This window comes from Lipophrys pholis (genome assembly GCF_963383615.2).
Source record: "Lipophrys pholis genome assembly, chromosome: 8".
In the NCBI taxonomy this organism is placed as follows: Eukaryota; Metazoa; Chordata; class Actinopteri; order Blenniiformes; family Blenniidae; genus Lipophrys; species Lipophrys pholis.
Window position 1 is genome coordinate 17,154,243 of NC_137630.1, and position 72,089 is coordinate 17,226,331.

A 72,089-nucleotide genomic window follows, 5' to 3' on the forward strand; every position below is an offset into this window, starting at 1 on the left:
GCTGCCAGTCAATCTTGTGTTTGTTCTCTTAATTTCCTGCGAGTCGGTGATGAAAAAGAAAGAGTATTTAATTAGCGCTCCCTCTGTTCATGCTGAAACAGTTAATGTGTATTCTTTCTTTTCTTTTATAGGAGCAGGAAAAGAGCTTGAGCCTGTTTCTAATGGAGATGGAGGCAATCAGATAACCAACACTGCCACCCATGCTCTCTTTTCCTCTTCTTGAAGAGGACAACTTCAGCTTTTAATAAACATGTAATAAGAAGGAAAACAGCTGGTCGCTGCATCACAGATGGTGCCGTTCTTGGCATCTCCAAGGAAGGGACCACACATACAGATGGCTCATTATTCCAGCATTTGGTTATGCATATTGCACAAAATTTTATTCCAATGCTTAACAACCAGTATAAGCAATACAGGTGTTACTATTTTTCCACAAGGCTCCCTCCCTCCCTCCCTTTTTGTTTTTTTTCTTCTTTTTTTTTGCGAAGGAAGCAGTCAGAATCTTGTTTTGGTCACATCTTTTCGATGCGGATCACTCGCGCAGGCCTCAGAAAACGACTTCTCCCTATCAATATTTCAGAGCCGTCTGCGTTCGCGAGGAGCACCGCGTTAATCTGCACTCAGGTGTGATTCATGGCTAAACCAGCTGTCAGTCTTGCCTTGGCGGCAGCCCTGTTTTCAAAGCGCACCTTTGTGTCATTAAGGTAACAGCCGCAAATACCTCAGCGGGGCCGTTGATTAAGACACAGGGAGCGATATTGATCACACAGCAATCGACAAAAACAAGGCGGCGGGGAGCGAGGCCGAGCCCCTCGGTGAGCAACCTTGACCTCTGCCAAATCCCCCAGACCCTTCACTTTCATCTCAGCTCGCCCGCTCCCACCGCACGCCACCCATCTGCATGTTTCTGAACTTCTGGGTCCTCTGTGTATTATTTATATTCACTCAAACAGAAAATGTCACGGGTACGAACTGAAAATAAATAATAATAATAATTTGAATGAAAACAAGGCAAAGGATTCAAGTCCCATGAGAGAGATGTGTTCTTCGTTGAGTCTTTTTTTAGGTTGACTGTTTTAAATTACAGATGCTCTCTAATTGGCTACGGTCAAATAAAACCCGCCTAATGAGGCATTGCATTCATTTGCTTATTTCCTTTCAAGTTGTTTCCCTTTGTATCTCAGAGCAAAAGTCTGCTCTGGTGCAGTTTCGAGCCGGGTATTCTTAGTCAAAAGACTATCATGTCTCAAAATGAATATGTAAATATGTATTTTTCTGCTGCAGAACAGTCAAACCTGTGAATTTACTCATTAGCTGTAAACAGTGGCAATAATGAACCTCCAGCTCAAAAGGCGAAATCACCTTTATGTGTTATTTTGATGACCAGCAGCTTTAAAGCCCGAGCCTGCGCTTCCCTCCCTGCGTCTCTATTATATGATGAACTTAGCTTGGACTTCTCCTTTAATGTGATGATTAAGTGTGCTAATCACAAGTGAGAGCGAGATGTAGACACTTTTATCCAGCTGTGTGTGTGTGTGTAAGTGTGTGTGTGTGTGTGTGTCCCGAAACATCCCAGGGATTTTCTTTCAGACCTCCTCACACTTGACACTCCATGTATGCTCAAGCTGTCCTGTCCAATTTATAACAGGAGTCAATGTGACCTTTATCCTGGCAATGACTATAATGTACTTGAGCACATGTCAGTCTCAGGTCAGGATCATCCCCTGTGTCATATGTTTTGTCTTGCATGTTTTACAGTCAGCGGAGACGCACTGCTGGGCTTCTGTGCTGCAGCCCATTCAACTTTAAAGCAGCCCCAGACAGGTGATAGCTTCAAAATACGCATTATTACACATGGAGAAGCCTTATTTTTAATACAGCCTGCTATTATAGAACAGATTTTTCCACATTATTATACGTTTGGGGATATTTATAGCTTCCATAATCCAATTAGACATTGTAATTACACAGAAATGACTATTTTGAACCTTGGTTTAATAATAAATAGCTGCAACAAACACAGGAAACAAAGAAAGCCAAAGCGTTTAAAAAGCACAGGTAGGGCTGCACAAATAACTGCTGTGTGCTTTCTGTTTTTTTTATTTTTTATTTGGCTCTAATTTCCCCCCTCATACTCATCTTATTGCTCATCAGCTAAGTTGTCAGGTCTGCTACATCCCTTTGATGGCATCACTGACAATTAGCAAGACGATGCCACACAAAACCATCTGGACAGGCACATCTCTCGTTGCTGAGGGAGACAGTTTCTGGTGTGACAAAAATAAATCTCAAGGTCAGTCGCTGTCACTTTTTAAAAGTATCAGGTTCCTTCAGAGGTAGATTTATGGGATTGGATTTATTTTGAGAAGGTTTACCGGCTAATAACGAGGTGTCGGAGACTGTTAAGTGGAGAGGAGGAATTAAATCAGTGAAGTATACAACCCCCGTCCCCCCTCCCCGCTTGATGTTTCCTCTTGTTTTATACATCACCTCTCGTTGTCATTGTCTCAGTGCTCGCAGTGAAAGATATCTTCAAATATATGTTGAGCGGTTCAATTTGCAGACGGCTAGATTGACGAGTGTACGGACAGACAAATGGGTGTCGGCTGCTTGACTCTCATTTAAAATATAATAGACCGGGCACGTCATTTTCCCTGTACACTCAGAAAAAACAATCAATTATCAGGAGGGGTGGGAAATTGATTTTCACCTTCCCCATACGCAGCAAATGTTCCACATAAATATATGATGCTTTGACAAACCTCATTGTATTAAACTTGAAGGGTCCTGCAATGAAAGTCAGACTAAATATAACTCTGTTAAGGTCCAGTTGTAGCAGCATTGACTAAAGCAGCAATAATTACTGTTAATTTTTGTCAAAATATCTTCTTTTTTTTTTTTTTTTACTGTCTGTGAGGTATAGAGTGTAAACCACAGTGCTTCACTTAATTATAGACTCCAGACAGCAAAATGAAGGTAGTTACTTTGTTGTCTGTGTGGCTAAATACTCTCTAACTTAACAGCTTAAGCAAACCAGGCCTGTGCAAACAAATAAAGTCTGGTTCATAGTCAGGAAGAGAAAAATGACACACAATCTTCAGAAAACACAACGTAGACTTATTACAGCTTTCTCAGCTCATCGTCTATATATTACACCGATAGTTTTAACGCTATGTAGCTAAACAATTCACAGCCTGAATCACAAAGGCCCTGTATAAGGAAATAATGTCCATGGTCCCACTTTCAGTTTGCATGTGATCAATTAAGATTAACACAATCAGGCATAAACTGGACTATTCAAATGAGGGTTTTGAGTGCATTAGACCCTGATTACACCAGAATGAGCTGCTGGAAGCTGTATCATGTGCATGTTGGCTTGCTTGAGTTCAGTATAGAGCGATCAAATGGAGCGCCGAGCCCCCGCATATTTAGTAAGGCCCGGGCAATGTGCCTTCCCCCTCACTGTGCGTATGACTGTACCATAGACCTGCTTCCTGGTTCCTCTCTGACTGTATTCCCTGACCCAACTCCAGAATAAACCCATGAAGGATAACATCAATTGCTCCCTCACGGCTGGCATCATCGGACCCTCATCGACTCCTGCAAGGACGGGCCTCTTCTTTATTGAAAAGAAGGACATCGACTACCGAGGGCTGAACAACATCACCATCAACAACAGGTACCACTACCCCTTATCTCCTCAACCTTCAAACTGTTGCAAGGGACCAAGATCTTTACAAAGCTGGACTTGCGCAACGCCTACCATCTGGTGCGGATTAATGAGGTAGATGAGTGGAAGACGGCCTTCAACACCCCCACCAGACACAGGACACCTGGTGATGCCATTCGGTCTTACCAGTGCCCATGCTGTTTTCCAACCTCATGGATGATATCCTGATCTCCTCCCCTGACCTCGCCTCTCACATCCAGGACGTTCAACGGGTCCTCAACTGACTGTTTGAGCATATATTGTTTGTGAAGGTCAAAAAATCTGAGTTCCACATAACCCAAGTCTCTTTTCTTGGTTACGTGGTGGGGGTGGGCCAGGTGGAGATAGATTGAGACCAGGTCAGTGCAGTTCAAAATTGGCCTACCTGTCTAACAGTTCTGTTCTGTCACCACTCCTTTGCATGTTCTCACCTCTTCCCAGGTCCGATTCTCTTTGTCGCATCAGGCTGATACAGCCTCCAACTGCTTCAAGGGCCTCTTCACGGCCACTCCAGTCCTGGTGGTGTTTGATCCCAACCAACTGTTCATCACAGAAGTAGAAACCTTGAATGTGGGAGATGGGGTGGTGCTGTCCCAGTGTAGCACCAAGGACTACAAAGTAAATCCCTGGGCGTTCCTCTCCAGGAAACTGCAGCGAAACAAAACTATGATGTCAGGAACAGGGAGATGTTGACCGTGAAGTTGGTGATTAAGGAGTGGCGGATTTGGCTTGAGGCATTCAAGCTTCCGTTCATCGTTCAGACTGACCATAACAACCTCGAATACCTGCGTTCAGAGGTTGAACTCCTGACAACCCAGGTGGGCACTTTTCTTTAATCAATTCAATTTCTCTCTGTCCTATCCCCCGGGTCCAAGAATGTTAAACCTGGATGCCCTCTTGTGGCTGTCTGACCCCACTCCCGGCTTCGACACCTCTGACACGAACTTTCCCACCACCGCTTTCGTGGGGGCAGTCTCTTGGGACGCTGAGAAGAGGGTCAAGCATGCTCTAGATTGGGTCAGACAGTTCCGGAAAAGTTCCACCCAACCGCCTCTTTGTGCCCAAGATCCTCACACCATCTGTCATTCACTGGGCCCACTCCTTACCAATCTCCTGCTATTTGGAGGCCAAAAGAATGCTCTTCGTGGCTAGACAGTGGTTCTGGTGCCTGGGTAAAGAGAAGGACATTCAGGAATACATGGCCACCTGCCCTGTCTGCAAACAGCACAAGACCTCCTATCGCCCAGTTCCTGGTCTCCTGTGACCTCTGGCTGTACCTCAGCCATCCTGGTCTGATATAGCCAAGGATTTTGTCACTGGGCTACATTTTATTGTTATGCCTAAACTACCCACCACTGAAGAGTCAGCAGAGGCCCTCTTGAATCAAGTTATATACTAAGCAGTAACTTTTCACAAGAAACATACTGCACACTTTCAGCAAACCATCCTCTAGATAACTATCACTAAAATCTTATTTATTCACTTGGCCATGGCTTAAATACTAAATTACCACGAGAACATACTATACAGTGAGTTTGCAATTCAAACCTTGTTTCTTTTATTTTTGTTTTTTTAAACTCAATTAATGGAAACTATGGTAAAAAAAAATTTGCACTATATTTTGCACATCAAATATGTTAGCTGACCAGCTATAGCAGCACAACAACAAGACTCGCAAGTAGTTTCATCTAAAATCTAGCCTGACCTATTTTCTGAAGACGGCCAGATGGAATTCATTAACTCAGTTCCTGTATAACCAGGCCATTGGCCATTGTGTAGTAGAAGAGATTGTACTTCTGTTGTTATACTTTGTTTTATTCTTGAGATTTAAAGGCTTGTCGAAAGGTTGTAAGTTCTAACGTTAGCTATCATCATTCTTTCTTCTCTGTTAACTGCTTCATGTTGGGTTATGATCAAGGTTGCCGGGGCAAACGGATCGCTGAACAGAAACTGGAACATACTGTCATTGTTCTGAAGAGCGGATTGGATGCAAGGCCTGCTCTTGCAACAGTAACTCATCCGCAGCTCCTCCATTGTGTGGTCCCATGATGCTTCTCTGCTTGTGTGTCCATACATCATGTTTGTGCATGCTGTACTAAAGCAGATCCCCTACAGAATAGGCTCCAGAGTGTCATCCATGCAGAGTTATCCCTCACCACTGGCTGACCGTGGCATTATTCCGATGGGGACTGTTTGACTAATAAGCATTTTTGTCGCTGGCTCTAGTCAATGCTGCTGCTGCTGCTGCTGTGGATATACTTACTGTACAGAGGACACCTTGAGTTGGAGGAAGAAAAGGTGGCTATTAAAAGGCACCCGCTGGTCCGGAAAGCACACAGTGATTTCATTAGAAAAATCATATAATGGTCGTAAACACAATAGGAAAGTTTGCACTTTCATTTGAAGATTTTGCAGAGTACGAAGAACTGATCCATTTACGCTTGAGCACACAAGACGTGTCCTTTTGTTTGATTTCAGAGTTACAGGACGGTTGTTGAGTTAAACTAATACTTCACAAAGCAAAAAGATGAAGCGGCCTAATAAATAAAATAAGTAAACAACGTGTAGCACTTTGATTTTAAATGCATTATGTCGTGGAGAGAAATACAAGCTGAATACTGTGTCCACACATCAGTGGGTTGGCTCTCTTTAAGTGGGTTGTTTTACAGTGGGGGGGGGGGGGGGGGAGTGCAGGCATGTACATTTATAAGCTAGAAGTTTGCAGTGAACTGCAGATGTTATATAAATGTAGGTGAGCAAAAAGAGCAAGTTTGCTTTGGGATATCCTCAAGATGAGTGTTTTTCAAAGCATGAGAGGACACGCACACCTGGAGTTGTACTTGGTTAACCCTTAAACTCCTATCCCGTCGTCACTAAATGGACTTGGCAAAGCGTTCGTCTCAATAAAAATAAAGTTCTCACCAGATGTCGGGAAAAGTGTTGTTGTCTTTTTTTTTTAAATGTTTGCGTTGTACCAACCCGTAACATAATGTAATTTTACCGGAGGAAAAAATATCCTCAATATGACTGACGGGATGAATTTGACAAAAGTATAAAAACTTAAATAAGTTACCAGATATGTTTTTTTTTAACCATAAAGGGTTGATAATGCTCACATTGCTGTGTTATTGCACTATTGCCGAGGGACACACTTTCAGCACTCATGCAGAACTCAGAATAACACCTGTTCTTGAAAAATTAATGAATGAATGACGACAACAATCAACAATAAACCAGCTGAGATAAACCACCAACAGCCACACAGCAGTCGACAGCTCTTAGAAAATGAGGCTAATGATCATTTAAAACAGATACTGGCAACAGGTGGCCACAAGTAGCCTCCTTCCACATAATGTGAGCAAAATCCATAAAACTAAATCCATAAGTCATTAGTTTAACCACTTTGAGACACTTTGGAACAAGATATCAATTGGAAATAATTCAAATTACTGTAGTATATTTCAAGTAAAAAAAAATTAAAAATCAAATGCATGCATGCATGTTGATTAGTTAGCTGCCATACTTTAGTTCCATATGCTCGGTTTCAATTTAAACCCTACATGAGCAAGGATGATGTCTTTCTACCAAAGTTGCCCCCCGAGTTAAGGTTTGGAATATGTCAGAGGTACTGTTGAGGAATACTGCTCTGGGTAATGCTGAACATAACAGCATGCAGAGAGACAACAGCTCCACGACTGTGTAATGTCGTAACAACGGAATCTTTCCTCTGAAGCTGAGAATAGTTGTCAATCTGACCAAAGCGAGTCAGAATATCAATGTGTAGTAACCCAGGACATTGAAACAACTTTCTTGATAAATTGTACTTACTTGAAGAAAAGCACAACTTTTACTCCCTTACTTTGGGATTAATCCTTCTCGTTTCCTTTACTTTAGATGGAACTTTACAAAAATATTCCTTTATTTTGCTCTGTTGGAGAGACTTCAGCCTGAGGCTCCGCCTCTTGTTGGTACAATTTTACAATTTACAATTTGACAATTCGGCCACCACTCACATTCTGTTTATTATGTTGTCCACTGATTAAAGATCATTATATTATTGTATAGCCATTTTCTTGTAAGTTAATGTGTAGGTGCATATTAAGCAGTCAGTGCTGTTTACAAGGTTTTAAAGATTATCTGCGATAATGTATTGGGAAAAAGATGGTAATTTATTAACATAAAGAATACTCAACAATTACTTGGATACGTTTTAGTCCAGGGACCTGCCTGCTCTCTACTTTTACCTGAGTGATTTCATGCCACACTAACAACACCGTTACTTGAGTAACATTTCTGAGTATCCACCTCTGCAGAATGCACGGTGCAGCACATGTGGGTGTAAAAATGGGACGTACACACCATGGGGTCATAATATTGTGGCTGATCATCCTGCTGCTGGTTGACCCCCGTCACTGTTCATGCTGCAACTGAGAGAGAAAACTAAAAAAAAAAGACCCCGCTCACCTTGTACATGCTGATAGACACTTCAAATCTCCACAACCACCCGCTTAAAACTATTTTAGCTTGGTGGTGCTACCTGAGTGTTTTCCTCCCACTCACAGTTAAAAAAAAACAAAACAAAAAAAAAAAAACGCACATCACAAAATGACCTCTTTCTTTCTGCTCAGTTAGTTGGAACAGAGCACTCGCAGAGTTACTTGCAAATTTGTTTTCTGTCTATATTAATATGTATGTCTGTGCCGTAAATAATATTTGTCGCAGGCACCAAAACAAATTCACAGCACTCTGCAAATTCGATTCTAATGAGCTCTAACTCTAACTCGGGAGTTGTTCTCTTTCCTTTCCTTTCCTTTTTCTTTTTTGTACCGACGCGTATTTGCTCCGGTGAGCCACGGTCCACGGTTTGGCTGCAAAGGTAAAAGTGCTGCGATCACCTCAGCGGACCACCCCAGCAACCTCCCCTCCTCTTGTCTGTCAGACTCCCCTGCAGAAAAGCCTCTCAGCTCTGGGAGTCGGTCCATGGAGGTTTCCATCAGATGGTGTATAGCATCCCGCAGTCTCTCACGGTAGGGCTTTGGTAGAAGTTCAGCACACATGAGACACCATCATTTGAAAAACATCTGTCACTCTGACAAATAATAAGTGCACAGAGCCTCCAGGGAAAAAAGGGAAGTGCAAGCTCCATATTTTATTTCTTTTCTGCATTGCACGGCGACTGACTGGCTGTTTTTTTGTGTGTGGTGAACTGTACTTTATATCTAATGCAATGCATGCTCACACTGACAATTGACATTTTAAGGGCATTACCCTTGACAAGGCGACCTGGACAAATGAAAGAAAAAAGTCAGCGTGATTTATCACGGTGGGAACGCTGGTAAAAGGGAAAAAAAGGGAGAAGACGGGGGGGGGGGGGGGGGGGGGGGGGGCTGACGAAATATTTTGATTTACATTTTCTTTCCTGCGCCGCTTGAAGTGAATAGTGAAGATGTACACCACACCCCTGCAGCAGAAGAGCCCGATGACCTGAGATCAGGTAGGGGCTATATCTCCCCGGGGTGCTCGCAGAGCCAAGACAACGCTGCACTGCTCTGCTTCTCTAATTCTGCCAGTTCCTCCTGGCTTAATTGAGAATTTGAACAAACAAATTAATCATCGCAGCCCATAAAAATGACAGGATTCATGCAGTAGCATTCTTCATTCTCTCTAATTTGTTGTGTGTTGTCGTCCGCGCTCCCTCCTCCCCTCCTCCCTCCCTCACCTCTTCTTCCCGTTGCCTTTTCTCAAACCCCCACAGCATTTTTTGTGCTGAATCTGCTGGTTTACCCCCTTATGAAAATTACAAATACTTGTCAAGGTTAACGAGTTAATATTCTCATTCAATATTTATTTTATGGGCGAAAGAAAGCGTCTCCCTTCAGCGCGTCCTCTTCCCGAGCGAGGATGGGTTTGTTAATCAAAATGACAAGGACAGTGTCCTTTTGATAATCCCCTGAATCATCGGGAATAAAAAATGAACTTTATTAATCAGCGGCCTCTGATTAATTGTTATGAAGTGTTGCTCATCCATTTCCCCTGCATTTCCGTAATTTTCACAGAAGCCTAACAATCTCCCCAATGATTTGAAGCCTTTTGAGCTGGCGTTGCATTCAGCAGCAGAGCAATAAATAGCTGGGCAGCACACTCTTCTTCCTGGATGAGCTTCTTTTACAAAAACACAATGCTCACCCCCCCACCCCCCATTCTCTGCTTACTGCATTACTTTTTAATATAACTTTTTATTTTTTTTATCAGCCTCCGAGTTTGCATTTTTAAGGCAGCATTGTCCTTAAACATCAATACTGACACTAACATGAGTATAGTGGGAGCCATCACTCTGCCTTTATGTTTGCGTCCTGCATCAATACGGCAGCTTCTGCCCACTTAATCCTTGAACGCGAGGTACAAATGTATTATCCATCCCCTCTCCAGGTGGATGCAACAACAGCAGAGTTTAGCAAAGTCAAACTAGACTGCACACGGAATCAAATATGAATGAGGAGTTAGTGAAATCATGTTACGCTTTACCCACAAATTAACAGGCCAGACAGCGAGGACCTCCCCACAGTCAAACATGACACTCAAAAAAAAAAAAAAAACCTTTACAAAAAAGTAGGACAATTAATACTGCATACATTGATGGTGTTTATAATTAATGTATAACGCCGAATGTGGTTTTCTCAGTGACTGGCACAAGGTTGAGATTCTGATGTAATTTACATGAGTGTGTGAGACGTGTGGGGCTCATTTCCTCTGAAGTGATGTCCATGAAAGGGAATACACAAACGATAAGGGAAGTTTCATATCTGAAGGGTGTCTCTCTCTTTTTTTCCCCGACATGAAGGTGCATTAAAATCGTCTGATGAGGAGAAGGTATTAATCGACAGCGATCTTTTACCACATTTACCTTTCAAAGTTATTATTTTTCTACATGTTTTTCATGTGTTCTCCAAAAACAGAACATAAGTTGGTGCGAGCCCTTAACACACATTTTGTTGTTCTTATTACTGCACTAATTACATCCAAAATACAAGCACATTCAGTCCACATCCACAGATACACGGCATAAACACACAAACTAAAAACTTGAAATATAGATCATGTTTATATATGATTGGGCACATGATGCACATTCAAACGTCTAATTAAATCTATTAACCTTCTTTTGGGGAAAAGCTGAAACAATGAAAGTGTTATCTATAAGGATATTTTCCTACAAAGTATTTGTAAAACACATGTATGTCTCATTTACACAAGGTAAAATATGTTGAAAAGCATTACACCGCTCCAAATCACACATATTTCAACATCTCTATTGAGAAACAACGTTTCTTAATCGGATAAATTTCTCGCTGGATTTCTGAGAAACATGAACTTCGTGCTATTGAGTGGAAATCAATTACTATATCATGTATTATTTGAGAGAAAAAAGACACTAAATATGTCTTTTTAAAAGATTTTAGCCACATGTCTGAAAACTTGCACTAGTTTTATGTGCACAATGATTTGCTTCATTCATAGTTCAGGTATTATGCTACGTATTCTTAAGTTAAATGCAGTAATCACGTGATTTGAATGGAAGAAATGAGGTACTTTGTCTGTGTGATCACCGGCTTCTTATCGCAGATACACAGATAACTTGAGATATTGATTTTAGATCTATGGGAAACATTAACCTGGGCCAGTGAAATTGCAAAAAAACAAACAAACATAAAACTACAATAAGCCGTCTAAATATGATATTATCAAAGCTATTGAAGATAACGAGGGATGTATGGAGGATGTTATATGTGAGGAACTACAACAGAGAGTTGCCTCACTTTCACTGGATTCTATCCAGCTGCTATCAGTCTTACTACATCACTGCCCACCTGCTCAAGCCATCAAGGCGAGCTATCAATACAGACGAAGTGGCTTCTGTGTTTTGTTTACTGGCTGTTGTTGGACGGAGCGGCTTGGAGCAGATCACTCAACCTAACCAAACCACACCGTGACACCGGCGTCATCGGACACCTCCCACATACTGTATTTGGGGACTGTTGGGCCTGATTTATTAAGATTGTGTAGAGAGCATGCTCGTGCAAATGGCTTGCATTTTCAGTCTGTGTGCGTTTTGCAGGTGATCAACAATGAATAAGACCATAAACGCCCTAATGTGCAAACAGGAGGATTCACATGAGGGTTTTGCATGCATTAGGCCCTGTTTACATGACAACGATCTGCTGGGAATGGCATCATTTCCTTGTTTGTCCGCGTGCATTCACAGAGAAATGATCAGATGGAGCACTGAGCCCCCACAGGCTGAAAATTTAAATGTGACGCCGTTAAATTTCAAAAAGCTGAATTTGGCTGAAAAAACACAACGTGGGAGACGATTGGTCACTAAGTCAAAACTGTAGGTAAAAGAAGAGCAACAGCAGAGATTGAGAAAAGACTGCAAAACCTTAGAAGTGAGCAAATAAAGTGAGTGGTGAGCCAGTTGAAGAAAAACCTATTCGTGTTTATCAGACATAGAACATCCGGTTAGTCGATCAGCTTCCACATGTGTGCTTATACGTGCAAATGTTTATTAGAGCAGGTCCACTTTGTTGAAGTGGCACTGGATCATTTACATGAGTTCATATTTCCATTTTAAACACAACACATATTTTTTTATCTATAAGAGTATCACGATTACACTCATACTGGTATATCACAACCTCCCTAAAATGTAATCCATGTACAATTATTTGATTTAAATTAATAAGAAGAAATGCAGAAGTTACCAAATATGGGCACTTGCCTGATGAAGGTTGGCCGTAGACCGATAAAAGTTATGGCCATTCACAACAAAATACGTCTGGAGGAGGGACCGATGGTCTACAAATTCATCAAGCGCTCCTTTCAAAACATGGCATAATCTTTCAAACTGAAAGAATTGATGGTAAATTATAAAAGCAATAATGTCGGTGAGTGCACATCAATCCTGACATGTAAGAAAAGAGAGACGTGCCACAAACAACAATAAAAGATAAACATTTCTGTTTTTGATCAGGCACTTAGCACAGCACTGGATCCATAGGTATTTTGAGAACAAGGAATCATTATTTTTACATTTAGCTGTACATTTTAGAGTCCATTGTAAGGAAATTGTACATTTAACGAGCGCTATGAATTTCGTCATCTTCTGCAGATTTAAGGGGGTTGGGTGGCTCACATGCAATTAATTGTGGAGGTGTTTTATCCATCAGAATGAATAATTTAAAGGGAGTGTTAATAGGTATCCCAGACGTGGCCAAAGGAACGGAGACAAAGTGTTGTTGAAAGACGTTTCATTACTTTCCCTCTGATGCTGCTCTTCATTTGTTCTCCTGTGTCTTTCTTTTTGGGTCAGTCTACTCGCAATTAAAGATGGCAACAAAGCAATAATACAATAAAATATAAGAGTTTGCAATACGATCACAATGAGAGAGTGATGAGCTGCATCAAGAGGATTTTCTTTTCAGGTGCGTGCGACTGTGAGACGACTCGATTATGCTGAACATCCACATTATAATCACCCAGTGCAAAGCAAAAAGTTCAAATTCCTCCATAAATAAGAGCTGGTTCACAGCACATGGGAACTGAAGTAAATTCCGAGTAAGAACTTTCCCCTGCTGAGTTACCTTTGAGAAATCAGCTTTATATAACATAAATTGTTATGAGGGGAGGGACATTAAAGCCACAATCCATCTTGTTCATGTCCGCGTAAATGTTAAGTGTATTCTCATAAATAAATGAATAGCTTGATTTATAGATCACCTCATCATAATTACAATAATGCGCTTGTTTTCTTGCCGTTTTCACACAGCAAAACCAATGTCTACAAACCTGTGGCAGCGTTATAAAAGCTTCCAAAAGCTAAACAATTACAATGGGAACTGAATTGGCCCTTTAAATGACAAAAAAAAAAAAAAAAGTACAGCTTCCACATGATTAATCTGAAGTTTTGCACACGTTAACAAATTGATGTTATTCACAGAGTGAAGATCTTGGTTTGACAGTGCGAATACTCTTTAAACACGTGAAAACACCGCTTCACAAAGATTTAAGTTGATGATGTTGGAGACTTGACTGAATCTGTGTGTGTGTGTGTGTGTGTGTGTGTGTGTGTGTGTGTGTGTGTGTGTGTGTGTGTGTGTGTGTGTGTGTGTGTGTGTGTGTGTGTGTGTGTGCGTGTGTGTGTGTCCTCTGGTGGGAAACGATGTGAACATTGACTCCCACATGCACACGGGGATGACATCAGAAAGAAGTCGTCTCTGTCAGATGCAATAAAGGAAGGTCCACATGTGCGCGGCTCCCCATCCTTCACACTTTGTGTACACCCAACCCACAACATAAATTAGCTATGGTGACTACTCTCAATTCAACAACCGTTCAGGGCAAGGACATTTGGAGAAAAGAGAGAGAGAGAGAGAGAAAGGGAACAATCAAGAAGAAACAGGAAGGAAAGGGTGCACAGTGGGTTAGTCCCCCCCCCCCAAAAAATGTTTAAACAGTACGTTCAGATGAGGTGTTGTAATATTCATTCTCCGACACTACCCTTCTCCCCCTTCGGTGAAATGCGGCGCTTAATTTTTCACAAAAGGACTCACAAATACACGGGTCCTTTTGTACCATCTCCTCAGATGGAGATCTATGGCATTGTGAACAAAAAGACACTGCTTCAATGACAAGTGCCAAGAACATCAGCCAGGCCTTCTTTTTCAAGTAATTCCAACCCCGGCTATTCAGGGTTTGCCCTGTGGCGAGACCGAGCTCTTCGTTCTCCAGAAATAGCCATAGCTCATCTTTCACAAGGACTCAGGTCGTCTTATCGCGGGTGGGAGAGCGAGAGAGCGAGAGAGAGAGAGAGAGAGAGAGAGAGAGAGAGAGAGAGAGAGAGAGAGAGAGAGAGAGAGAGAGAGAGAGCGAGAGAGAGAGAGAGGTTCATTTAAATTTTCTGTCTCTTCAATATGCCGGGCAATCATGATGCCCGCTTAATATTGAAGTTTGGGGAGTGCTTGGTTGTGCCCCCCCCCCCCAGGCTCAGTGGCAGGCACAAAGAACTTGTAACTTGCCATCAAATGTCTTATCACAGGACTTTTATCTGCCAGACGCTCCCACCTCAGCAGACCACCTCCTCCACCTTGTACAAATCACCCTCCTCCGAGTGTGTTTACTCCCTTTCCGTCCTGATAGCACTCGCGAGCGGCTCGCCTTTTTCCAACTAATACAATTTTGAATGATCATTGTCAAGTCTCCTTCACACTGCATGTAAAATGACTTCATCGCACTCTGGTAAAAAAAAGACAAAGACGCGGCTCTGTATTTATTTGTTGTCCACCGCGGCTCGTCTGAAATCTGAATTTCCTTTTGTTCCCTGTTAACAGTAGAATAGCTAAAAAAAAAAGAAATTGGCTTACCACATCTAATTAACACCAAAACACACCTTGACAACTTTTGCATGACATTCACTCAGCTAAAATCCTTTTCCTCTTAAAATTAAAAAAAAAAAAAATAAGAATAAAAAAAATAAATCCACACTTCAACTAAAAAAGAGAGGCGTTTTTCTTGATAAATTTAAGATAAAAGACATGGCAGTCATTTTCTCCCGTGACATATTTGTTCTTTAACAACAAATCAATGGCTGTGAAAGCTTGGCACCTGAATACAGAACAATGGGGAGATGAAGCGAAGATTGTCTTCATTAGGCACATTAATATTCATAGAAAGTAGAAAATCTGACACCACCGAGGACTTGGTAACCTTTTCTCATATTAGATTTTTTTTTTCAACTTCTTAACACAATTAAAGTCCAGCAATGACTTAATTAATGCGGCTTTCTGTCAGGCGCTTTAAAGAACTGTCAATTTGGCCTGGGTCTGCCTGTCAGCGGGGAAGAAAGACAGTCATCCCACTCTTACAGGAGACAGTCGGAATCACAGTGCCGGATAAAGTCACATTCTTAGACACCTTGCCAAATTGATTCTTTTAAGGGTTTTCTTGCAGATTACCATTTCTTCCCTCCTGTCTCTTATTCCGCACGAGTGTCAAATCTGAGAGAAAATCTAAATTCAGTTTTAGGTTCTGGCTATTACCATCCCCTCCCATTGTGCCCGTTGTTGCTGATACCCTGTTAAAGTATGATTTGAATGAAACGTTTCTTATGCAAGACAGTGTCCTCTCAGAGCTCTGAATCAATTACCCAGATACCGCCAACAATACGGTGTGGTTAGAGCATGTTGCCCTCACAGTTTCCACACAGTTATTGAATCAACAACATCCGCTCAATTATTACTTTGCACAGACGCGGCGGCACGTGCTTTTTTATCTCCACGACGCATTTTTTATTTTTTTTTTAAGGCAAACCATTCTGAAAAATAAAAGTCATTTTGATTGTGCACTGACTTTCTTTGTGAGTCGGCCTTTTGCGGAGGCAGGTGCATCCCCTTTAACCTTTTATAGGGCACGCGTCAAAACAATCCAAACATTTCAATCAGAGTGCCAAAAATGTGTAAATGCATATTTATGAATTATACTCCAATTCAATGTAATAAACTTTACTGAGAAGTATAAAAATATAACAAAATCACATATATAATACGAATAAAAGCCTTAAAAGGCCTCTAAATGGTATTTTTTTCTCCGATGTCTGTAAAATATTGTCAACACACTGTCAAACATGTATTATATCACGTGCAAAAAAAAGAAGTCATTATAGCTTACTATTGGGCAAAAAAATGCTCATACATCACAAGCTTGCACTATTGTTACAAGCACAGCTCATACCTCAGTCACCTGATAATACCTCATTATCTTTTCCCCCATAATTTCAAGCTGAAAGCATGAATTAGTTAGAAATGAGAAAAGCTTCACCAACAGCAGCAGCACGACCCGTGTTTAGCACGACTATAGATTCATTTAATCTTTGATTGAATTCACAATCAGAATCTAGTATTGGTGATACTTTGGAAAAGACGGAGAGAAAAGAAGCTATCAAATGTTGTCACGTGCCTGATCATTGTTTTAAAGGACACCCGTTGAAATGCTTGAAGACAAACAGCCTTTCTTGATACCGAGTATTCTGAAAGCTGTTTGCAGAAATGACCTCATGCGGTCATATTTCCGTCGATATTGTGTAAATGTATTGTACTTTTTAATAATCTTGAGTGAAACTAAATATTCAGATCTTGCGTAGCATTACAAGCACCCATCAGAATAATTGATACATCATCATTTCCTTGCATCAACAATTGTGTAAATAATTTGTTAATGGAATAAAAGTGAAAAAGGAGAAGAAACATATGTGTTTCACTTCCACTCACTTCTTTTCAAATTGTCGCATTGCAGCCATTGAAATTGAGTTGGACTGCAGTGTGTATGAGCACCTGATTGTGACCATGTGACGTTGCTGAATCTGTTAAATGGACTTTTGGAATTCATTGCTTTCCGTTGTTTTAACTGTGCTTCAAAATCATATTCACATTTTAAACGGCTTCTCTTGGACTTTATAATTTCATTCCCATTGATTTTACCGTACATTCTGTCTTTATCTTTCAATCTAATAGAAAATACTTTTAAAGAGTGCAGCCATCTGGGGGTCATTTTGTTTGTTTGCGATTCTTATCGGATATCTGAATCCTGGCCTGACCTCTTGTCTTCTGACCTCTTGAACCCCTTCATCGCTTGTATGTTGCGTGACCCACTAACTTACTTTAAGTACAAATATGTAACCTGAGAGGCTTTGCCAAAGGAAAGTGGCAAAAAATGACATTCTATGTGTCTTGAGTTTCATAATTGACCCAAATTCAACATATATTAACATGTATGCCATCGTTACCATCAGTTATTATTGACTTCCTTCTTGTTCTTGCTAAAATAGGAAAACAACTTGACTCTTCTTTTTGGTATATGCTAGTATTTACATTTTTAATGGTGTCTTCTGATGGATTGATTAACACTGATTTCAGACAGAGATCTTTGTTTACACGGGTTGAATAATAAGTTATATCTCCAACTGTTGCTTTGCATTATTATTTATTCCCATCCAGCTGCCAAACATTTTCTCATTGTTCTTAAACAAAGGCAATAAGTTCTGTTCTGATTCTATCTAATCATGTATTCTGTCATTATTAGCTACTTTCTTTTTTTTCTTTCTGTGAGGAGATGTGAAGAAAATGAGAAAGTTAGCAATTATAGTCCCTCGCCTGACAAAGGGTTAAAAACCAGACATGTCTTCAAGTGGAAGCCACAGGCTGTCCAAACAAGATGACACCGCAAATGACTGCTGCTAATGACTGATTCTCCTCTTGCCTGGGTTTTGATCAAAAATAGCTCCTTCTCCGCTCTCCCTCTGAAATGGCAGCGACCAAAATTGAGGTAATGGCCTTTGCTTTAGACACAGCTGTGGGATTCCAAAATTCTTCTTTTTTTTTTTTTTCCTTCGCATTTTGACTGAGATCAGTCTCACTTTCTGATAACAGAGCTCATATTTTTCAGAAATGCTGACTACCATCAAGAGTAGTGTTATCGCAACCAGAAACCAGGAATAGGACGAGCCTATTATTGTTGCTGCTATTGTGGATCTCAATTTTCTAAACTCCTCCTTCGCCTTACTGGGTGTAAAATTTACCCCTTAAAGAGAAATGCAGTCAGAATCAGATTATAACATTCTTTTTTTTTTTTTTTTTTCTCATCTATCCACTGGGTGTGACCGAGAGGATTCATACACTGCCATTCTCTGTATTAATGAACCAATACCTGTGATCATTCTGCAGGAGGTGTAACTGGCTTGGCAGGTGTGCTGCCACTGGGAAACAGATTAAAATAGTCAGGGTTCCTTTCAAGGCTTGTACAGAAAACAATGGAGGCTTCACAAGGTAATCATGCCATTATATGAGACGGAGGGACTAATTGGAATTATACTAGAACAGGCAGGGAGCTCATTAAAACCTTGAGCACTACCTCATGATAAACAGTCACTTTAAGGGCTGGCACTAATATGATGAGGCAAAGTCTTTATTTCTCACTTTCCAATGAACACATCTGATGTTTAAGCTCCTTATACTCACTCAGCAGGTATCGTGTGGATTGTAAGACTCCTTAATTGCCACTGGAAATTAGCAGTGTGGTTATGTGGAGAGCTTTGTCGCTGTGCGGATGATTTTGTACTGTCTCTCACACCCCTGTGAAACGCTGCTTTTTAGCATTTCCAGGATACGTTTCCTTATTTTGTCATATGCGATTCGCCGTGCATTTTGGCATTATGAAGTGAACCGTGTCTTAATATATTAATTGTTCAACTTTGCTCATTACAGCCCTATAAAACCCCTCACCAATACAATAGCATAATAACACAGGCGGCTTGTTATGGACTCTGACAACCCGTGATTAAAATCAGAATCATTTTGCTTGATGAGAAATTGGCTTTACCCAAAATAACTTTATATCACTGTGCTTTCCAACCACACTTCATTAGCTCCATCTTAGCTCAGGCAGGATTCTTTGTGCCATTTTGACTGTATTCAAATCTCTTTAATGCCATCTCATGTTTAAAGACTGGCCATAAATCCCATATCAGTTCTTAATGACCACTGCTGGCCAGCCGGTAATATGTCATTGTTCGCAGGCGATCACCCAGCGGGGAATAGACCATGCCAGTCTTTGTAATTGCACACCCAGAAAGATTTATACTGCCATTATGCACACCCATAAGAAATAATTCAAACATATCATTGAAAAAAACAGCCTGCACATTGCTGATCCCCAAATCTCCACTCAGCATCCAGCTAGTGTAATATTCTCCTGCTCCTGCTAACATGGCTTTACTGTCTTATAGTAAAGATGTCTTCAATGCTTATATTCCATATGCGTACATATTAGTGATACTGTCTCCTTCTGCAGGACGCTTAGGAAGAGCATGCAAAGGCCACATTAGGAAAGGCATCGTTCCGCATAACTGCTGAGGCTCTTCAGTGGCTGAGTGAGGAAATATTCCTCAAACATCAGCCGGTTGGTGCAGTTTGCATTAGAGCTGCACAATATATTGTCAATTTATGGCCATCGCGACATCAACATGCGCAATATGCATATTGCAACAGACTGACTGAACCGTGAAAAATGATGTTTCAATGCTCTGTGCATTCATGCTCAATCACATGGAGCCTCGCTGCAATACAGGCCAGTTCACAAGGTGGATGTGACCGCCTGAAGGCTCGTACCATGTATGGGTCTTTACCGTCTTACTTGCCACATTGTGTTGACGTGGCTTCAGAATACACACGGCTCTCGGTGGCTGGTTATAGTTGTTTCTGATGAGGCTGGGACCACAGAAATTAGAGGTGGGATTGAGGGCCCAAGGACGTTGAGTGGGTTAGTTTAGGTTTACCAATTGGTCTTATCATGGGAGGGTTTCTGTCGGGTCTTGAAGGATCCTCGGCTGGCTCTTGGGCACTTCTGGGTGTGGAGGGGGCTGGACCAGGGTGGCCATGGCTCGGAGTATGGGGTGGCTGGTATGTATGTGAATGTGTGCGAGTATGCAGATTAGGTATCGTTTAATTTCATATAATACACAACTGCTGACTGAATATTGTAGATGCTGTAGAGGATTCATGAAGATGTTAATCGGTTGGGATTACTGTTTGTGTGGTATGAGTGGCCTTAAATACACTTGAAAGAGGGGCCGCGTGTTGGTGCAGTGGTTCATACTCTCGCCTGTGTAGTTCGCATGTCCCCCCCCCCCGGTGAAGGTGACTTTCCTTCGGAAAAATCTGGTTTCAGAAAACATGTACGTGTGTTCAATTGGTGACGCTAGATTGACCCAAGGTGGGAACGTGAGTGTGTGTGGTTATTTGTCTGTTATTTGCGAATCCCACAGTAAGTTGGGATCGGCTGGAGGCCAAAAGCACAGAAATTAAGGAGAAATGACCCAAAACCAGTCAACAACTTCTCCACTCCTGAGACACTCCTGGTGAGAACTGCAAATACTCAGGTGATGGAAAATACAAGAAGAAAAACTGGACCCAGTCATAGCTGGTGTGAATTATGGTCAGGAGAAAAAGCACTGTTATGAGAACAATTGTCAATAACATAATCAGCTGTAGTGTTTCACTGAAAATCAGATTATCATCCAACATGTTCACCTGTCCTCCTGCATCTCTGGTTTGCTTCCTGACCAAATTCCTCCGACTGCACCCTCACACTTTTCATTTCTTTCATATGCCTGCAGCCCGGGATGGCTCAGAAACATGGTGATTGAAGACGCGGTGAACTGAATTCCCCGAGTGAGCCTCCGCGGCTTTGTTGTGCTGCCTGTCCTGGTTCCTCTTGAGAGAGGAGGCAGGTGGAGGCTGACGCAGGTTTGATCACCTTGGTGAATGTGGACCTAAGTGGCTCCTCCACGTCCGCGGGGAGGACAACAGCAGCTAACCGCAGAAGGACGAGTGTTTGACTCGGGCTAATGAATTGCCTGGTTGAGCAGAATTACATCATGCTTGTTTTCTTTAAGAGGATTTGACAGGTGCTCAAATTCGCCGGTTGACGTTATAATTTAGACCACGACGCCACGTGAGGGGAACAGATAGGACCGTTACTGTAGCTTGATCAATCGCATGCTGCCCTCAGCACGCTTGATGTTTATTCATGACTGGCTGATGTACGTGCTGTATTGGATATGCTTTGCTTTGGGGTTTTTTTTAAGAAAGAGAGAAAAATGCACCTACTGAAACAACAGTGGACTTGTTCTCTTTGTCCTTGGTTGGAGGGCCGGAGAAGGAGAAGGGTTGGGGCGGTGAGGGGACGGGGGGGTGGGGGTGGGGATGCCCTGCTGAAGTCAGCCATCAAAAGCAGGCCAGTCATGCAGACTCCTGTTTCAGAGTCTACTGAGACCGCTCCCAGGGACTCTTTGTTCCCTTTCAAGCAGACTGCTGCTGTCTTCTCGCTCAGGGGGCTCACTCACCAGTGACAGCCACAGTCAGATCATACCCCCACAATCAAATACAGTTTTATTAGATCTGTCTTGCAGAGCGGCACTCCACTGCAAAAACATGTTTTGTTCTCTTTAACCTATTCCACCGGGGACGCAAACCAACAGTGACACTGTCATTTGTGAGCAATGCAGTATGACTCCCTTGTGGTACAAATGTCAGATTATACCGTGCAGTACTAGTTATCCTCCCTAAATATAGCCTCTCTGGTATCATAGCCTGTCGCAAGAAATTCATGGCTTCACACACATGGCCTTTAGTGGAACCCCAGACACTGTCACAAACCTTAAGAAGTCGCCAGGATGAGACTAATTGTAAATTCATATCTGTCTGCAAACTCTCCTTGTAATTCTGAGAGGAGAGGCACCTGCCCCCGGCTTGATCCTGGCTCGTAATGTGTGATGTGCACTTTTCAGTCCCCGCAGATATCAAATTGATTTGCACATGGAGTTGCCATCTCATATTAAACTGGCATTTAAGTGGCGTATGAGATTTAAAGAGGTGGATGCATTTGGAGCTACGATCGAGAACAAGATGGTTTTGATACTGGTTTACTATAATACATTCCATTACTATTCCTATACTATAAAACTCTTACTGTGAGTGACGGGACACTAAGCAAACACATTTCAAGGCCTGAAACTGCAACCAGTTTAGTGGTGAAGCAGGATTAAATTCAATTCATCTTTGAAAACCGTGCTTGAATAATGCACTTTGAATGAGCTTCTTTTGGCTCAGTAAAACTAAGCACAAAGCAAAACTCTGCTGGATTCTCTGCCTTTAATGAGAGCTAAGTGTGAATTGCTGCTGTATTTTAATTTTGACAAGAGAGATGAGGTGTAAACCGGATTTAAAATGACTACACTGTTTGTAGAACCAGCAGAAAAGACACTTGCAAATACATACGCAGCACTGGGATAGCGTGTGGCGAAAATGACAGAATGTAGGCTTTTATATGCATTGCTATGAAAAACAAAAGTGGCTTTTATATGCTCTTCAGCAATGCACATAATTCTGCATGTTGCCACAATGACTTTATTCCATTCCTTTCTGGTCCTCACTGAATACAAGCACATACTGAGCTACAATAGGTTGATAGAAAGCAAGCGAGGTTCATACAAAGTAAGCAACAACATTTCTTTTTAGAGATGAAAATACATTGGCGTTGTCCAGGCTGTGCTTCAGCTATTACTTTTATATTTAGTTCTACTCTCAAACTAAACAAAAGGAAATATTTCTCCTTTTGTGTTTGTTGATGAAATCAAGACTGACATCGGGTTGTTTTTACTTTTCAAATTTAATTGATGCTCGTTAAGTGATGAATATTCAGTTTCATAGAACGACAGTTAGGAATTGAAGCCAAGCTTTCAGAGACTTCAAATCCTCCCTAGTGGGAGATTAAAACATTGCACTTCATTACTGCTTCATCTTTTTGGGAAAGTAAAAAAGAGCTGATCGTGATCAGAGGGTGAGGTGAATCAAAAGCTGAGTCGCTGTAACATGATCATTATTTTTTATTTTTTTTTCCTTTCTTTCTTGAAGAGCTGCTTGTTTGTCTCGTTTCTCCCAAACAAGGAGTGGTATAATTCACAAGCTTTTCATGCTGCTATCATGGGAGAGGATTACACGCAAACAGCAGGTGAGGTCACAACAATACGGTGAAGAAAAGCAACCGCGAGGAAACGCTGACGGGTGACGTCCAGATAGGCTTTTCGTCTGTCCGAGCTCGCGCACATGCATGAGGCGTGTCATGCATCGGCTGAAACTTGCAGGGTTTATTCACACTTTTAAAACCAAAGTGCCGATTTGAGAGTAGGAAATTTTGTTAATGTGCCCATTTACATGCACTCTAAAAATCTGAACATTATCTAAGTTTGTTTGTTGATTTATTGAACTGAATTTGTGTCTACTTCCTAATGTGCTTTAACTTCGTCTGTCACATTCATTTGTGCATGGTACAGAAAAACTCTTTGAAAAATGAAAGTGAGTGGGCTACAAAAGACAACCAATGTGGCAGTGAGGATGAGATCCATTTTAATGAAACGAAAACCCCTCAAATCCAGCGAAGGCTAAAGCAAACGCTAAGAATGTATGTTGCTATATTCAACAAGACAAATCCACGTTTCAAAAATATCAAGTTTGAGTCTTACATCTGACAATTAAATGAAACATTTCTCAATTACTGCATATCTAAAATGCATGTTAATGCATCAGATTGGATTATTACAATCACCTGATTGCAACCAGTTATCAGAAAGAATCTCATTTCCACCAAGCCTAGTTAATAACTGTTGAAAGAAAGAAAAAAAAAAAAAAAAAGATCAAAAACTGTCAATATTATAGTACTATTAGTAACAAGAAAATCACTCAAAACAGCATATAGTATTTTTTTTCCCCCTCTTCAGACATGTGGCTCTATAAATAATCGAGGCCTTCTCCGATCCCTGCAAGTAATTATCTGTGTTCTCTGACAGCCACAGGCAGCAGCAAACTGACAGGCCTCCATGAGGGAGATGTTGTGTAAATTTTATGAGTGACAAAGGAGATTAGTAAAGTGACTTTGTACATGTAACTTTGACCTCCTTGGAGCTGTGCATGCAGGAAGGTGAAGGGTGGGGTGGAAAGGGGGAAGGGGGGGGGTCTACGTCCGATGTCTCACTTTTGCAGCAAACCTTAAATTTAACATAAAATATGCTGAGAATCGTGAACTCCGGGTTAAATGAATTTGCAGTGAACGATATGTAATAACTGATGCGTCACTCATGTTTGTCTGAAAAGTATCAAACTTGGAGTCGTTTCCCCCGAATGTGCGTTCACATCAGTCTGTTGTCGTGTTTTGGCAGATGCTTCAGATATTGTGTTGCATTCAGAGGAAAGCAGTGGTTTTCCACAGACACAGTGATTCTGAAGAGGCACTCATCAGTTAAATAGCAACCTGCCTCGACTATTCCCCTCACTGAAACTCCCCCTTTATCACACAGCTATTGTGCGGCGCCGCAGACGGACCGACCCAGAGCATTCTTCACTCTGATTCTCTATTGACACTCTTTCATATAGTGAGACTGTTCAGAAAAGCTTTATCCCCCCCCCCCCCCACACATACACAAAACCTCCACTGTAATTACAGGGACTGTGATTCCAGCACGTACGTATGTCTCACCTCCAGCTCTGTGATTGTCGAGGAGATTTGATGGAGGCACGGAGCACATGTGAGTGAAGGGGAACACGGTCGTGCCATCACACCCTCGTGTTTGCCCAAAGTGTCACAGTGCTGATGTCACACTGAGAGGGAACAGAAGAGGAGGAGGAGGAGGAGGAGGCCTCGGTGGATTCCTCCACGTCTAGTCCCTGTCTGTCTCTCTGTCTCTCTGGACATGTCATGGGACACGACTGTGTGTGTGTGTGTGGGGGGGGGGGGGGGGGGTTGCCGGCCGTGCAGCGTTGCAAATCTCCCCGGCCATCTTGCACGACTCACGCTGTTCAAACAGGTTCCACGCCGGCTTGTGTCTTGTCTTGTCAAGTGGGCTGACATTCTGATTTAATCAACATCCACGCCTGCCAGATGAATTAGATCACTATCAAAAATGCACAGGGAGCGCCATGTCCCTCACTTGTCAGAACCAAACTCATCTGCTCATTTATTTATTACATTCTCCATGAGAGGAGCACTGTAACGTGGCACGGGCTTAAGGTTGCCTGTCCTTGGTGCTTTGTTAAACTTGGATGAGCCCCGGGGACTCGTATAATTCCATCTCTGACTCGCATCTATTGAAAACACACAACGGTGGTCCGGAGGAGGAAAAACAAACACGGCATTCCTTCCTCTCCTCGTCTTTTAGTGCAAAACAAATCCACTTTCTTCTTTTTTAATTTCTCTTGGATGGAGTCGTTCCTCACTCTGAGATAAATCTCGAGCCGGGCTCTCCAAACAGAAACCTCTTTGTTTTTATTTGATGAATGACCTGGAAATGTTCAGACATGTATGTTGATTGTGCCTCTCATGGAAGATTGCACCTATTACTCCCCGTTTTTTACTTTGCTGTGATGATTAAAATAGATGGGGAGGGATGAGTGCATGCTGGCAAAGCAATTGATAGCAGCGTGATAGTATAGGAAGAGCTGAAAAGGACTGATGTTGTGCTCACATGATGGTATCAAGGCCAAACTGCTCATTCTCTGAATGGAAATCATTTGTGGGACTATGCCCTTTTGTGAGAAAATGCTTTCTCTAATATTTATATATATATCACCGAACTCCGGCTTTTTCATTAAATCCACTATTTTGTTCAATAGTTGAAAAGAGCCTGTGCCGCAGCCTGAATGGATTGAATTGATGCGCAGTGGACAATTGTATATAAAAGTGATGGTGGAGTCGGGAAAATTGGCAAAAAAAAAATAAAAAATCCATTTCATTTGGAGTTTTAACAGAATTACTGAGCCTAATGTTACTCGTGTATCGCTACAAGGAGAGGACTGTATGGGGACGGCTCAGCGTGTGCCTAATGCGAGGGTATGTTGCATGAATTAGCAGTGGGAGGATGTGGCTGTGGTGTAGCTGAGCTGAAGAGATTCAGATTGAGATGTCCACTCACGGCTCACTGGTTTGATATTTCCATCATCGACAGCAAAGGAGACTCTGACAGTCGGGCTGCACAAAGCCAGCTGTTTTCATGGTTTGAAGCGTCCCGAACGCACACCCAAGTTGAAGGATTGGTGGGAGATTATTAACCAAAGTGACACGCAGAACACAGGCATCCACAGTTGGGAAAATCACTGACTCCGTGCGCGTCTCCCTCTCTTTCTCTCGCTCTATTATATTTCTCTCCTCCTCTTCGGTGCCGCTCGCTCACTCGCTGCCTCTAATTTTGGAGCCGCAGCAAAGTGCTCCAGCATGTTTGTGTCAAAAGTTCCAAATTGAAAAGTGTGATAAGGTAGGAGTGACATTAAAAATAGATAAACACACATCTGTGGACGAATCCGGATAAAGAAATAAACAATGAACAAGGTGCGTCGGTGATGGTGATGATCGCGGCCTCACTTCTCAAAGGACTCGAGAATAAAGGGAGAGATTAGAGCTTTGATTGGTTCCATCGTAGTCCTGAAGTCACTTTATTATAAGTAAATTATTCAAAAACATAAACCCAACACATCTGCATGGCCTTTTTCAAAAAGTGTTTGTGCAGCAGGTTCACCACCTGAAACTGAACTAGTACTATCACTGTACTTTAATCAAAATTACAATTTGCAACAAAAAAAAACAAACCCTCATGTCATTTGCAAAGACCTCCGGAGAGCTCGAACTATACCGTGTCCCCTGCGCGCCACAAACTGTATCCAAACATGTTCTTACAGTCTTATAAAATGTTTTCATCCATTTTGACAAAACAATTCATCATTATTCCAATAATAATAATGTATGAAATCCAAAGTTCCAAATCTTCCAATAAATGGACTTGTTTTGTGTCACATTGTGATAAAGCTAGAATACACATAATGTATATACTTTATTTATTGCTTGCTTTGATCGTCCGCCTTATCCTGATGAAGCACTCGCGATCATGTGGACCCGCTGGTGGATTAGCAGGAAAATGCCATAATTCTTCTAACAGTTACAAGAAGTCTCAAACTTTATATTTCTTTCACTTTAATTGTACCCACATAATGCTGACACAGCAGCAAAGTGAAAACATTGGAGTGATTATATACAAAAGAGCATTCGTGCTCATTTTTATCACTTACTACTCCTGCAGGAATTCCTGATAAACACATTTATTCCTCGTAAACAGCCACAAAGAAGGGAACCAGGGGCTAATTTTACCAAGAGGGAAAGTATTGTGAATAGCTACAACAACATTTCATGCAAACATGTGTTCACTTAGTACTAAGTCAAATTTCACATATTACCCAAACAAACTTTGTACTATAGTCATTTATTTCTTTATTTATCTTGGAAAACCTTTCATTTGTGCTTCAGAGGCTCCCTACAGCAACATCTGAGAGGTGAAAACAAATTTAGCACATTTTCTTTCTATATTTGGTTTCACAGGATTAAACAGCATTTAAATCGCGATCAGGCTCGATTTGTAGAACAGCGGCAACCTGAGATTAGTCAACTTTTCAGAAGTGTACCCAAGTAGTGTGATTAAAATCCTATCACCTATATAAGTGTTGAATTAGGATGAGCATTTTCAAATAGAAAGAAACAATACATTCAACGAGATTGGAAATAAATGCATCTTTACGAAAACGGTTGCTTTAGCCACAACAATGGTAAAGATTTAAAAAAAATAAAAAAACAAAAAGCAATGTCTCAAGTTATTCTTGGCAGATCATCTTTGTCCTTGCAGTTTAAACCTTTCATACTGCCAAGGCCTACTAGAGTGTGTATTATAGTCATTTCAACATTTTTCAATAGAAAAATCTGAGATCTCCGAGCCACATTTTACTTTAGAACATTAAAGTTTTACAGATGCCAGCAAGAAAAGTTAGTTAAAGGGAAATCAAAGCTTGGTTTTATAGACGGAGCGCTCCACCTAGAAAGAGGGAGCATCCAAAAACAATGAAAAAAAAAAGATTTACAGTCAGGAAATAAAAGCCAGATGTGTGAAACTTGAATCATGCTGACAGAGAACTTTGAAAGAAGTTCTTATGGACACTTTTTGAGGCTCCAGCTCTATGGTTAAAATTGTTCTTTCATTAACTTAATAGTGGCTGCTACTGTCAGGCTTTTATTCAAGATACACATAAACACGCATGTATTACTCTGTAATAACGTCTGGAATAGGTGAGTGCAGGTTTGTTATGGTGATTATTTCTTTCTTATCCTGACGGGTTTTTCTCAGTGTTGAACGTCTTGGCAGAAATGATCTTTTTTCACCCAAAACAATTCAAGTGATGCGGCTCTTTTTAATGCAGACATTTGGAGGTGACGATGTCACATAATCTTAGTCAATCAGTTTTTCTTTTTAAGATTTCAAGATTTGTTTTAAGTGCACAGCTTCGTGATAGAGGATGGTAACAGCTCTGTGGACCTCACATTGAGAATTGATGCAAAAAAAACCGCAACTGAAATGAACTCTTTGACCTTTGACCTGCTCCCTGCAGAAGAATTAATGAGGGAATAACACACACCTCGCTATGGATCAGCTCAGCAGTCATTTGTCCAATTACCTTAGGTCTGTTAAAAAGATGGAGGGTACAGATTGGTTAAGACGCGTTGGAATTTCTACGTTTTCACCAGATTTGTAGGTAAATACCCTCAAGTTGAAGTTGAAACTTCACTTATGGCAAATCGTGATTGTTTAGGTAAATGACCGTAAGTACGCGAATTGGAAAAGGTTGGTTGACATGTTTTTGTCCCTTATCAGATTTCTACGTACTTATAACGTGACTAAACCGTTATTTTCTAAACATGTCGCCTCGTCTTGTTGAACATATCGACGTTGACATTGGGGTTTTGGAGATAAATCTAGGTGTGGTAATCTGATTTCTCATGATGAGACAACTGCTGGTATCGGATAAAGTATGTCACATGAAGCTGTTTACATGATCATTCCGATGGATTTGTTGGCGAACAATTGACCACATTTACAACTACGCGGATCTGAGTCAAGCTCCTATTAAATGCTAGTCCCTCATATTATACAAGGTGTGGCTGCACATACTCATGCATAAACACAACATTAGACTTTATTAGTCGTCTAGGTTTCCTCAAGGTACTTAGGAATTCCAGCAGCACCACATACAATAATGGACCCAACAGTTAAACACAATCAAGTAAAGAGGAAAGATAAACAATATAAAATTTGAAAAAAATTTATCCAAAATACAATTGCAGGGCATTTTAATGCTTTTTAATTTTAGGAGTGTTTTTCTATCTTTTTTGGAGCAAATTTGTGGGGAATTAAATACGGGCGTCTATAAGTCAAAGCCTCTTATTTGCATTTTTCTACTGAATGTAATATAGGAAAACATAAATAAGTGCTGAAGGCTGCAGCGGCAATCATTGCAATTTATTCATGGAATTTGCGAGTTGAATGACGGTCAGTTTACAGAAGGTGCTGCTTTCTCTATTTCTGTGTCCAGGTCAAGTTTGGGTCATTCCTGAATGTGATCTGAAAAATGTGACAATCTCCAGTAATGTCTCAAAAAAACACGCATTGAGGTGTGTGTGTGTGTGTGTGTGTGTGTGTGTGTGTGTGTGGTGGTGGTGGTGGTGGTGGTGGGGGGGTTGGGGGGGGTAAAAGCTATTTGGCTTGTGTGGATCAGCATTCTGCTCAGGCTTGTGTTCAGAGGTGAAAATACAATATCATTTTGGAAGACGCTTGCATTCATCTTTGAATGAGTCTCTCCACCTCACCCCTCACTTTTAGCCACCTCACTGAAAAGAAAGAGAGAAAAGAAAAAAAAAAAAGAATCTGGAGGTTTGGGATGAAATGAAACCCCCAGCGCTGCTCACTCATCTAAGAAACATTAAATGTACGGTTTGTTTACCCGCATGTGCACTTATGAATCCCAGGGGTGCCGCAACCTGTGTATAACTCACCCTTAGGGCCTTGGAGTATTTTTCACTATGAAATGAAATTTTATAGCATGCGAGATTAGCCGACACTAATGCAAGGTCAAAAATAATAGAATCAATAGGCAGGCTTGGCGATGTTAACATTTACAGAAAATAATGGGCTGAAAAGCGCTGTTGAAAACAGAATGAAATGAGTCTCTGCAGAATTCTTATTGATGGCTTTTCATTATTTCTAATAATTTGACTTTCTTTTGTGTGCTGTTGCCGGGGGTATGGCCCGTGCTGCGGTGCTATGGTTTATCTCTGTATTCGTGTGTGTGTGTGTGCGCGCGTGTGTGAGAGAGAGAGAGCGGAAGTGTGTGGTTGTGTGCTTTCATGTGTACACGCACATGTTTTATGGTCAATAAACAGCTATTTTCTGCCAAAAGCCTCTCCGCTGCTGATCAGATCTCGGGTTTGTAATGTTGCAATGGCACTTTTGGAAGACGAATCTCTGCAGATCGGCCAACTTTGGAGGTTTGGGCCTCGTCTCGCGCTCGGAAAAAGCTTCAAAACGCGAGATGTTTATTACTTGTGACAACACTCACTCCTTCAGCGAATGGGCCAACATCAAATGAAGTGTCCAAGATAAACCCAAATGAGTGTTCTCTGTGACCTCTCATTTTATAGTCTGCTGGAGTAGTTGCAGTATCTGCAGCTAATTCAAGTGTGATTACAGGGGGGGGTCTGAGATCCCTCTCCAATATAACCCCGCTCGCTGCTATTGTCTTTCCCTCCGACTAATGAAAATAATGGTTATGAATGTTTTTGGTGCACTTTGATTGTCACATCAACTGTTTTTATTGCTGTCATTATGGTTTAACATCGCACTGTTAATTCTGTTAATTAAAAAGCTGATTGCTTTTGCCAGTCTGTGATCTCCATTTGGTGAGTCCATATGGTAGAGATTGCTTGTTGTAAATTTCAATGAAGCCTTATCACAGCCTTGCTATGTATAATCAAGCAGTACAAGAGCTTGAATTGCCGAGAAAGACTGCCATCATCCTCCTGTACGAGTCTTGTCCGTAACTTCACGCAAACTACCGTCTTCTTTAATTGCCGTTTTGTTTGAAATCACTGTGGAGATTACAGGGTCATTGTTTGTTAGCTAGGCAAGCACATTTCAATGCACGCAGTCGCCTCAAGTGCATAATATGAAACGTAGATAATACAATGTCGATTTGGGAGTGAAACGTCCCGTTTTAGTTAAATGTTGCAGCGACTAAAAGACAAAACCGAACTGAAGCAAAGTGGTTTCTTCTGCACTTTAAGTGATAAGATTTATATATTTAAAAAATAAGTCGTATTTAACTTCTGATGCATTCACTGACTAAACATGTGTGTCCCATATATTAGTTGTTTTGAGTTTATTGGTAATGACCTACAGCTGCTTGTTTACTCCAAAATGTTACTCAGTCCATTCCACTCTGAAATTACACCGGCTGAATCCCTATAATAAGGATTAAACTCACTTTTCACTATCAGGCTATCGGTGTTCTGTTCAATATGTAAGCACAGACACAACAACTGGTGTAAACTAGAAGGCCGCTTTCCGTGGCACCGAAGTCATATGCGGCAAGAGACATGTAAAAAGGTTTTTTTTTATTTAGCTTTTATCTTATCTGCAATCAAGATTCATCAAAAAGACTATTGTCTCCAGGCTAAAATAGCTAAAAGGACTTACAGGCCTAACAGTCAAAATAGCAAAAGTCAATGAAATGGTTAAAAATGCCTAAAATAGATCAAAACAATTAAAAAGGTAAAAAGAAAAAAAAAACTGCTAGAATTGCTGGAAAAAGCTAAATAGGAAAGACTAAATCAATAGAAAAGTTGAACCAGATGAATTGTTTAAAATCGCTTAAAATAGGTAAAATAGCTACAAAAAAAAAAGAAAAAAGAAAAGGCCAATTGGCTAAAATAGGAGAACCACTAAAACCACCGGCGAAAATCACTAAAACCATCTGAAAAAGTGAAACTGAACCAACAAATCGGCTAAGAGATTCAAAATGGATAAAAATCCCTAAAAACAGCAAAGAAACTAAAGTGCTAAATTGTAGTGTTGCAAACCTAATAAATTCAAGCAATGAGCATCAGAACGCGGTCAAACTGGGGAAACTGGCAGGGAAAGTTGGAGGTTCATAACCCCCCCCCCCCCCCCCCCCCTCTTTTTCCATATAGGCATAAATAACAACACTCCGTCTTGCCTCCTCTTTGAAATAGACTTGCCGTCTGTAACTATAAAATGATTGCTACATATGTTCACGACGCAAAAGAGAAAAATAAAGTAACAGCTGTATAGCAAATGTGTACAAATGCAGTGTGAATACAAATTGTACCTTCAGAGCGCCGTTCCATCTCCCTCTCGGTTGATGTATGCGATGAAGAGCTTGTTTGTGTCTTTTCTGTACAGCAATAAAGCAGCACCGCTGGAGGCTACCATGTCGCGAGTTTGTTATTGTCATTTGAACCACTCCAAACTGGGAAATGGAAGTTTGCGAAGTCATTCCGAGTTAGGAATTCCAAGTTCCGAGACAAATGGAACTTTAATGGGAGATACTGAGAATTAGACTCATGTGGAGAACATGGCGGGAGACTCTAAAAACTGGATGCTTTTTCGTCAGCTGCTTTTTATGTCAACGGAAATGCTCAGCTTTCAATTGTGTTTTATTGTGTCGTTCGGGAATACAATAGTGTTGTATTACGGTGTATTCACTCGCAGTAACAACGAATTACGAGTTTCGTCTTGGATCGGTAATTTCATTGTGATGTCCACTATCTTGTGTTTATCTAGGTACATGATTAAGATAGAACTTTACCCAGCTGATGGATGGATGGATGGATGGATGGATGGATGGATGGATGGATGGATGGATGGATGGATGGATGGATGGATGGATGGATGGATGGATGGATGGATGGATGGATGGATGGATGGATGAAACATTCTTGGGCTCTTTTACCAGTCATTATTGACTTTTTTGTCCCTTTTTTGTCCCTTTTCCACTGCATTTTTAAGTGGAAACGGCAAACATTTATGAGATTTGGCTTTTTTTTTTTTTTTTTTTTTCTAAAAGGCTTCCAGAGTGCAGCTTTTTGAAAATGCTCGGTGTGAACTAGAAAAACACCAATATGGACATGTAACTCTTTTGTATTAAAAAAGAAAACAAGCAAACATAATCGTCTTCAGTGCTTCTGGCAAATTGTTTTCTAAACTAAAAGTTTATTTTCGAAACGAAGACGCTTTCCAGTCCATCGTTGTTGCGTGAACGTCCCTCATGTTTTTAGCAATGATTCTAGATGTGTGTGTAATAAGGTTCGTCACCATAATAATGACAATGTTGAATATTCAACTTCACGGTTTGACAACTTCAAATATCATGAACGGCCGCCGCTGTGACCACACAACCAAAGCTCAGACTCAAACCCAATCAGCCTCCGCCCTCCTCGATCTGACTGCATCCACTCCAAACAAGGGAGTTCTCAGGAATCTTAGCAACATTAAATAACGCCACTCTGCGTGAGTCATGTAACTCTTGCCATTGCAGGTCTTTGAGCTCCTGAGAAAGTTTTTTTTTTTTTTTTTTTTTTTCTTGTTTAGCTAAGTCGTGTTCTCATTTGTGTGGTATGTCCGTGTTTACAGTGGAGACGGCGAGAGGGTGCACTCGCGGACATGTCAGCCCTCATCGGGCCCGCTCGGCGGTGGACGTCTATCAGTTCAGAAGTCAGCCACTTGCCGGAGTCGTCCATTCCTCATTTTCATCCCCTCTGACAGGCCGGGGCTCTGTCTCTTCTCTGCAGTATTTACAGCGCTGGAATCTGTTTATGTCACACAGATGTAAATGTTTACACTTGACGAACACTGGCTGAGATTCTTTTTCTTTTTTCTTCTTTTTTTTTTATCTTTTACAGTCTGTGAAGACATGTGCCGCTTTTGAATGTGTGGAAATGGTTTAGCTTAATTTGCTGTCATCATTAGGAATGTGCGATCTGTCTTAGACACAGGTTATTGGTTTTAAAGCGCCGTGTCAGGTTTACATGTTTAACCGCGATCTGTTTGTAGTGCCAGATCCTGCAGCATCCTTGTTAGGGTCTCGTTTGCAAATGCCAGTTGAGGCAGAATAAATTGGGTAGTTAACAGTTTTTGTTCTGTTTAATCACTTGTGAATATGTGTCTCATTGAAATATGCGCGAAAATTCAAGGTGGGAGACCCACACTGAGCTTGAAGTGTTTCACTATTGCATGTCACCAACGTTTGTTTCTCTCTTGTAGTCTGTGCACTCTCTCTCTTCTTCCATGAAGCTTTGGGGAAGAAATTGTGATTAAAACACTAACAACTGGAGAGTAAAACCAATACAAGATTTTCCAATATGACGTTTTTTAAAAAAAATACTTAATTCAAATTCTAAAATAATTTATAATGCAAAACCAATTACTGGCAATACACTCACTGGCCACTTCATTAGATATACCTCTTCAAATACTCAGCCAATCACATGGCAGAAACTCAAGGTATTCAGCATGTAGACATAGGTACATCTAATATTTTGTCCAACGTGTTTATATATAAAGATCACAAAGACTAAAGCTAACAAAATGTTTTCTATTGTTTATAAAGACCAACTCTTAATTCGGGTGCATTTGGTGCGATAATTACAAGCAATTGAAAGTTAGTAGTGAATATTTATACTACCACGATTACATAATATACACTCGTTATGATTCTGAGCAATTCATGTTTAAGGTCCATTTTATTACTACTAACACTCATTAATGTAGGACAGTGCAGTGATATACAGGATGTGAAAACAGAATGTTAGAAATGGTGACAAGCACATTTTAATCTGTTTTATAATTATCAAGGAATGTATGGAAATGCAATATATCCTAAAATAAATGTTTCTATACTTCACTGACAGAGGTTTTCTGGATTCCAGGTGATCTGATGAGCGCTCCACAAAGGTTTAACAATAATACATTTGCACTTATTCCACAACAACTACTTGAAAAGTGAATACAACACAAAGCCTGAAAGCATCACTGTGAGTTTGAAAATGTGTGTTTTGCTAATAAATTTAAGCTCCTCATAAGGCATTTTTCTTCTCAAAGAATGGGACCCCCCCCCCCCCCCCCCCCCCCCCCCCCCCACACACACACACACACACACACACACACACCACACACACACAACGTGGAGACTGCTCCTTGGGCATGACGTCTTGTATTGAGATGATTTAGGTTTCACATAAAGTAGCATAAAGTAGTTCATAATGGAAAAATGGACACGTTGTGATCACAGGTTGTTTTGGGGTGAAAGAAGAGGGACAACAGCACCTTTAGGCAGAGCACTGCAGTCTTAATTTGTTAAGGCCCTTGTCCTGAGCTCTTTTCAGGAGGCAGGCTATTTATCATTTAGTCGGCCGTTATTTTTAATGAGTCTGTTATCATTCATTTTAGGGCATCCCACCTTTCCTTGACACGGATAGTATTTCTTTTTATATAGGACATAGGATTTATGTCTCCCTCTACTCGCAGCCTCTCTCTCTCTCTCCCCCCCTCTCTCTCTCCCCTGGCTGGTAGCTGTCAGCCGGATGGCAGTCGGGGACGGTGCAGGCAGTGGTACATTGTCTTCCACCACCCAGTGCACCGGGGCCACGGGGCTCATGGAGCTCAAACTATAACTCGCCTTCATGAAATCACTTACACAACAGAAAAAGTGCCTATTATACGGATCTATCTCTCTCTCTCTCTCTCTCTCTCTTCTGGTCTTTAAAGAAGGCGTCACCTGGCGCTCCAATCTGAAGACAAACTCTGACAAACGGGCTGCAGGTTAAACAATCAGTATGCTAGATCACGATCATAAGTTCTGCAATTTTAATATGTAAAAGCTGAGAGCTGGCGAAAACGGTACCGTCAACAGCCTTGACCAGCCTGGTTATTGTACGTAGGTTCTCACATGTGGAGATTTGTGTATAGAGACGGAGGTGGGTGTGTTTTTGGGTGTGCGATCAGTCTATAACCGCTCTCAACTGTTCATAATGCCAGTGTGACACTTGGACCATAAAGGAGTGAACATGGAGAAAGACGTTTTCTCCTGACGACACAAATTCCACGATTTATAGCATATGTCATCGTGCATTCACGGCACTGCGTTTTGCACATTTCAAGTGCCAAATGAAACGTTATTTGCCCATGTCTAGTTTTAACAGTTATATAAGTTTATTGTAGATGGTAAAATACTGAACAATACCTAAAGACTGTGTTTCTTAAAGTCACCACAACCTGCACTGGATTAAAATATTGAAAATAAAGAATTGAAGATGGTTGTATTAAAAATATAAATAAAATATTTTAAATATAATTTCAATCTAACAAATCTGAATCATATGCATGGTTTGATACAGAACCACAAAGAGACAGATGTTTCAGGGGAATGAACTAAAACTTGGCTGGTTTGAATCTGTCATGTCATTTTAGAATGTCAATTCTAGAATGTTTATAAATTCTATACCGCTCACAAATTCATATTGCAAAAACATTGTACTATTCGGCAAACAACTTCAAATCAAAACAGTACAATCAAATCGTACTACCATCACAAATCATTAGAAGTCTCATGAATTATATAACAACAAATTCTAGAACTATAATAATATCTACAATTCGAACCAATTTCTCAACACACATATTCTAGAACTTTGACAAATTCTAAAACTCTCTCAGACTCTAGAATTCTTTCAAATTCCGAAATTCCAGAATCTCCAATCTGACTTTGTCACCAACTAAGAAACAAGAACAAATGTGGAGGTTATGAACGAGGTCACTTGCCCAGAAAAAGGCTTTAACATGCAACAGCTTGGATCGTATAAGGAGGAGCATCCAGTGTAAAACTCAAGCGTATAGGTAACATTTGTTAAAAAGATATTAAGCAACTGTCTAATTTGAAATGAAAACAAAGGGACAGATCGTATTCAGAGCCATTTTTTTTTTTCCAGCAGAACAGTATCACACTCTTGAAATAAATCTGCAAAGACTCTGACTGTACTCATGGAGTATTAGGTGGTGGCTCTTCAATAAATGTGTCACTGCGGTATGCCCACTCTGTTTATATACAGTACTTTGGTCATGGTAGCAGTAGACATGTGTTTGTACTTGTACTTTGCTAAATGTTAAAGCTATGATGCACGCTCCCCCAAGTGTTGAACTGGGCCATATGTAGAGCCGGCAGCAGGCTGCGATGGCAGGTGAAAGAATGTGTGCTTGGCATCTCTCTGACTCTCAGAGGCACACGCAGGACATTGGCTGAAATTTCCTTGCTGCACCAGAAATGACCCGACAGGTTTTGCGCAGCAAGATGTTTTCTGCTCTACTACACTTGGTGGCGGTGTCAGGATGTCCACCCAGCGCCAGCACTCGGCTCCTCGTGTGCCATCACTGGGTCCTGCTATTTAGGTTCCCGCTTGTGCAAACCCACCAACGTGACGCTCGCAGCCAAGGCCCGAGATGGGAAGTGACGGTAAAGTAACAATCTCGTCCGCGAGATAGGCAAAGCGCCCTTCATTGAAAGTTATTGCCAGGCAGCCTGGGGTAATACATCACAGCTTTTTTGTGAGGACAATGCTACGGAGCCAAATCCAAGTGCAGATGCATCATAGTTGCACAGTGAGCATTTTGTTACAAATAATGTTGTCATCAATTTTCATCTTTTGTTTAAACATATTAGTCTTTTGGACAAGATAGGTCATATTTCAGCAGGTTGATAAATTCTCTCCCCTCTCCTCTTCACAGAATGTGCACTTAATTAATTACACAACCTTTAATTGGACAGATTATTCCTAATGGTGGTACAGTGCTAAATGTACAAACTCAGAGAGGGCTCACAAGTAATTATTTTAATGCCACATTCTCAGCTAGCTGTAATCAGTATATTTCAAATAATTAGGATTTTTTTTCACAGGGTAAGGTACGGGTACTATAAAATAGACAAATTACATTTACATGTGTGTGCTGGATTTTTTTTTTTCTCCCCTTCTTGCAGCTGATCCCTCATCTACTGCATCATTTCCATGTGCTGAGGCTGTGCAGTGTTAAGGGGCGTATGATCACCCCTTGATATTTTACGATATCTGGCAGTATTACCTCCTGTTTAATTACCTCAGTAATGTGCATTGATGTACATGATGGATTTTTACGGAAGCCCACTTCTTAACTATCGGATGCGGCGACATGAATGATCATCACTGCTGCGGTAGTCTTAAGAGATAAATTAATAATTGTGATGGAGGGAGCGGAATACAATTAGCAAATGCATCTGCGGTCAACTAAAGAAGACAAACATGAACGCAAACATGCTTGCATGCAGCTGTATCACTTAAACCGCGGAGATCAATGAATCATCCCGCCGACAGGTGTAAACAAATAAACTTTGACTTGAGCAATTGAGGCAAATGACGCTCCCCTTGATTCGCCAAACTAATGATATCAGCACACAAACATTTTTCCCCCCTCTATGAGCATCTTCCCTCTGAGCTGCTGCAGAGGTGGAACAATTTAAAGAGGAAAAAAAAGGGGGGGGAATGATGGCGCTGTTAAAACTTCACAGCTTGACTCTGAGATAAGGAGAGAGTGGTTGAACTAATGGTTGAGGTCTGGTTTGAGGGTGCCTGGGCCTCAAAGTCATATAATTCAAAGCATGTATGTCAGCCTCGCGCTCATTACCATGACTGATCATACTGTCTACCAGTATCCTGCCCGCCTGGCACCCAAGACCTGCAGGTGGTACTTTATCTAATGTCCATGTCAATTTTTCACAGGAATTTTTTTGCGGCTAAGCAGTCTGAAGCCGCAGCCTGGGCAGGGAACAAAGAGTAAAAACAATGTGCTCAAATGAATAGCTCAACGACTGCATACAGCCCTAAAGTAAAGACAAACAACAAAAACAATGCAGTCGTTCCGGGGTATATCAATTTGTTCTTTTATTGTTACAAGAAAAGACTATTCTTTTTAGTTATAGTGGACAATATAATACCATGAAATGTATTTCATGCATTTTTTATGTATGGTTTTTTTTTTTTTTTTCTTTTTGCCTTGCCGCCCAATACCACCCCACTTCTCCATTTTGACAAACCCTGATTTCATACATCTAAGTGCTAAAATGCCCAAAAAGCATGCGTCACCGGCCATCATTCTTACCCCCACCAAATCCCCCCCCCCCCCAAAGCATCGATGGATCTTTTTTTTTTTGTTTTTCCCTCGTTCTCCCCCTGTGTCTCTTGTCCTTCTCTTTTATTGCTTTGTACAGCAAAGCACCATTACTGATCCCTTCCAAAGCACAAACTAAAAATCTATCCCGTTGTCATTTGCTGCACCGTGCCATCTATCATCGGGGGTGCTTGGCAGCGTCTCCATACGAGAGAGGAGGTGCTGGAACAGGAGGCAGAGTCAAGGACTTTCACGCGCAACAAAAAACTTGTCACAATTATTTATGGCTCTTGCTGGGACACATAATAGGACACATCAAACTGCTGTTTTTTTGTGTGATGAGCGCCCTCACATCGCTGGCTCCCTTGTCGAAGTGGGTCACAGGCATCTCTTGCCTTACACATACAATTTCCAAGACAATGGCGGAGCACTTGGGGAAGTGACAGTGACAAATACTGGAGCCCCCACGGAAAGCTGGGCAGGCTGTTACATGAGTGATTGCGCCAATAATCATGCGGAGTCGTCACGTGTCTGTGGAGCAGGAGGGAGATGGGCAGCAGGGGTGGCAGGGGGTGGGAAGAGAGAGAGAGAGAGAGAGAGAGAGAGAGAGAGAGAGAGAGAGAGAGAGAGAGAGAGAGAGAGAGAGAGAGTGTGTATGAATAAGACAGGGAGGAGTCGGAGAGGCAGCGGGCCTGTGTAGAGAAGTGGCTAACAGGTCCTGGCAAATCATTTTTTATTTCCTTATCATCCATCTCCCACTTCCTCCCCTCAGATGAGTTGCTGCTAAATGACTGTCACTTTGGACGGTGCTGTGATATGTTCTGCTGTAGCGCCCGTAATTGGGAAGGGGTCACCAGTGCCTGTTTCTCTGTGTGACCTTTCTTAAACTCGGCCGCCCAGGGAATTGGGCAGAGCCTCAGATTAAATTACTTCTCTAGCGCCTCGGCCCTTCACCTTAAGTGCTGGCACTTGGCTCCAGTTCATGGGAAAGAAGCCCCTTGTTCTCGCTTCAGCGCTTCAGGCACCAAGCACCGACTTGCCCAGTTTGCCAGCCTGCGCTAACAGGAAAAAGACCATCGATCGGCACTGTGCTGAAGACATAGGGCTCAAACACTACTTGTTCCTTCAAAGAATTATCCAGATAAGAAGCCTGTGTATTTGAATAGTGTCACATCCAATTTTGGAGAGTCGTTTTTAAAAAGATTACCAAGAACATAAACTCGGTGCAACTTGGAGATGAAAAAGTTTGTCATGCACACAAAACTGCAGCAAGGAATGTTTTAGTCTGCATGAAAGTAGCTGTAGTGCTCATAACAGGCCTATAGAGGCGCCGTAACAATGCCACAGTAATACAGCAACTCCGCTTTTCAGCATTTCCAGCATTAAAGCAAATGTTTTTCTGTGCGCCGGCTTCAAAAACCTATTTCACAACCATAAATGTTGTTGTCAACGACTATTGGGATTTATTGACAATTAGAAATTCTGTCAAAATGGTGTTACTTAGTAGAGCTGCACAATATAGAGAAGATGCATCGTGATGTGATATCAACAAGCCAAATACACATATCGCAAGAGGCTGCCTAAATTGATGTTTCCGACCACTGTCCAGACATACACTGCAATTTGAATTCACAGAATTTAAATGTTAGAATTTTGATGAACTCGCAAAAATTGTTGCATCAATTTTAAAATCCAAACTGATTGACTTCCCTGATTATATCAAATATGTTGACCACAGGGCAGAAGTCCGAAGCACATCAATCAAGGTAAAATGAACCAAAGTTAACAAACATACATACAACATGGATAAAGTCCTGGTGTCTTTGCAGTAGTAGAGTAACCACTACATTGAGATAGCGTTACATTCCTTGTTTGAGAAAAACATAAAAGAGCGGGGCATGACAGGCCACATAACAGTAAGAGTCCCAGACCAGTCTGTATGTGGAGTGAAATTTTGTGTTCTGCTATGCAACTGCTTGTTTTGTTTTTTGGGTTTTTTTTTGTGTGTATTAGTGCCTTTAACCATTCTCACTGTATCAGCTAAGAAACCTCACCTGCCAAAACTGTTGCCGTAATGTTAAAAAAGGAATAACTTTTAATCAGATGTGGATATCGGACTGGCTTTTTATAAAGCCATCTTCTGATTTAAAGTTCCACAGCAGTAAATATACATAAAGTGTGTAATTCTGGCTTATGTCATGTAATCGTATCGTGACCGCTCTGTTTTTTCCTGTTGTCTCAAATGTGAAAATCATCATTTTACTATCATCAATAACCTCCCAACACTTTCTGACTTGACTTTGCCGGAAGATCAGTGCAGCCAGAGGAGCGTGTGATTCGATGCAGCTCCTTTATCATCTATCCTGCTTTAAAGATTGCAACTTAAGAGTGGCTTTGTTTAGGCAACCCTGGGAGAGACACACAGATTAGTGAAACGTGGTCAAAGATCTGTGCTGTGCTGTACACAAATGGCTAAAATGCTTATTCCTTAACTGCATCCTTGTGGAAAGTCTGTTTTTTTACAAAGACCATAGAAATATATAGGATAACGTGCAGGCTAAAGTAATTACTTTGTTTCTTCTATTAGTTTCTGCTCTTGGTAAACAACAGCGAAGAGTTAAATGTGAAATCATCAGCTCGCTGTCAACAATAAGCCCCCCTCCCCCTCCCTCCCGTCACCACTTAAAAAATGGCACATTGACCTGACACAGCAATGTGAGGAGAGAGGCAGCTATTCACTGCTCTGTTAGATATGATATAATGAGACGCCACCGCTCTGAAAGACTGACAGAAGAAAAAACACCACCCAATTGTTCTCCAAACATTGTGGGTACGTCTAAATAAAAATGTCACATTTTGGCTCGCTATCATGCAAATTAATGGCATATCTGGCTGTAAAATAGACATTATGTGAAATCAAATCATCTCCGAAGACATAAAAATGCTCTGATCAAGTGTTCGTCCTCCCCTTTGAGAGCCTTCAACAGCTCAACTACCTCCTCAATTACTTTGGGTGTCAACAGACAGCCATCTGCAATGAGGGCATGTTTTCCCACATAATGACAACTGATAGCTGGTGTCAGACAGGTTATGCTTTTCAATTTGTGTCTGGCAATAATAACAATTACAGCTCATGCAAGTCCTCATTACCTTACAGTACGAATTCATTTCGCCGTGCATATTCTCCCAAAACACCGGCGTCCACGCCCATCATGTGAGATGGGCAGGAAGGCCGGACAACAAAGAGTGGAAAACAACCTCCGTCATGAGCCGACCCTCGACTTTTTAGTCGAACCGCTGGAGTCAGAATGGCCCCTGATTCACTTTAGCTACTTGTTCAGTGGTCCCCCATCTACAGGGTGTAACCTCCAGGCCTCAAGTGAGAGCCCTACTATCGAGAAAGAAAAAAGAGTAATGGATGACAAAAATATGGCAGAAAATGAATGCTGCCGGCTGCTGGGTGACACAGATTCTCCAGTCAGCAGAGAAGATCTCACTGCTGTAAAACTAATTATAACACAAGAATTTATTTCAACATCTCTGCAGCATGCCAGAAACAGCCGCTTTATTCATGTCGAGAAGAACAGCAAAGATTTTGGCAGTGCAGTTTGCTCTGGAACAGGTGGTGCCGCGTGGTTTTCTCCACACTGAATCCAAAAACACGCAGGCAAATATGCGCCAGGCAGGTTTACATCACGTTTAGGCGACATTATGTCTCCTCGAGCAAAACACATATAGGTAGGATCATATCAAGCCAGAACTACACAAGTCTCATTTTCTTGTCCGCACAGAGTGAGAGAAGAAGCAAAGCTTATTTTTGCGACATCACAGGTTTCATGCAAATGGTGTGAATTCTGCTTGTCAACACCAGCAATGTTTCAGAATAATAATCAACGCGAGAAGAGAAGTTTGGTTTTGTAAGCGGACTGATGCAATGAAAAATCTAATGCACACACAAATACGAGTGAAGCCTAATTTAAAAGTGAATGTTTTGTGACCAAAAGATAACTTTTTAATAGTTTGAAGACATTGAAGGTAGACTTACATGAATTTGAAGAAATCCACAAAACCTGGTTCAACATCAACATCAAATTATTATAGAGTGTTGCAGTGGTTCGCCCTGTCACCTCACAGCAGGAAAGTCCATGTTTGAACCTGAAAGCAGTTGGGCTCTTTCTGTGTGGGGTTTGCATGTTCTCTCAGTGCATGAGATTTCTCTGCAGATTTATCTCACAGAACTGTGGTTGTGTGTGTCTTTAATGGGCTGTCCACTTGTCCAGTGGGTATCTAGCCTTTTGGCCTGTGGGGTCTAATTAAACTAGTGATAGAAGCTGGATGGATGGATGGATATACTGATTTCCCCAAAAAACATAAAGTTTTTCCAAAAATGTTCAGAATTTTAATATATTCAAAGTACCATGTCACGTCATATAACCACAGAGAGAAAGTGTTCTTCTTCGAGATTACCAATATGCGGTTTCCAAAAAACAAAACAAAACAAAGAACACATATTTAAGTAAGAACAATTGAGTATTATCAAAATGTAAAGTTGCATTGTGGTTTGCACACTTAGCTTTTAAGGAAAAAGCTGCAAAACCATACAGAACAAAGCTGTGATACTTGCAGCTTTTAATCTCGTCTTGGTCCTGAATCTCTGTCTGGAAAAAAAAAGCCTTGACCTTTCAGTCCTCCCAATGAGAAATAAGGCTAAGTCTTCCTCAATACAATGGAAATGTTATGTGCTATAATGGCAGACCAACTGTGAAAGTGGGTCATATCAGCAACAGTACATTTGTAAACAAAGACTGTTGAGTTGAGGGTCATTGCTTCTGTCACTGAGCTGCAGTCTCTCGTTTTCTCTGGCTGGCACCCGGCCCTACAAGTCTGCCCTCCATCTGAAGACTGCCTTCGTGAATACAACAAAAACCAGACATGTCTGGGCACCACTCTCCTCTCCATGGTACAGGTACCACCCACTCGGAAATGCTCTGTTCACACACTGTGACATGAGCTCCAGTTGTCCATCTGACAGGAATTTCCCCCAAAACCAGTTTTTCCAGGAGATCATAAATTTAGCTGTTCATCAAATTTCAATCTTTCCATCTGTACTTCTAACCGGTCCGCCGCTTCACTGAAAATCTTTCCTCTGGGACTTATTACTTTTTATAATTTTCAGACCAATAATCAAGATTAAGGGCTTTAAGCCTTGTCAGTGGCTCGGAAAGACTGCAGAGAAATTGCAGATCTATTAAGAAATGCTACCTTTTTAAAAGTTTCTGGTTTTTCTTTTTGTTTTTTTAGCATGTTAGCATTAGTACTAAATATAAACTGTAGGTGAAGCTGATGCGAATGCCACAAACGCATGAGAAGAAAATTTTGCCTGCTCATTTAGGCAGTTGGGTGGAACAGAATAGAATGACTAAATCAGCATTTTTTTTCGTTAAAATAAAATTCAGCACAACAGTTTTAGCTTCACAGTTGCTAATCAATTAGCCAGCTGGTTATGTAGGGTGGAGATTTTAAAGCAAAAACACATTTACCTACCTGCTACTTGCTCATCCCTTTACCTCAGAGCTGGAGGTGCATACGTACTGTACTGACATGAATGTAATTACATTTGATAGTCATGATCACTGTCAAACCAACACAGTTTACAGGCAGCCCATAAGCCACATGTGGCCCGTGTCATTAAATATCATAAAACTAAATAAAGTTCAAGCAGAAATTTATCATACGCATGTATTTTGATTCAGCCATCCTAATTTACAGCCATGCATGTAGTTCTTTACAGGATAATAGAAGCTCCAGTTCTCAAATATCATAAAAAAAGAAAACTCTAATTTGGCCCTCCGCCAGAGAACATGGCTATTTGTGGCCCTCATCAGCTGTACTTTCCTTGTTTAGGGAACTAGCGTAATGTAGGGTACATTACGCTAGTGAAGTGATTGAAAGCAAATATTTAACTATCCACCAACAAATACTAGTGACTTCGTAAAAAGTCATATATTTGTGAGCGATAGTTCGGGCTGTCAATCAATTAACATTCTTCAAATTTTGTCTCCCAATCGCAAGGTTGCAGATTCGATTCCCATCTCTGCCGGTCTACATGCCGAAGTGTCCTTGGGCAAGACACTGAACCCCAAACTGCCTGGGGGAATGCAGTGTGAGAGTGAGTGGTTGGTGGTGGTCGGAGGGGCCGATGGCGCAGACTGGCAGCCTCGCTTCTGTCAGTCTGCCCCGGGGCAGCTGTGGCTACATACGTAGTTTACCACCATCGAGTATGGAGTGAATGAATAATGCAGTGTAAAGCGTCTTCAAGTGTCCTGAAAACCGCTATCTAAAACCTATGCATTATTACTATTATATATCGATAATGCTTTATGTGAGAGCAACAATTTACAGCTCTAGTCAAAATTTTGCCTCAAGATCATGTCTTCTATCCATTAGTTTTACCATTTTTAAGTTATCCTTTCCTTTTACTGATATTTATGAGAAACAAAGGGAAATGTATAGATTATTTCTGATCCTGAGGGTTTGGGATTTACCAGCATTGGTCAGACTGTCTTAAGCTGTGTACAATAACAGCTATCATTCATTCATCCATTGATCTTCTCCATCGCTTCATCCACCTCAGGGTTGCAGTGGGCTACAGCTGACCTCAGTTGACTATGGCAAAGGCAGGTCACACCAACTCACCTTCACATCAAAGATGTGAAAAAGTCAAGCTTTCAAACTGCGGTTTGGCTGTTTGTTTCCACGACGAGGGCATTGGGAGTCTCTGAAAATGGCGTCCAGAGTGCAAACTTCTCAAAATGTATAGGAGCAAACAGGGAGAACGCAAGTTTTCTGAAACGTGCAGCACTGCACATGCACTTTGGTCACAGTGAATTGCTTTTCTGAGCAGGTGCGAGTAGATCCAGAGTGTCTGTGCTCTTGTGTGTAACAGCGTTTGGTCCAAGAAACCATCATCATCTGGAGCAAATGCAGAGACATTGTTTTCACACTCCAAACACTGGATGGGCCTGTACGATGAAGGAAGACAGTTTAAAGGACTCTGAATGGAGGAAGGAAACCGGGGGCAGGTGAATAAAACCAATACATGCGCAGAGAAAACATGCCAACTCCATGAGAAGTTTCAAAGCCCAGACTCAAACCGGCATTTTTCTTGCTGTGTGACGAGAGTGCAAACCACTACACCAAAGTACACGAAAGCCACCACAGGCCAAGCTTAAGAACAACCCGTCAATACAAGCTGAAAACCGGTGTGTGCAACAGGTCCTCAAATGCATAGATTGTTAAGATGTTCCAGGATGTAGAGTAACAACAGATGATTTCTGCAGAGTGAATCTAAAATTATTGGAGTTTTTCATTTCTGTGAGTCAGTATTAAATGTGATGAGGTGGTCAGTGTTTCAGGGATTTAACATATTTCTCCCCAACGTCTCTCTTAATTCCAGCTGACATCTTCCAGCGGAGGGATTGCATTGCACTGGCATCCGCGTGTGTCTGCTCCTCTTAAACGCCATCCATGTGTGGCCAGAGTCCCACTTGACAATGACGCAGAGTGATGCCCCCTCAAAAGCAGAGAGAGGGAGAGAGGAAGAGGAGGGATCTGTGATGAATCACGTCCCATAGAGGGAAAATGTGTTAAATAGTACTTGGACACTGCAGCATGATAATTTTCTATCACAGCAGCCTATAAGTATCTGACAAGCCCTATGCTGACTCGGCAGTCTGTTACAAAATGGCAGGCGTGCCCTTTTATCTCGGTACATGTTTCACGGCAATTGGACAATCAGCCACTGCAGTGAAAATCCATAGTATTGATCGGCCTGTATCTTCTCTATAATTCTCCAGCAGGAAATCCCTGATGACAAATTATATCTGCACCAGTTTTTGATTGGTGCTTTGATGTAAGCGATCTCCAAGGGCAAGACTGAGGAACTGGTTGAGGCTTTATTAACTGAGTCTAACCTGGCTCTTCCTCGTCTCGCACCTGCCCAGAGCCAGACCTTCTGTCAAGACAGTCGAGACTGCGGGCAGCCAGTCAAAACCGCTTCACTGACTCTGAATCTACAGCTGCAGATACAGGCCACCCGGCCTCAGCGCGGAGGAGAACGTGGGCCCGGTGCGTTCTGGGGGGTGGGGGGGGGTTGGGGGTATATATCTGGCTGTGAAGGTGACTGTCTGCCTGCTGCGTCTGGACGTGAAGAGCAGACGCGCACATGCCAGTGCAAGCGTGGCACGATAAATCTCCCATCAGATTATCGTGCAACTTTTTTTCTTTTTTTTCCCCTGTTTATTTCGAGATCAGACGAAAGTCATCGCCGTATCCCATTACGGTTTACAACGTGAATACTGCATTTTTACAAGTCTATCCGGAGATAGTCACTGCCTTTTATTGTGACTTTGTAAATTGTGCCGCAGTGTTAAATTTCAATTTACAGTCAATGGAAAGCGGTCATTTCATTCAAGCTGCTGCCGTAATGGTGTCGCAACGGCGGGGCTAGCCATCGCCTCCAATGTGCTGTTTATGAATTTAAAGCGAAGAGGTAGAGGAGGCAGCGCGAGACAAATTAAATGTGATCGTGTTTTCTATTGATTCTAAACAAACACACATGCTCCTTCTCACTCTCTGCTTTCAGCACTTGATGTGTATAACGAGCCTTATCATTATGCACTATGTACTACCGCCTCTTTCTTTTTTTTTTTTCCTTTCCTCAGTTGATAACCCTGACCACAATGCACTGCTCAACACACTGGAGTGCACACATCAAGAGGCCTCTTCTAATCCTGGCGGGGTACTTAGCAGGCATCAAATTTGGCGAAGAACTTTTCCGAAATCCACTGTCATAAATCCGATGATTTTTGAAAGGAGAAGGAGAGAGGGAGAGAGAAATAGAGAGGGAGAGAAAGCCCTTTATTGGAAAATCGTGTGTGTGTGTATAAGTGTGTGTGTGTGTGTGTGTGTTTGTGTGTGTGTTAGTGGGGGTGGGGGGATGGGGGGGGGGGGGGGTAATGTTGGACATAATCCAGGCTCTGACAGAGGAAGGAGGGGGAGCCAGCATCGTTTACAGAGAGGCATATGCTCCCCTCCCCTCACACAGACATGAACTACAGCAAAGCAACCTTTTACCAGCCAGTCAGAGAAGGATAATCTTTCCCCTCGTAGCACAATGCAGAAGATTACATGGAGAACATGTCAGTCTGCACTGGATTTGCTAGACACTGGATCTCTTGTCCCTATCGATTTGCAGGCTGCTCGTTCATGTTTTCACACGGGTCTCACAGGCATCGAGGCCAAAAGCATATGGTTAGGGAAGCAGCCATTCTTTTCTTTCTGCTCTCCTGCGCCTCTTTGTGTGATTGGGTGCTTTATTGTGTGTGTGTGTGTGTGCGTGCACGTGTGCGTGTGTGTGTGTGTGTGTGTGTGTGTGTGTGTGTGTGTGTGTGTGTGTGTGTGTGTGTGTGTGTGTGTGTGTGTGTGTGTGTGTGCGTGCGTGTGCGCGTGCGTGTGTGAGTGCGTGTGCGTGTGTGTGTGCTCGTCAGTTTGTCGCAGCATTTGCACATACATGATCGCATGAACGGTGTCAATGTAACACCTGCTCCCGGGAAATGCGTTTTGTAATCACAGGACAAGTTAACCTCGACACCACAGACTGCAGATGTTGTAATCCCCGGTGCTATTCTGTCGCTGTTGATTTGCTTCGGCGCAAGCACAATCATCGCCCTCATTTTAGGGGTTATAGTTTTCCCTAAAGCTTTGCATTATTAATCAATTATTATATTGCACACCCTAAACACAAATAACAGAGGCTCCAGTTTACACGCTGCTGGGCCCAGGTGGTTAGGACTTCCACTGTCATAAACGGGGCTCTTTGGAGTGTGCGTGTGTTTTCATAATGCATCACGGACATTTTAACTGATGGCACCAAAAGCTCTTTTATTGTTGAGTGAAGCGGCTGAAGGAAGCTCTGTGTTCCTCAGTCTGTCCAACATGAATGTGAAAACGCACCTTCACCAAGTAATCAAGTCATTATCGGATACTGTGGTTTGTAAAATGTTTGTTTCATGATTAATTTGGGAAATCAAAGTCACAAAAAAAAAAAGACATAAGCACAAATTATAATGAGCAGGCCTCACTTGATAAGGTTGCTTTTGAAAGTATACAATAATCCAGATTCATGATTTTACCAGCGCTTTGATTTTATTTTCTCATCCATTTATCGGTATTTGTTTAAAAAGCATATTTTAAAAAGAGTATTTTTCACCTAATCTGCATTCTTCTTTTGTGATGTCTTGATGCATGTCTTCTTGTTTTTTGCATTTCATATTCCTGACTTTGTTTGTAAGGTAGTGGTGAGGTTATGGTCTGGACCACAGATGAAACCAAAAGAAAAAGGTCTGGTTGGCTTCTTGCTCACACAGCTCACACTCACTAACATCGGATCCAAAAGTTGTAAACAAAACACAGGCCCAACTGCTACCGGACGGATATTCTGCAGATCAACTTCCACAACAGAGCAGTGTTCTGCACTTAATGCAACACAATCAGGGTGCGATTTGTTGAGAGGGATGGGAGGGATATGTACTCTGGCTTGTGTGTTCACTCCTTTATAAAGCAGGGAGTGATGACATGCATCTCCTCTTCGTCTAAGTAAAACCAGAGCTGTCAGCAAAAGTTTATGAAATTAGGCAGAGAAAAGCAACAAATTTGGCTCAAACCGTCACAGTTTGCAATTTTACTGTCACAATCCGCCCCCCCCTCCCCGTCTCACAAAGTCTTCAGTAATGTCCGGCTCTTCACTCACAACCACGGGCATCACCACTGGATAAACAGTTTTGGGCAAACAAAATGATACACAGACAATATGTTGGGATTCCCTGTTTCCTTTGTGTTAGTGGCTATCAGGGGGCCTAGCAGAGGCAGCTGACATTTGGTCCACATCATTTCTGTCCACGACGCGACTTCAAACCCCCTAAGACTGAAATGACATGTTTGAGTATCTCCCAAATGGGGCCAACTTGCTGCTGCTGTGAAGCATGTTTTTAAAAAAAAAGTAGTGAAATCTATCCAAACGTCATGCAAGCTGCAAGAACCTGGAGCAAACAATGCACCGTACTGAGGAAGGTGATTTTAAATTGGAGATAAGTTCTTCCGTCTCTTCTTTTTCTGACCACGTCTCCACCTTCCGAGACGACTTTGTAAATTACAATGTACATACGGAGTAAAGGATCTGGATCTGTAGAGTAACATCAGCATCGGACTGTATCTCCTCCTTCCCTCTTCCTGCGTCTGAGGCCTCTGATGAAAGGAGCTTTTCAAGGCGGTGGTCCCGAAGGTGCCTGTTGTCTGGGGCCCTCAGACTGTCAGTAAGCAGAAAGCATCTAACAGTTGTAAATAACTCTGCTAAATAATGTATTTCAACCTTTGCAGCACAACGCTCAGCCTGGACTGTCCACTATGATTCTGGTAAACCTGCATCGTCAACGTTCTTCTTGCAGCTTGTGCAATCGGTTGGAGTCGATACCCTCCAAACATGATGCGTATTAGACGTTGCTGCTTAGTTTAGTGAGTCGTGTCTTTAACATCAATTAATCTGTGGATAATACCTTTACCAGCAGTTAAGCTCCAAAATAATGTTTTGGGTTTTTTTATTTTTATAAATGTAAACAGCACATTTCCGCCCCTCAGCAGTCACTACAATGTACTTAAACACACCAGACGTATGTCATCTACATTTGCCACTGGTTCCTTTATCAAATAAATAAATGGCGCTAACTGAGAAGTGGAAGTATCTGTGTGCAGGAGAAGAGTCTGGTAGGCAGGTATAGAGATTCCAGATGTGACTGTGACAACAGCCACCTGTGAACCCCTCACACTATACGACATGAGACCACAGAGCAAAGGCATCATAAAGATCGCCCGTCGTTTTTGTCTGAGACGGCTAAATCTCACTGTATTTTATACAAGGAAAATTCAAGTCGCAGTTTGTTTAATGACTTTAATCGACGAACTATCCTGATTGTCAGACAAATGACAATCAAAACAGCTTTTACTCAGAGCCCCCAATCTAAATAAGGTCAGAATGTCGTTGAGAGACGCTGTAGTTTAAAGCTAATGAAAGCAACATTACGTCGTGGGAATTCACTTTGTGAAAACTTTTCTCCCCAGAAAGTTTTTCGTACAAAGTAAAAGTCTTTGCCTCGCCTCTTGGCCCTGAATGACAAAAGGCCCCCCATATTTTATGCAACTTTGAAGAGGGCAGATTAAAGCCCACTGCAGCAGACTTTGACAGAGGAGTCCAGTGGACTCACAATGCCCATTTTAAGGAGCAGAAAACAAGAAGTCCTCACTCATGCGTTTCTTAGTGATCAATATGCTAACTCGGGGAATGCTAAAATCGCGGCGGATGCTTGACAAAGATGGATAGATTTGCACCGTCCGTGAAATGTCACTGATTCAGTGGAGGATGTCACCTCAGGATCGCTCGGCTGTGTGATAAGCCTGACACATCAGCTTGGGGTGGAAAGTGGCGTGGCGCCACTCTCTCACGCTCTCTCTCCCTGTCAGAGCAGACGGATGACAACGACCACCGCCGCCGCGGCCGCCGCCACCGCCGCTGCTGCTGCAGGTCCGGTGGGACCCAGGTAAAAATGAACACAATTAAAAAATGGATGAGTTGCAATCTGCGGAGAAAAGTCAATGTGTGAGGTTTCGGGTGGTTAGCGAGTGAGTGGTCGCAGGAAAACAAAATCATTAATTCCAAGTGAGGCTTGTCAATCTAGATTTGATAGAAACACTCTGAGCTGAATGAGAAACTTCTTTTCTATTTGTCTGAATTCAAAGCACTTGGGTTTTTATTTGCAAACTTTGATTAAAAAAAAAAAAAAAAGATAAAAGAACTTCAGCCCATCTGAAGAGTGTCATGACAGTCAGTGTATTAGCTCCGCAGCCACTGCGATCTATTCAGACTGACATGCATCACTCTCATATTCAGCACATCAGGCCCTCCCTGCTCGAGATTTCACTGATAACGGGAACAAAGCTCTGTCATTTTCCATAGATAATGTAATTGCCATAGGGAATGAAGCCATAAAGGTGGCAATAAAGGCTTTAATTTTACTGCCTTCCTCCAGAATTTGACCCTTTGTGATGCCCATATTTCTTTATGCCCCCGGGCATGTGCTCTGAGACTCTTCACTCTATTTGTTCAAGATCAAAGGTCCGTCCAACAACAAGCAGCACTGACAGGCTGCTCCGGCATATGTTTGGCCCGTCTATTGGACCATGGGGAAGGTGAGAGAGTGAGAGCTTTCTAGCTTACTGCTTTCCTCATCACTCTGTCAGAGAGGCTCGTCTCCGGAGACTTCAGGCCAGTTTGTGTGGTCAAAACAAGAGAGTTACACAAGGGAGGGTAGTCGGGGAGGGCAGGGGGGGTACGCAATCAACAGAGTGGTACTTTGGAGTGACCCATAGCTTGACCCGCTGTCAAATTCTCCACCTTATTCCTGACTTTCGCTTTTTTTTTTGGCTGAATTTGACTGATTTGTTTTGCCTTTTGTTGTGCAGTCTCCCTCCTTTTCTCTCCCGGGCAGCGGGGATCATATCTCATGTTGTATCCCAAAGACTTTGATTGTAATCCTGTTGCTTTTCCGAAACGAGGGGGAAAAAAAAAAAAAGAAAAAAAAAAAAAAGACCAGCAGCTGACAGAAGACAAAGCACCATCCACCCACAGGATCCCGGGTAACTAATGGCTCAGGTCAAAGTCTGTCCTTTTATTTATAATCCTCAACAGCATGAAATATGAAGGGCTAGATTGAGATGCATAACTTCACCCCCTTTTTTTGAAGCAGGAAGCCCTCAGACACCAAAAATGATGAAATGCTTTGGCTGAGAGGTAAACTATTAATAGACTCCTCTACCTGAAACTGTCACTGTGATCCCTGCTCTACAGCCCCACATCCACACCAGGAGCGCCTTCCAGGGACCTGTGAAGGGCTGCTGAGAAGGACTATCGCATATGCTGAGGTGCACACTGCACCTACTGTACAGGAGGCACGCCTATCCATTCATAATTGATAGTGGGGCACGTGTGTCAGAAGCACAGATATTTCACATTATTGCTGATTCGGGACAGATGACTGCTAAATCTGTTACTGAAGCCTGAAGTGTTGTTGAGTCAAATAGAGGATGATAGTAAAACCGTCACGCCTGCATTTTTCATGGCCAACTAATTAGCCATTTCCCCGAAGAAGCACAAGGAGAGCTCTTGTGTGTGTGTGTGTGTGTGTGTGTGTGTGTGTGTGTGTGTGTGTGTGTGTGTGTGTGTGTGTGTGTGTGTGTGTCACTGCCGTCTGCTGAGCGTCATGAATAAAACGCTCGTTTTCAATATTTTGGGGAGACGGGGTCTGGGGCAACTTTTGGCATGTAAATCAGCCAGCAGTGAAGTTATGTCACTGGATAAAGTCACTGCTGGTAGCGCCCACATTCCACAAATGATCATTTATTACCCTACACTATTTTTAAAGGGGGGAAATGGCAGCCTCCCTTTGTCAAATCTAACAAGGGAATAGCTTTCAGGTGCTTATGCCACTATAACTCATCCCAGTGACCTTTTGAGCAGGAATTAGGGCACTTTCAGCCTTGCTCAGGTGCTTGTTGGAGTCCATTAGCATTTTTAAAAAGTGCTACGGAGTGTAAAGAAAAACAGGGAATCTTTCATTAATAGACCTAGTGAACTTTAGCGTGCCGGGTGAATTATACAATACAGTTTTAAAAAGTCACCTGATAAAGAATTGCTGAATTTACTTTTGAACACCACCTTGTTTCTGCGCGGCGAGTTTGTTTTGGGGGCATGTTTATTCAGGGTGGTCATGTGCATAACACTGCAGAAGGAGGTATCCTTGTCTTCAGCGCTGTAGCAGCTTCAGAAGTGGCAACTATGTTATAGAGATACTACTTTTTGCGTAGCAATGGAAATAGATGTTTCTAAATAGAGCCTGCTCTTTCTTGCTGGCTTATTACAAACTTGTTTATATTAAATGAATGAATAATTTTTACCTCCTCTTACCTATTACCATCTATATTATAAAGAATGTCTCTTATTCATCAGCTCAATAAGCACCTAACTATTAGCATTCAAATAGCTCACTTTTCTTTTTTTTTATGTGAGATGGAAGGTAAATCACTCTTTTCTCTTGATAAAAAGCTGAAAGACGTGGCAACAGTAAGTAACATCAGCTTCATCATGTACCCAAGGACCAGTGTTGGATTCACACTGTTAGAAGTTGTTTTGTTATTACTTCTTTTAGCTGCTGGTTGATAATTAACATGTGACATCGAGACTATTCCGCTAAAGAAGTGGTTTCCCACAAAAACTCGATGATTCTACACATTTAAAATGTAGGACTGAGCTATAATAGTTATGATAGTGATGATGTCAGGGTCTACAGCAGGGGTGTCAAACGCAACACTAAGACCCAAGCTGAGATATCACTGACGCTGCTATGAAAGCATTTCATTGTATTTTGTACCAGAAGAAACCTTAAAATCGTAACAATATTCGGTAATAGAACCTCTGGTGAGTGGACCCGATAAGAGCGGATAATCTAAACGAGCTGACAGCACGCCAAACGTGGACAACGAACAGGTTTTCCTGGCAAATTTCAAGCCCAGCGGACATTAAAACGCCAAAATACTCGGGCTGGACCCGATTACCCAAATATTGGGTGGTTGTGGTGCTATCTGGATATTAATGCTAAGATCGGAGTTCCCCTCGCCCTTGGATTTTAGGGTGTCCCTACATCAGAGGGTTTTACTGTAATTGCTTGGTTTGGTGAAACCTTTCCTCTATAGTTCTTTTTCTCTGTATAAGCAGAGGAGTCAAACATGCAGTCAGGACTACATTGCTTAGTCAGTATATTTTTTTTAGTGCTTCAGTGAAAGCTTGCTCTTTGCAGAACAAACTTCCATGAGCACTAAGTCCATACTAACACGAGCTTGTGAAAACATGCAAGATTTATCCTCAAAATGTGCTTTAAATAATATGTTTAGAATGTGCTTGCATATTCAGCAATAAAACAAAGGAAATGTTTTGAAATGTATTAATTATATAGTTCATCGTTTTAGTGATCCAACATAATTAAGACCAAATGTGGCTTTTTGCGGCCCCTGAATTGGAACGAGTTAAGACACCCCTGCTATACAGTGTCTGTGTACAAAACATTCTATTTTAGTAAAACAAGTTTAAGATCCAGTGTTTTAAGTACCGCTCACTGAACTCAGATAAATTGTATTTTTTCTTTTATGACACTGTGTCTTTCTTCCGCAGAGTATTTCAAATCAAAGCTCAGATCCATGACATCTTCAGGCACGCGTGGCAGTCGTGACTCCATATTTTCTTGACTGAAATGTTCAGTACCTCTTTTATCATTATTCTTCAATTCAACATGCTCCTCCTTCAGGGAAATTACATAGCCAACCACCTACTCCCAGTCGTGGTGAGTGCTATTCTACGCGAGCAGACCAAATTAAACATCTGACTGAGATTGCTGAGAGAGACAGAACACACAGTCTTCTCGCCCATTCTCGATTTTTGAAGCTCCTAAATAATTCATAGATAAAACAAAACACAACAAATACCTTGAGACGTGTGCTACCCACTAAGTTAATCCCACAAAATGAAATAGAACTTTATCTTGCGGCTTAAATTGAAGCAATACTGCGATATTAAAGTGTGAAAGAGAACACAAACACTGCAACAAATTACAAAATGCCAGGGGGACCAACAACAGTATTACAGAGGACGACCAAATACCATTTCATTTTGGAGCGCGGGACATACAGTTCAATATTATCGTTATTGTCAATAAATTGTAACATGCACGCTAGTTTGAGTTATCGAAAGCATGAGGAGGCCGGCCGCGTCATCGGCACCGATCATTTACTGCTCGGCTCTATCGCGAAGATCATGCAAGACAAAGCAAAAGTGTAATGGGGAGAAAAAGTTGGTTTGAACCCCTCCTGAAGCCCGACGTGTCAGATTGTGTCGAGATGGCTCGTGTTGTATTACCAGCTTCCCTGTGATCAAAAGCATTAATCTAAAAAAAGGTGATATCCGAGTGCAAATATCATCTTTATAAGGCCATTACTTATTAATCTTTATGTTCATTCCGGGGCCACTAAGTCATGTCACCTAGATGTCCTCTGAAAGCAAATGGCCCGGCACAGTATATCGCATTACATGTTTGCCCCTATTTACTGGAAAAGCAGGTCTTGGCGATAACAAGAAAGGTGATATTTACAGTAGCCTGCAGCAGTGTGATGATGCGCCCTGCCAAATCACAGCTCAGGTGGGCCAAGTCGTGTCTCGGTGTTGGGAGGGCACTAACTTGTGTTCGAAAGAGGAGAAGATTCAAAACTCCTTCTCACAATAAGAAAGTATTTCATAGAAATATGCGTACTCATCAGTCAATCCATGTTCTATAGCCAATTTATCTCATTTAGGGGGCGAGAGCTGATCCCAGCACACACACACACACACACACACACACACACACACACACACACACACACACACACACACACACACACACACACACACCAGCTCCCTCTGGCCAAAGAAAATGACCGCAGAGTGCCGAACTTTCTTCTTGTTCTTCTGGAGTATGAATTGGCCTTAAGACATTTTTGCTTTCCACCATTTATTTTACGAGAAATACATAAAAATTGCTTTGTTTGTAATCTCTCAATACTACCGTATTTTCCAGAGTCACACTCAAACACATGATTTTAAACGGGAAGGAAACTGAACCCTGCACTAGGAGACCGGGGAAATTGTCTGGACTCGAACCTGGTCTGAATGTGGTGCTGTTGCTAGACCGCAGGTTTAAACTGAGGTGAATGTATGCTGCACAAGGGAAATGTAATTTAAGAAAATAAGAGATTGTACAATTTCCTCAGAGAAACAAATTCACATTCAATCACGTGAAGCGGGTACACCATTTATATTTAATCCACTATATTGTTTGGTATTGTGGCTCCTACAATAAGCTAAAAAAAAACAAACAAACAACAAAAAATAATAAAACTACTTCAGCTTTAACTACAAAAAGCCCTCACACATTAAACTGACTGTAAATACATCAGAGGGATCCAATTGGGAGTCGTAGTTTCAGAGTATTGTTCTTTGGTACAAGTTACACCATACAGTACATTTGCTATGTTTAAACTGTTAATGACTAAGCCCATCATTTGATTTACTAGTAAGCATGTTTTTATATCTTTATTACTTTTAAATCCTGAGATGCAACTATAATAAAAATAAAATTTTAAAAAAGTAACTGAAAGGCTAAGCATAGTTATTCTCTTCAGGCACACATCTCCAGAACTAGATTTGTTGTAAGGACAACAGATACATTTAACTTAGAAAATAAGCTTCAGTGCAAAACCAAAACAGTTTATCTTGATCCGAGTCGTAGTTTATGTCTTTGGAATGCTGCGCTTATTATGTGCACACACATGCTTGTGTTTGTGTACATTAAATTCAGTTCTGAAAATATGTTTATATAAAATCATTTTTAACCTGCGCTTGATATTTCTATTTTGTTTATTCACCAAAAAAATGAAAGGAAGCTGGGAAAAGCAGTCCCCTGGTCCCTGGATTTTTCCTGCCCCCAGGCTCCTCGGGAGGCCCGCCCCGCACTCTGAGAACCACTGGATTCCTGTCAGCGTGAAAATGACACGCACGTATTTCTCTCACTGTCGGCGTGCAGCGCGTGATTCATCTTGAAAATGCTGTCACGAGCAGGTTCCTCTGTGTTTTAAAACAGCGATTCATCAATCTGCAAAGCAGCAAATGAAAGTTTATCTTTTAACTCGGACATATTTTCCTGCTTAATAAGTGTTGACACAATCTTATCTGCTGCATGAGGTGTTTCATGGTGTGCCTGATCGCGGCGGAGGCGCATGCGAACGGGAGCGGTTTATGGTTAATAAAGTGTTTTGATCATCATATACGGGACGCGGGGAAACAGGTGCAGATGAAACAACTGGAACACATGGTGGAAGCCAGAAGCTCGGCACACCTGTTCCCTTCCTGCTAAACAGCCTCGCAGTGGATCGTCTCTGGAGCACAAAGCAGCTTCCATCTCACAGGCGCGGCACACATTTCTCCAATTCCAATTGCACAGAGATGGAGAACAGACATTTGTCCCTTTTAGGGCCAATAGCAATGGTGATAAATGAAAGCAGGACTCTTTCTCTATGCCGCTGGAAGATCTTAATGCATTTTCCTCTGGTCCGTGTGCAGACAGAGCACTCCACAGGGAGGGAGGGGAGGATAAGTAACTATAGGAGGTGGTAATGGTGTTGGTATCGGCTGGTGTTGTTTGCCCTAGCTGTATTGAAGCGATGGTCCCTGAGGAGCCTGGCACAGGGAGCTGGGTTTGTCAACCTTGTCTGAGGGACTTAATATGAAAACAACACTAATGAGAACCATTTCCATTGCTCTGTTTATTTTCAGAGATGCATTGAGCGGGGCATACGCACGGCTCAGTGATCGCACGTTGCATTGCATTCATTATGGGGCCCTGGATGGGCTACTGATACATTACACACAAACACACTTATAATTGCATTTTTTTTTTTTTTTTTTTTTTTTTTTTTATTGTTCACTGCTACTTTTAATGCTGCACTGAAGCAAAATGGGCTCCATCTGACCAAACACAATCATAAGGTTATGCGTCTGGCTGGCATCTTTTATCTTTTCAGAAAGTCGGAGCTAAAGGAAAATAAAAAAATTAGATGGTATTATATATTTAAAAGGGATCTCTGGGATTGGGGCGAAAACACTATATCTGTACATACACAGTAGATTCTATAGTATCTGAAGAGGCATTGGCTTCATCAATAAATGACAAGCTTCAGCAGACAAGTATCATTTCCTCAAGCAAAATGAATCTTCCCGTGTCCATCTATTCACTCCGAGACATGCCATTTTGAAAATCTCTCTAAAGTGACATTACTCCAGAGATTGAAACCACTATTTCATTGAGCAGAAAATTGCTATTGAATTTGGGGGCTGAATAATTGGAAGCCATGTTCCAATGCAACCCAGAGAAAAAAGGTAGAGTTATGTTTTATTGTCACACTCAAACCAATGACATTCTGAAGCTGAGCGGCACAAATGGTATGGGTATTGTTGGACGGGACATTGCTCTCCTTTGTATATGAGCCATATCAAGCAAGGAGTTGGAAGGCAATTCGGAAAGGATGCAATTCACTTTGAGTTGATAGAAGGCCTTGAATGGCGTGGAAGAAAAAAATATATATATATCAGCATTTTAAAGAAAAGATACAAGCATTCAGCTGTGCAGTTGAATTTTTTTTTTGTGTGTATGTGCGTGTGTTTGCAAAGGCTACGTATTAATTTACAAAAATATTTGCGACACTGGAAATTGAAGGAGATGAAATTATTCTTCCAAAGATTTTCGACAAGCAAAAAAAAGCATTGGGCGGCGAGTGAGGGTAGTAACATCATGAATTAAATATTTTCATCCATAAGCAACGGGGGCTTTGTACGTTACCGACATGACGATCGTCACCACGCGACATGTGCAGGGGCGGGAGTGGTACATCATCAATACCAACACAAGGGAAGTGACCTACAACTTAAGTAATAAGATGAGCCTATAAAGGTCAGTTTACAAAAAAAAATAAAATAAATGGCTTTACACGTTATATTTTCTATTAAAACTATCAATATTGTACAACCATGAAGGTAATTATGGTCAATAACATGATAGTTTTGGCCATTTTAAATGTGATAAAATGAATAACAACTCGCCAACACTGGTTAGAACATTTTTATTCTTTTGTCACCTGTTTTCAACATTTTTCAAAAGGTTCTGAATCCCATTACTGTCATCATATTTGGATACTCTCATATATTTTCTTTACAATTATCTGTGTATTTTTACTCATACAATTTGTTTTCTACTTTCAAAATCATTAAATAATATCTATTGGAATTTATATTGAAATGTTATTGGATGAGGATAAAAATAAATTACAGCTTCAACATTAATTTCCAAAACAAATTTCCTTTTTGTGAGTCTTGATAGTTTCTGTGGGCGAGTACTGCGAGTACGTTGAACAAACTTCTTCATTCAGGTAACTTGATTATAGTTAACGGATGTTTGAATAAAAGGGCAATAGAAAGCACAACTCTTCTCCTGCTCGTCAGATGCTTTAATTTTGAAATATCAGGTTTATACATATAGTCTGCAACTGTAGTAAATGAAGCTTTTTTTAATCCTTTTGATTCATCTCTATCATACTTAGAATAAATCCAATTTTTGAAATATATGTTTTGATAATATTATCCCGTATTACTATACATATCACTACAATCAATTTTGGGACTTTTAGAATAATTTTACAGTTTATAGTGGCGGGAAACCGAGCTACAACAGATTATCAAAGTTTAAGTAAAGGAGAGGCAGGTGGTCAGTAAAGATACATTTAGAAACCTTTTTGTGTAGTTTTGCTTTTTTAAAAGCTTTACTGACAAGAAAAGCATGTAATTTACTGTTAAAATCATAAACCAGTGCTGAATTAAATTCTTTTCGTCTGCAGCTGTGCTAGCAAATGCAAAAATTCCAGCTTTTTATATGGTCATTAGTGTCATTTCGATATGTTCTGGTGTTTGAAAGCTTGATCATACATGTTCAACAGTTACACAATAATGCAATTAAATGTGGTTACAATTAGCTAAATAGAAAAATACTTTTACAATTTTAACAACAGAAGTTGCATTTGAGGACAAATTATCTTTCCACTTCTGTGAATATATATATATTTTTATTTTTTTTGCGCTGATAAACATGACATTTCTCTCGCCTTACCTTAACGGACAACATTATTACAATTATCTAAGATTATTATTCATATTTATCACTTTTTTACATGCAACAGGCATCTGGTTATAAAGGTTTCTGTTGATGTGTCTGTATTTAAGTAATTTTGTAGTTTCCATCTTTCCTCTTCCCAACAGTACATTCAGCAGTGCAGAGATAACTGTATTTCAAAGCTGACACTTTTCTGGCTAAATAACAGTTAATGGACTTGAAGTTGCTGTATTTCTAAATACTTTTGCTTTCGGTTTTAATGGCGCGCGAACGAGACTCGACTGCATTTCTCTCAATTTGTCACCTATTTATCAAGTTTCTGTGAATAAAAGAAGAAGAAAAAATCAAATCAAATCTGCTGTTTACCTAAAGAATAGCTACTTCAGTTATTCTCTGTTTACTGTATTTTCCGTTTTGAGGTTGGCGGCTCTCTCTCTCTCTCTCTCTCTCTCTCTCTCTCTCTCTCTCTCTCTCTCCCTCCCTCCCTCCCCTGGTCCGTGCCCCTCCTCTCATCCAGTGATCGTTTTGTGAACCCGTTAGCCTGTCATTGGTTTAGAGACTCCAAATGACCCTGTGTTTCAGCACAAGACTAATTCACCTCCTCCTTCTCCCTCCCTTGGCCACTGGCAATACTGATGACCACCAGAAAGACGCACAGACATTAGCACACACACACACACACACACACACACACACACACACACACACACACACACACACACACACACACACACACACACACACACACGCACGCACACACGCGCGCGCGCACACACTCTGATGGCTGCTGTGGTTTGCTGGTGTAATGTGCTTTGTTGTGTGAAGGTATCAATCAGAGGAGAGCAGATTATTAGAGTGTCTGAAAGAGATCAAACAATGTTGCCGTCTGCACCCACACATGGCTGATTTACAGGCAGGCTGATAAAGTACTGCAGCTCTCTGTCAGGGGCTACATGACGGCTCGCCGCGCTCTTAGGATAAATTATTGCAGAGGCCCGCGGTAATGTCTCTCCACCTAGCAACCAGCCGCCCCAGCCGCTGCCAGGGGAGCCCTGCCTCGTCTGCCATAATGGCACTGTGTCCGGGGTCAGCAGTTACTGTATCGTAGCAGGATGGGAGGGATATATACACACACACACACACACACACACACACACACACACACACACACACACACACACACACGCTCGAATGCATGCACGCGGGCTTGAGCGCTGCTTGTCGTTTGTCTCTACACCTGCCATCGGAAGCAATGCCAAAAGACACTCAGGGATGAGTGCAGGAGGACTGAGTGGACACAGGGGAGGTGCTGATGTCTCGCTACAATTTTGCAGCAGAGCAACATTTTGAAAAAGTGACACCAAGGCTCCAAACAAGACAGTGCAGTGGGGAAGGGGGGGGGGGGGGGGGGGACAGCCATTATCAAAAAATAAAACTTGGCAAAAACATTACAGAAAGCCATTTGTAACACTAAGTCCAAACTCACTTGTGTGATTGGCCGAAAGGCAACTCTACAGACGCATTATTTCATACTAAACTCTCTCTAACGGTGGCTGTCCTCATGTTAGCATGCAGGCCCGCACAAACACAATCGCTTTGATTGATAAACGCCCATGAGGAACATCTTTATATGCTGGTGATTTCACAGCAGTGGAGGAAAAAAAAAAAGTATCTTCTTCCCAGACTTTTCGAAACAAGGCTGCATATTCTGAGCTGAGCGTCCCAGTGACAAAGATAGATTTATAGATAGGAAGAAATCAAAATAAATAAGTCACCAACCAGAAGTGGAATCCACTTACGGACGACACATAACTATTTTATATGCCGCGGAGTTGCTGGCCCTTTTATTTACTCAAGATGGCTTCTTCTTTTTTTTTTCTTTCTTTTTTTTTTTCTGTACACTGAGCAAGGTCAGAGAAAGTAAAATTCACCCGAAGAAAATTGGCAGGAAAGACGCAGGGCTGTGAAAAGAGAGTAGGAAACTATACTGAGATGCTAAAAGATAGATGCTGTCGATTGAGTGTAATGAATATTTTACTGAGGCTTTCTCCATTAGAGCTTTTTCAACAATATATATATATATATATATATATATATATAATAAGAGGGGGTGTGCAAACAATTTGAAAAAATAAATCCAGATTTCCTCTTCAACCAAAGGGGTTCACAGTCGACAGAGTTCAGAAACTGGCTTTGGCGAGCCGTCTGCCATTTCAGCAGTGACTGGGTGATCGCCCACCTCTCCATCCCGCCCGCCTACCCCCTCCCCTGTGTTATCTCGCTCAAAGCAGTGCCATCCCTCCATTGTAATAATGCCGCTTCCCAGCAGCCCTTGGAATGACCTTTCTTTAATTAACTGCATCTTGATGAGCAGATCTACATAGAATGTGAAGGTTAATTAATGAAGTATCACTGCTTAGTCTTAAAACCATCACCTAGCGGATGACAGCCAGCCCACCACTCTCAATTTTACCCCCCAATCTCATTAGCAATGGAAGACCAATGGACAGCTCAGGCTCTGGCCAGTGGATCTCAAATAAATTGTATCAAAGACAGGCCCCTTTGATATCCTTCATATGGCTAAGTAAGACCATATTCTGACTCTACACTTTGAATAATATATGAGAAATGCTCACAAATACACACATCCATACACACGCACACACACACACACACGCGCGCGCGCACGCACACATTCTTGCATCACATAATGTGTTCATGTTTTTCTCTGAGGTATGAAGGCAGTCAGCAGGCCCATAAATAATTCAAATGAAGGTAAAATAATATTTCAATTAAGATCCATGTAATCTGTTTCCTGCAAACAAATACATGATGGATGGTGATGGATAATTCTTGTATTATTGCACAGTTTCATCTTGATAAGCTTTCGGTTTCCGCGTGATTTCATTTCAGGCCGCATTTCAGCGTTGCTTATCACGGCAATTTGGAAAGAAGATCCACATTAGCAAATGTTGCCCAACTACTAAAAGTGTCTCTGTGTGGCAGTTAAAGCTTGTAAAACATGTAGGAGGGAGGGGTGGGGTGGGGGGGTGGGGGGGGGGGGGGGGGGGATGAGGATCCGGGGTCTACGGTTACAGCATATTTCCCAAAACTGGCCCAGCTCACACAGCTTTTTATTTTCCTGTCGATCCATAATCTATCACAGCGGAGGACAGGGCGAGCAGTCACCTCAGCATGCCCGCCACTTCGGAGCACAAACACGAGGTGGACATGTGACGCGATCCTTCACTCCTGAAACGGATGAAACTGAGAGGTTTTTGTGGCTGTTGATTGCAAAGGCTTACCCTCCTGGGTATCGCCGGCCAGGCAAGCCACCTGGGCTCATTTACCTCCCCACCTGGCCTGGACACTGGGAAAATTAAAACTCACAGAATGCAGGATTACCACCCTGAGCCGAGTCCTCTGGCTGTCTCCACGTTGAATGAAAGCCCCAGTCAAAAGGGGACGATTCGGAAATTCATTCAGATTTTGCACCCAATTGAATATTGTGCAGTCGTGTCATTTTCCCGCCGTAAATCTGCCAGCTTGTGTGCATCGTGTGCAGTTTCGCCCACGCCTAAAAAAACTTATCCGAGTGGCTCCGCTGTAGTGCAAATAAATGTGCATATAAATCTGAATCAGAAGCCACTATTGTCTCCGTATCAAGATTTCCTCAGCAATATGATTGAGGTTCTCCGCCTAACCTTGTTGGAGCCCTAAAGTCAAAGCATTAATGTGCGGCTCGGCGTCGGAGGCACAAAACAACTTCCACGAGACAGCGCGGTTTGACATGTTTATCCTTTTTATCCAATATCTGCGGAATACAGAATAAAATATGACGGATATACCCGGACCATCTGGATGCAACTAACCCAGCAGCGAAGCTACCCGTCTCCGTTTGTGTCTGTTAGCGCCACAAAGTTATTGATTCTCAACATTTACCACTACAACCTTTTGACAGCAGACACAAGCACATATGTTAAAACTGACACGGCTGACTTCATGACAAGCTAACAAAGACTGATACCCTTCTGCTGTCTCGGGGCTCTCTGTGCTTTTAGCGAAGCACAATAGAGTCAAATATAGTATTTTATTTTTTCTTCTTCTCTTTTTGTGTATCCAATTTGTACCCAGAACGACAATGATTTCCCAGTCTCATTTATGCATCAAGTCATGAAGAAAGGCGAAGTGAAATCCCATTTTGTTTCTCATAAATTGTTAAGATTTTGCCCGAGTAAACTCGATCCCTAATTGGTGTCGCTTTTTCTTTTTTCCCTTCTTTTTTTCCCTTTTCTTTTTTTTCGCTGCAAGTGATACGGTGTCACGCCTTCACTGATGACTGTCAGGTAAACTTTTCTATATAGAAGTATTTCTCCGTTGAAGCGTCTATCTGATTTCCCTTTCAGCCCCTGGAATGACACCCCACTAAAAGCTGGCACAATACGCTTCCCGCACACAAGGCTGTCACCAAAGACAACTTGCGGGGAAGCGAGTGTTTTGAGAGTTTGAAACAAAATAGCTGGTGCAGCATTTCCCCATTTCTGTCTGAAATCCTTGACACCAGAGGATTTACAGTGAAGTGAAGTGAGGTGGGTGCTGTATGGAACAAGCTGTGGGGGCTGAGTTAGCGAGGGTGTGTGTGTGTGTGTGTGTGTGTGTGTGTGTGTGTGTGTGTGTGTGTGTGTGTGTGTGTGTGTGTGTGTGTGTGTGTGTGTGAATAGGGAGTGGGGGGGTCCACACTACACTCATGCTGACAGGGATCCTCCCTGTAGCGCATGCTTTTTTTCCATTAGTTCCTTACTCACTCTCTTGCCCTCCAGACCCACAGAGTGAGGAAGATTTAAGTGGCCAGTCAAGTGAAATCCCCAAGGTTTGGCAGGTGTGAGGTCTGGCTTCATTATCTACAGACACCTCTGTCCAATTATGAGCCTTGCTCCCTCTGTGACGATGATGATGCTGCGTGAGTGTCTATCTGTAGGTGTGTCTGTGTGTGTGTGTGTGTGTGTGAGCCGGGCATGAATAAGCCAGCCTCATTGTTATCTATCCAACTATCAAGACTCCCTCCTCCATTGTGACATCATTGACAATTTCGCACACAAAAATGTATCTCGCGCACACGCGCGCGTGCACGCATTGTCTTTTGTTTGGATCCGATACGTCAATCTGCACCCCCAAAAAAAAACCCAGCCCGTGGCCTTGTTTCTCTTGCAACACCTGAAACCTACTTGTGTGTTAATGGTCAGTTTCACCGCGGCGGCAATTACGCCCCGCTGTAAAGAATAACCAAAGAGACCTGCAATAAATTACGCACCAACAATCCGGTGATCAAAAAGTCTCACTGGTTTTGATGCATCTCCACGGCTTCTCCATTTTGCTGACCCACTGGTTCCAAAATGTCAGCTGCTTACAAAGTGGAGCAGTGGCTTGGAAGCTGCTTCAAACCAGCAGAGGGTCTCTTTTTCTCTCGCCTGATTTTGGACACCCCCTGCTGACACGACTGCAAAATACAAGGCGCCGGCCGGCAAAACATGGTAGATTCCTCTAAAAGAATACAATGTTTTCATAGAAATTCACTTTTTGGATGGAGATAAGGAGGCTCGTCATTTTTGTTTCATGATTAAATTCACTGTACCTGCGACTGTATCCGGCGGAAAGCTCCTATTTGGCAACATCAAACAATTCAAACCTCAAAGAAAAGGGTTAAAATTTTGTCTTAATTTCAATCGCAGCATGTTTCTTGGATTTGAATGCTCTCATCTCCTAAGGCTGTGGCCCGCTATTGTCTGCGAAGCCACATGTACCCTCTAGTCTCTGGTTAGCCTGCACTCATCTGCAGCCCTATCATCTGCATCAGTTGGCAGATACAAAGAGCGCAGCGCTGATTTGCGTGTGAGCATGTGCGCCTTTTGTGTGTGGCACGACTGCACTTGCTTGCGTGTGCATACTCCCAGTGTGTGTGTGTGTGTGTGTGTGTGTGTGTGTGTGTGTGTGTGTGTGTGTGTGTGTGTGTGTGTGTGTGTGTGTGTGTGTGTGTGTGTGTGTGTGTTATGTGATGAAGTGGGAGTGTCGGAGGCATCTGATGGTTCCCAGACTTTGGCTCTGTTCTCTCTGATGCTGAGATGGCAGCTGTTGACCAAAGGAATTCATACATGTGTGTATAATTTGTCTTATGGTTGGAAACAAACATGGGACATGGGACATCTTTTCCCCATTCAATTTGACATGGCAGGGTCAGTGTGTGTGTGTGTGTGTGTGTGTGTGTGTGTGTGTGTGTGTGTGTGTGTGTGTGTGTGTTTCGTCTCATGAGTTGATTATAATTTCACCACTGCCTATAAATAGAACAGACCACAAATCTGAGCAGCGTATAGAACAAACCATTGAGAACAAATGTGTGCTGAGGCAGGTTGCAGCACAGCTTTGAACTCACCAATTCATGTGCCTCCTCTTAATGATAATAATCCTGCAGCGGGCACCAGCCTCCCCTGAAATGCAAAGGAAAGAAATTACATGAATTAATAATGAGCAAAATTACTCAAACTCTGCACACCATGACCTGCCGCAGCACGGTGAGCGCCGGGCCCTAAGGTGACAAAGCTGGATAAATATTTCATATCTAAATATGATTTTGGGGAGCAAAGCGTGTGGTGCGACAGTCCAGCCATGGAAGCTACAAAGGCAACTTGGGAGTCTTGTCTGGACTCAGAGATCATGCGTTTGTATGTGCAGAGCAGCAGCAGCAGCAGCAGCAGCAGCAGCAGCAGCAGCGGCAGCGGCAGTGGCGGCGGCGGCGGCGGCAGCGGCAGCAGCAGCCAGCTTTGGAGGCTGGTGTCAGTGGAGTCAGTCCACGGTGTTCTTTGGGTGCCCTCAGGTGGAAGCCTGCTATAATTGCTGTTGACAACCTACAAGTCATTGTGCAATTAAAGCATCTGCCGCTCCTGTGTGGCAGCGGGCTGTGATGCCTTGTGACAGCTCGTAGCCATTAAGCAACTGTAAGCAGCTGGCGTGCCTCGGTGGGGGAAAATAATGTGACAGAGGCACTCCCCCCTATTGTTGCCCTTGTCTCATTGGGGAAAAGGGGGACATTACATCACTCACTGGATGCACGGGTGTCTCCGTGAATGGGAAAGGGCCATGTCTACAAATTAGGACTGGCACAGCTGGATGTCCAAAATGATACGTCGATTTCTGAGTGCAAACACGGGAAAAATAGTTGATTGTTTGTCACCTATAGATTGAAGCCTGGTGGCGAAACAGACATAAAAATGCACTTACCGGAGAAGTGATGGTTTAGTTGATCAACTGGAAAACGGGGCCAATTTGCGGTGAAATAATTTACTGGGTTCTGAAGGAAATAGGTGTTCGGAATACACTATGGAAATATATTTCAGCCAGAATGTATCTGGAGACCATTAGGTGGTTTACTTCTGAGTTTATATATGAACAGAATACAATACTTTATTAATCCTGGGGGGAAATTCTTACATATATGCCGTAAATTAACTGTGAAAAATTCAAATGAGGGCCCTCCGATGGAGCAGCGGTTCTCACAACGACAAGGTTTTGGATTCGAATACCGGCTGGGCCTTTTGTGGAGAGTTTGCATGTTCTCTCTATGTGTGTGTGGGTTTCCTCCCACAAGCCAAACACTTGCAAGTGAGGTTAATCTAGGTTGCCCCGCGGGGTGAATAAGAGTGTGTGTGGTTTCTCTGTCTGTGTGTGTGTGTGTGTGTGTGTGTGTGTGTGTGTGTGTGTGTGTGTGTTTACCCTGCGATTGACAGGCGACCTGTCCAGGGTGTATCCTGCACCCCCCCCCCCCATCATTAGCTGGGATTTGCTCCTGCACAGGATGAAGGGATAAAGAGGATGGATGAAATTAGAATGAAGAAAAAAAAAATACTTAATTTACCCACGTGTAAAGTTTTGCAGTGCGATTCAAATTGAAACCAGAAATAGAAACGTGTACATCCACACAGAGTGCACATGTCCTCCCTTCTGCCAAACTATTATCACTGCAGGAGGAGTGAAATCATCTCCCGTCAAAGTGACTGATGCTATTTCACCAGCCAACCAGACAAAACACATCAAATCTCACAGGTAGAACCTCGACGACTGACTCTCTCCTCACACTCACGTCACACGGTTTCGCACACATCAAGGAGAACATTTTGGCTAAATTATAACTTTGCTGTGTTTCTGAAATGAACGATATTATTGTCGGCTGCAGATCCATCGACAGTAAATGACTGCTGCTGTTCAGAGGCTTTTGTGGTCTGACAAAAGAAAAATAGTTTGAATCACGTTTATTACTTTAACTTTTACCAAAACGTGTTACAAATCAAATTTATACTATTTTTGCACTATTCGTTCCTCGTTTATCTGATGGTCTTCACTCATGCTTGAAAATATCCCTCCATCTTCTTTTATCATAAATCCAGTACCTCATTATTTACCTGTAGAGTGGTCGCGAAGTTTATTGTCCTAATCGAGTTTCCTCTGACGTTCATAATTCAAACCTGCTGCCACTTTGTGAGGAAAAAAACTGATTGTAGTGTTCCAGTTCCTAACAAACATTGTTCAGCATTTTCATCCAGAAAAGTAGCTTCAGTTCACATGCATGGAGCATTTACTTAGTTACGCTGCTATAGGTTTAGACTGCGGGGAGGTTTTTTTTTCTAATGCTCTGAGCTCCTCTCCTTTCTCCTTCTCCACACCTTCGGATTGTATGTAACCATTACAAACAGTTGGGGGGGGTTTTCCACTGTAAAAAGTGCCAATTTATCACTATTTTGTAATCTGTGCTATATAACTATAACTAATCTGTGGTATTTCAAAAAATAATAATAATACTGCTTTTGCAAGCCTCAATAAGGCCTCTTCTTCTGGGTCCAGGTCGGGCCTTCCTGTGTTCAGTTTGCAAGTTTTCTCAGAGTAATCTGGATTCCTCCGACAGTGCAAAAACATGCATTTAGAGGCTGAGCTGGGATCGACTCCAGGACCCCGTGACCCTGATTAGGATGAAGCGGTATAAAAGAAAGATGGATGAATCTTAACTTGAGTTGCAAAGTTAAGAGGGACATTATGAGGAGAAGCACTGGTTTCAGAAGCACCGTCCTCATAAACAAACCTCACTGACTGAGCTTCTCAATAAACAACAAGAGGGCTACGATGCTCAAGCTTCCAGTGCACAAAGTGAGAACCCCAGATTTATTCTTCTGACAGTAAAAAATGAAGTCTAGATCAAAGTAGAGAGCAGGCTGGCCGTGTCCTCACTGCTGGGTGAGGGGAGGGTGTACGTGACATAAGTCTTTCTTTTTAATTACCCCATCTCCAAGTCATTTGCCCGTCACATGTAAATGTGGTCTTTTGATGTGCGTTTGACTCTACCCAGTTTGTGGGGGGGGGGAGAGATTTTTTATTTTGTGCATATGATTTGCGCTGGCTTTGCGAGATCTAATTATTTATTTAATTTGCTCCACTTCATGTATTTTCACCTTGTTGTTTGGACTGTGTCATCAGAATTTAAAAAAATAAAAAATAAATTGCAAAGAAAGCAGCTTTTTTTCACCCCCCAACCCTTATTCTCACTAACGTGAACAAAAACAAGCACCGAGCAAGTGTTGGGATGTAAATAAACTGTCCTGGAAAAATTCTGCAATTCAAAACAGATAGTGACAATCAACCAGTTACATTAATGTGGGCAGCCCATGAGAGACCCTGCAGTGTGTGTGTGTGTGGGTGTGTGTGTGTGTGTGTGCGTGCGTGTGTGTGTGCATGTGTGTGCGTGTGTGTGTGTGTGTGCGTGTGTGTGTGCCTCATGTCTGTCTAAAGGATTTGCTGTTTCAGCAGGGAAGGAATCAGTCCTGTGCCTTTGCCATTCAGGAAAGTCAGCGTAAGGAGATTCCTGAGCTTCACAGTGGCAATCAGGCAGTTAAGGACCTGCCAGTGAAAATGGAGCTGTATGTCAGTCACTTTCATGGCTTATTCACACCAGCACAACTGCTCTGGCATATAAAAAAGAGGGGAAAAGAAGAAATCACTCACCCCAACAACCAAGTAAATTGCCCTTTCTTTTGAGTATGTATATTTAACTGAAGGCTTACCTCGTACATGTGAAATACTTTTATGTCGTTCGTCTTGCTACAGCAGTTGCCTGAGCCTGGGTTTCCAGAAGAAACAATAACAATAGTGAGTTAGTTACAATGGAAATACGTACATTTATCCAACATGCCTGCTGTTTTAAGCCCATTTCATGGCAGGCCTCTGAATATTTTAGAGGTGGAATCAAACATTTCTCTCTGCAATGCCAACACAGCTAACCACATTTTAAACCCCACTGGTTTATCGAGGTGAATATTATTCTCATAATGTGGTATTTTGTTTGAAGTTTAAGATTTTGAGTTGTTATAAAACGCTTAATATTCACCACGTTCAATTACTTCCATTGTCTCCCAAGCGGAATTATCATACCGGAAGTAAGCGAGCGTCAATCAGGAAGTTGTACTTTTTCATTATTATTAGATTAAAAAAAAAATTATTCTCATTCCCATAGTTTCGATGCGGGTCCACAATGAATCAAATTTAAGTCTGTTGATCTCGTTCTCTTGTTTATTGGCGTCCAAACATATGAGTCATTTTCACAAACTAGACAAGTTTGTTATGACGCTCCCTCTGAATATCTGACTTTCTGAAACTAAAAAGAAAAGAAAACACTACACCTGTGTGGCCTGCC